General features: G+C 43.1%; 2 protein-coding genes across 15 annotated transcripts; one reads left to right on the plus strand and one right to left on the minus strand.

Moving 5' to 3' along the window:
* Window positions 1–8,118: 8,118 nt before the first annotated feature.
* On the minus strand, window positions 8,119–20,115 carry LOC129814001 (proteasome subunit alpha type-7-like). 2 transcript variants are annotated; one of them, XM_055866717.1, is made up of 8 exons: window positions 15,140–15,530; window positions 11,519–11,568; window positions 11,057–11,183; window positions 10,854–10,978; window positions 9,382–9,504; window positions 9,000–9,119; window positions 8,639–8,701; window positions 8,119–8,549 (listed from the first exon to the last, which is right to left on the minus strand). In XM_055866717.1, exons 1-8 carry the CDS (start codon window positions 15,213–15,215, stop codon window positions 8,454–8,456), a joined length of 780 nt encoding a protein of 259 aa, XP_055722692.1. In that variant the 5' UTR covers window positions 15,216–15,530; the 3' UTR covers window positions 8,119–8,453. The 2 variants fall into 2 exon arrangements, with proteins under 2 accessions (XP_055722692.1, XP_055722694.1); XM_055866719.1 differs by lacking the exons at window positions 11,519–11,568; window positions 15,140–15,530 and adding an exon at window positions 19,912–20,115.
* A 2,764-nt stretch (window positions 20,116–22,879) lies between these two features.
* On the plus strand, window positions 22,880–37,881 carry ss18 (SS18 subunit of BAF chromatin remodeling complex). 13 transcript variants are annotated; one of them, XM_055866705.1, is made up of 15 exons: window positions 22,880–23,062; window positions 23,956–24,032; window positions 24,183–24,267; window positions 25,079–25,117; window positions 25,659–25,818; window positions 27,679–27,909; window positions 28,073–28,234; window positions 28,607–28,684; window positions 29,732–29,797; window positions 30,354–30,401; window positions 30,562–30,609; window positions 30,885–31,007; window positions 32,430–32,566; window positions 32,968–33,030; window positions 33,800–37,881. In XM_055866705.1, exons 1-14 carry the CDS (start codon window positions 22,994–22,996, stop codon window positions 32,983–32,985), a joined length of 1,341 nt encoding a protein of 446 aa, XP_055722680.1. In that variant the 5' UTR covers window positions 22,880–22,993; the 3' UTR covers window positions 32,986–33,030; window positions 33,800–37,881. The 13 variants fall into 13 exon arrangements, with proteins under 13 accessions (XP_055722680.1, XP_055722678.1, XP_055722679.1 ...); XM_055866703.1 differs by lacking the exon at window positions 32,968–33,030; XM_055866704.1 differs by lacking the exon at window positions 32,968–33,030 and having other exon boundaries at window positions 25,082–25,117.
* The last annotated feature ends 34,208 nt before the right edge of the window (window positions 37,882–72,089 follow it).

The following is a 72,089-nucleotide window of genomic DNA, read 5'->3' on the forward strand; positions in this document are numbered from 1 at the left end:
CTACCATAGTATACACTATAGTATTTTTTCATGTGGGTTAGGACAGGTGGTAGAGGATACTACATTCATTCATCATTGAAATACACTAACCACACATTTACCATGTTACAATCATGAGTATGCTTGGCTACTAGAGTGCACAGTACAATTGAAACATTAAATAATGAAAAAGAGAGAGCAAAAATTGATTCAAAAATACAATAAAAAAGGGTGTGGGTGGACAGAGCGGAATTGTGGGAATACAAGATAGCACCCCCCTTAAGGCCATCAAATTATCATATGGGCCGATGGTTCCTTCTTATGCGTCGGCTGACATTTTGCTGTAACCCCATCCAGTGTAATGCTATGTGATGTGTGTGACTGGCTTCTGCCATGGCCCTGAGAGGCCAAGACCCCCCGGGCTACTGCTTCCTGCCCTGTGGCATCAGGATAATTGTTTACTTAGCCCTGTCTGCTCCTTCTTGACTCTACCTCATTCCTCTCCCTTTATTTCTTACCACCTCCCTCTAGTTTTCCTTGTCGCTCTCTCTGTCCCTCCCTCTCTCTTCCTGTGTATGTGATAGTATCCTCTTTCAATTAGAAGAGGATGTACTCGGATTTTATCCAGTGAGACAAAAAACTTGTCAGGTGACACGAGGTAAGAGTAACAGCCCTTTAGATTGTAAACACTGAACTGTTAGTGTTCCAACACACATTCAACACTCACAAAGGCCAAGGCTATCAATGAAGTTTGTTGTATCCATTACCACCAATGTGTATGTTAGCAACTGTGGTGACAACGATGGAGGGTGTGTTCACAAAGCAAATATAGATACTCTGTAGGCCTATGAATTAGTGATGTGAGATAAATATGTGAATATGATTCTTTAGTCAATGCATCCCCAGAGATATAATAGGGGATCACACATGTGATTACACATATGTCTAAGGCCTACATATATACTGCCAATTTGTCCATCCTTTACTTCGTGGTATGACCATAACGCTGCAGGGAATGAGTAAAGGCCAGCGGATCAGACAGGCTGTGCATGGATAATGGTGTATATATCTGTCGAAAAGTGACAAACAGAAAAGGGACAGTGTTGAGAGTGTAGCCTTTCATGACCCAACACACTTTGACAGCTTGGCCATGCCTGCAGGACATAACCCTTGTTTTTTTAGTTTTTTTTTCATCTGACAGTTTTAAGCAAATACAACTCTCTCTCTCTCTCTCTCTCTCTCTCTCTCTCTCTCTCTCTCTCTCTCTCTCTCTGTCCCTTTCTCTCGATGAATTCAGTTGTTCTTCAAGCCTTTGAGGCTGTATGTTAAAGCGCAGAGAGACAAAAACATGTCAGAAGCCAGTAGATTCAGCTAGGTGACTAGAGTCATACTGTCAGTCTTTAGGAAGAAAGTGAGATGAAAGTGTAAGTGATATTATGAATGTACTGCTTCTATGCAACACTGCACCCTTCTGGTGACAAGTGGTACTGGCTCCAATGAACAGAAGCACTCCGTACAAGAGGACTGATATAACCTTAGCTCCCAAGGGTTGTGTGTCTCTGGGTGTGTGTTTTGCCCTTGAAGCAGTTATCTTATCTAGACCCGGGGACATTCCACACTGATAAATTTAAACATCCCAAGAGGGGATGAAATACAGCCCCAGGGTAACACATTAGAATGACAAAATGCAGATCCCCAGCCCGCACTGCTTGCAATGTGCACTGTATGTGAATTGAAATCAACACGACAGGAAGCTACATGGATTTTGTTATTATACAAAGTACAGCAGACTCATACTAGAGGTTGTTTCTATCATGTTTTCTGTATTCAGGTAACATAAGTCTATTGACTAATGCATAAATACTCTGGGTTGAGAGTATGTTCAGTTTAAAATGTTTACTGTGCGTAATAAATGTGTGTATGCAATTGTTTGCGATGCTTGTGTGTACACGTAAATATTATATTGTTTACTGTGTGTATGCAATTGGTTTGTGAGGTACATTAATAGTGTGTGTGAACACACTCTGTAATGCACTCCGTCTACAGCCTTGGGCACTGTGCATTCCTGCTTGGAGAGCACATGCCCGCGGGCCTCATTCCTCCGTATATGACCTCTAGTGGAGCCATTACTTTCTGCATTAATGACGAACAGCCAGCGATGGGAGCGATGGGCTTTGTCCCAAGGCAAAGTAGCTCACTCTGATTATGGGCAACGACAACGAGAGAAAAACAAAGGGTGTGTTCCTCTGCCCAGGCGTTGCTGAAGCATGCCACATCTTACAATGCCTAGATAGGTATTTTAAGTATCAGCTGACCACATCATATGGTTATAGCAATCTGGTGCCCAAGGGCAAAGTCAATGACATGTCACGCAACTATTGGTTGATGCATGCAATGTCTGAGCTGGGGAACACGACCAAAGTCTTCCCATAAGCAGTTCAAACAGAACTATCAGCAGCAGCCAGCTCTGGCATTAGAATCATAAGCTGCTGCTCTCGGACTATTGACAAGTTGGATCTATACTGAACAAAAATAAACGTAACATGTAAAGTGTTGGTCCCATGTTTCATGAGTTGAAATAAAAGATCCCAGACATTTTTCATACACACAAAAAGCTTATTTCTCTCAAATGTTATGCACAAATTTGTGTACATCCCTGATTAAACAGCATGATCATTTCACAGGTGCACCTTGTGCTGGGGACAATAAAAGTCCCAACACAATGCCACAAGTTGAGGGAGATTGCAATTGGCATGCTGACTAGAGGAATGTCCACCAGAGAATTGAATGTTAATTTCTCTACCATAAGCAGCCTTGTGTAATTTTAGAGAATTTGGCAGTATGTCCAACCGGCCACACAAACACAGACCACGTGTAAGCACACCAGCCCAGGACCTCCACATCTGGCTTCTTCACCTGCAGGACCGTCTGAGCTGTAGGTTTGCACAACCGAATAATTTCTGCACAAACTGTCAGAAAGCGCCTCAGGGAAGCTCATCTACATGCTCGTCGTTCTCACCAGTGTCTTGATCTGAATGCAGTTTGGCATTGTAACCGACTTTAGTGGGCAAATGCTCAACTTCGATGGCCACTGACATGCTGGAGAAGTGTGCTATTTACAGATGAATCCCGGTTTCAATTGTAACGGACAGATGGCAAACAGTGTGTATGGCGTCATGTGTGCAACCAGTTTGCTGATGTCAATGTTGTCAACAGTGTCCCATGGTGGTGGTGAGGTTAAGGGCAAGCATAAGCTACAGACAATGAACACAATTGCAGTTTATCCATGGCAATTTGAATGCACTGAGATACCTTGACGAGATCCTGTCGTGCCATTCATCCACCGACATTACATCATGTATCATGAGTGATAATGCACGGCCCCATGTCGCAAGTATCTGTACATAATTCCTGGAAACTGAAAAATTTCCCAGTTCTTTCATGGCCTGCATACTCACCAAACATGTCACCCATTGAGCATGTTTGGGATGCTCTGGATCGATGAGTTTGACAGCGTGTTTAAGTTCCCACAAATATCCAGCAACTTCGCAAAGCCATTAAAGAGGAGTGGGACAACATTCCACAGGTCACAATCAACAGCTATGGGAAGGAGATATCACTCTGCATGCGGCTAATGGTGGTCACACAAGATACTGACTGGTTTTATGATCCACGCCCCTACCTATTTTTTTAAGGTATCTGTGACCAACAGATGCATATCTGTATTCCCAGTTATGTGAAATCCATAGATGACGCATTAGGGCCTAATGTATGTATTTCAATTGACTGATTTCCTTAAATGATCTGTAACTCAGTAAAATCTTGGTGAACAGTTGAAGTCGGAAGTTTACATACACCTAAGCAAAATACATTGGAAATCAGTTTCTCACAATTCCTGACATTTAATCCTAGTAAAGATTCCCTGTCTTAGGTCAGTTAGGATCACCACTTTATTGTAAGAATGTTAAATGTCAGAATAATAGTAGAGAAAATGATTTATTTCAGATTTATTTATTTTATCACATTCCCAGTGGATCAGAAGTTTACATACACTCAATTAGTATTTGGTAGCATTACCTTTAAATTGTTTAACTTGGGTCAAACGTTTCGGGTAGCCTTCCACAAGCTTCCCACAATAAGTTGGGTGAATTTTGTCCCATTCCTCCTGACAGAGCTGGTGTAACTGAGTCAGGTTTGTAGGCCACCTTGCTCGCAAATGCTTTTTCAGTTCTGCCCACACATTTTCTATAGGATTGAGGTCAGGGCTTTGTGATGGCCACGCCAATACCTTGACTTTGTTGTTCTTAATGAAGCCATTTTGCCACAACTTTGGAAGTATGTTTGGGGTCATTGTCCATTTGGGAGACCCATTTGCAACCAAGCTTTAACTTCCTGACTGATGTCTTGAGATGTTGCTTCATACTCATGATGCCATCCATTTTGTGAAGTGCACCAGTCCCTCCTGCAGCAAAGCACCCCCACAACATGATAATGTCACCCCCGTGCTTCACGGTTGGGATGGTATTCTTCGGCTTGAAAGTCTCCCTCTTCTTCCTCCAAACATAACGATGCTCATTATGGCAAAATAGTTATTTTTTTGTTTCATCAGACCAGAGAACATTTCTCCAAAAAGTACGATCGTTGTCCCAACGTGCAGTTGCAAACCGTAGTCTGGCTCTTTTATGGCGGTTTTGGAGCAGTGGCTTCATCCTTACTGAGCGACCTTTCAGGTTATGTCGTTATTGGACTCGTTTTTGGACTCGTTTTACTGTGGTTATAGATACTTTTATAGATACCTGTTTTCTCCAGCATCTTCACAAGGTCCTTTGCTGTTGTTCTGGGATTGATTTGCACTTTTCGCACCAAAGTAAGTATTTGATACATCAGAAAAGCAGAACTTAATATTTGGTACAGAAATCTTTGTTTGCAATTACAGAGATCATACGTTTCCTGTAGTTTTTGACCAGATTTGCACACACTGCAGCAGGGATTTTGGCCCACTCCTCCATTCAGACCTTCTCCAGATCCTTCAGGTTTCGGGGCTGTCGCTGGACTTTCAGCTCCCTCCAAAGATTTTTAATTGGCTTCAGGTCTGGAGACTGGCTAGGCCACTCCAGGACCTTGAGATGCTTCTTACAGAGCCACTCCTTAGTTGCCCTGGCTGTGTGTTTCGGGTCATTGTCATGCTGGAAGACCCAGCCACGAACCATCTTCAATGCTCTTACTGAGGGAAGGAGGTTGTTGCCCAAGATCTTGCGATACATGGCCCCATCCATCCTCCCCTCAATACGGTGCAGTCGTCCTGTCCCCTTTGCAGAAAAGCATCCCCAAAGAATGATGTTTCCACCTCCATGCTTCACGGTTGGGATGGTGTTCTTGGGGTTGTACTCATCCTTCTTCTTCCTCCAAACACGGCGAGTGGAGTTTAGACCAAAAAGCTCTATTTTTGTCTCATCAGACCACATGACCTACTCCCATTCCTCCTCTGGATTATCCAGATGGTCATTGGCAAACTTCAGACTGGCCTGGACATGCGCTGGCTTGAGCAGGGGGACCTTGCGTGCGCTGCAGGATTTTAATCCATGACGGCGTAGTGTGTTACTAATGGTTTTCTTTGAGACTGTGGTCCCAGCTCTCTTCAGGTCATTGACCAGGTCCTGCCGTGTAGTTCTGGGCTGATCCCTCACCTTCCTCATGATCATTGATGCCCCACGAGGTGAGATCTTGCATGGAGCCCCAGACCGAGGGAGATTGACCGTCATCTTGAACTTCTTCCATTTTCTAATAATTGTGCCAACAGTTGTTGCCTTCTCACCAAGCTGCTTGCCTATTGTCCTGTAGCCCATCCCAGCCTTGTGCAGGTCTACAATTTTATCCCTGGTATCCTTACACAGCTCTCTGGTCTTGGCCATTGTGGAGAGGTTGGAGTCTGTTTGATTGAGTGTGTGGACAGGTGTCTTTTATACAGGTAACGAGTTCAAACAGGTGCAGTTAATACAGGTAATGAGTGAAGAACAGGAGGGCTTCTTAAAGAAAAACTAACAGGTCTGTGAGAGCCGGAATTCTTACTGTTTGGTAGGTGATCAAATACTTATGTCATGTAATAAAATGCATATGAATTACTTAAAAATCGTACAATGTGATTTTCTGGATTTTTGTTTTAGATTCCGTCTCTCACAGTTGAAGTGTACCTATGATAAAAATGACAGACCTCTACATGCTTTGTAAGTAGGAAAACCTGCAAAATCGGCAGTGTATCAAATACTTGTTCTCCCCACTGTATATAATATGGCTATAAGAGGATACTCCTGAAATTAACTTCATTCCCATCGATTTATAACCCCCACAAACAAGACAATTTGCAGACAAATTGTGGTTGCTCTTACCAGGGCAGTCAAGGCACCCACTCAGGAAATCCTGGCTGGGGGAGTTGACTAAATTAAGGACTTTACCATTCACCATAATGTCTTTGGTGAGAGTCACAAGGACCCCCCTGGGCTTTTCAGCAGAACTCGGCAGCACTTTTCAAAGGGTTCCAGATTGAAGTCAGTGAAGTTTCCCACTGGGGTCTGAGGCCAGAATTCCATTAAGCAGGCCTACCACACCACCGGCCATAATTGTGTCTTTAAAAATTCAGAGCAGTGGTTTCTTGATAAGCAAATTTAGGGTGAAATAAAAAGGGAAGGAAGAGGCATATCTTGGACCACCAAAAGAACCGTTGCTTGGTCCAACGCAAAAAAATGTTAACTGTCCAGTGTTTCCAGATTCCTATGAAATAGCACCTAGAATTACAATATGAGTGAAATGTTGGTTAAAAAAATGTGAGAAGACTGCCGATTGGCCAGCTCAGTTGTCATGTTCTATGAGGAAATATTCTGTTTGAGGTGAGTCGGGGGGGTCTCCAATTTATGATTTGGACAATATGAGTATAACAAGTCAACATTATTTGGGTATGAGTTAACAGAATTTGGACACTGTGTTAACAAACGAGCATCAATGCCATACAACACTCCTGTGGCCTCCAACTGCTCTTAAACGCTAGTAAAACTAAATGCATGCTTTTCAACCGATCGCTGCCCGCACCCGCCCGCCCGACTAGCATCACTACTCTGGGAGGTTCTGACTTAGAATATGTGGACAACTACAAATACCTAGGTGTCCGGCTAGACTGTAAACTATCCTTCCAGACTCATATTAAGCATCTCCAATCCAAAATTAAATCAAAATTAAAACTCTGCCTAGAAAGCCAGTATCCCAGAGTCGCCTCTTCACTGTTGACGTTGAGACTGGTGTTTTGCGGGTACTATTTAATGAAGCTGCCAGTTCAGGACTTGAGGCGTCTTTCTCAAACTAAACACTAATGTACTTGTCCTCTAGCTCAGTTGTGCACCGGGGCCTCCCACTCCTCTTTCTATTCTGGTTAGAGCCAGTTTGCACTGTTCTGTGAAGGGAGTAGTCCACAGCGTTGTACGAGATCTTGTTTCTTGGCAATTTCTTGCATAGAATAGCCTTCATTTCTCAGAAGAATAGACTGACGAGTTTCAGAAGAAAGTTTTGTTTCTGGCCATTTTGAGCCTGTAATAGAACCCACAAATGCTGATGCTCCAGATACTCAACTAGTCTAAAGGCCAGTTTTATTTCTTCTTTAACATAATTGCAAAAGGGTTTTCTAATGATCAATTAGCCTTTTAAAATTATAAACGTGGATTAGCTAACACAACGTGCCATTGGAACACAGGAGTGATGGTTGCTGATAATGGGCCTCTACACCCATGTAGATATTCCATTAAATTTTTCCATAATTTTTTTTATTTTTTTTTAAATCTGCAGTTTCCAGCTACATTAGTCATTTACAATATTAACAATGTCTACACTGTATTTGATGTTCTTTTAAAAATGGACAAATATTTTTTGCTTTTCTTTCAAAAACAAGGACATTTAAGTGACCCCAAACTTGTATGTTTATGTTATACATATATTTTCTGTGATAAAGTGCTCGGCTTCTGCCTGCAGAAAATGATTATTTTAGCACCAGCACGTCATAAAGACAACAATGAATCTAAAGAAAATAACACTGACACCATAATGCAATAGAAGTCAGAAAATAATAGGGCATCATGAGAATAAAAACAAAGATGGTACATAAACAAGTTGACTTTATTAAGCATTTTGATCCAATAACATTCACTCTAAAGAAGTTCAACAACATACGTGGGCAGAGGGGAGACCTCATTGTAGGTCTGAATCCTAACTTGAGATCCATACATTTGACTTAGATTTCCACATAAACAATGCATCGATGGCAATGTGAGATGTGTGACTAATTCAACATACCAACCTACATCAAGTTAAGATTCAGCCCTTAGCGTGTGACATGAAAGATGTTTTTGGGCTTGTAAACACGTTTTGATGTTTGCAGACCAAATATGCTGCCTTTAAGCAAGTGCTAAATGAAAGCCAGTTTCATTATGACTTCAAGTAGACTTCTTCTGTTTTTTCTTCTCTGCCTCATCTTCCTTCTCTTTCTCTATCTCAGTCACCAGGGTCTCAATTTCTTTGGACTCCAATAACTACATGGAGTAAAAAATACAGCAATTAGCCCATAGACAAATATATTTGCAAAGCAGTAAATACTAGGACATGAGACCAAGACCCTTACCTTCAGTGGCTCGTTTCTTCTAATTACAGCAAGTTCAATGTTCTTCCCACCAGACTGAACCACCTGTAGACATAGTTCAAAGGTGTACGCATAAAAATATGCATGATGGATTTCAGGTGCAAACCTATGCTGAATTGCAAATTGTCCCCCTCCCCCTAAATGTTTGTAACATCCAGAATTCTTGTAGGTATAAATTATATGCTAATTCTGTAGCTCTATCTTGCCCTCTAATTGGCTAGGTGGCATTTTTGCCATAGTGAATACACCAATTCAATTGCCTCAGATCAAGAAGTGCCTAAGAAGTAGGGTTTAGGGGTCAGTTTGGAATTTACCACTATAAAAAGAGAGCATTTGACTTCACCTCAAGCAAGGCTTTGATGGCCAGCTTTATCGACTCATTGTTAGTGGCGATGGCTTCGTCTGTGTAGTTCTTCTCCAGGAACTCCCTCACCGTCTTAGCACTACGGCCAATCGCATTTGCCTGAACAAAGGGATAGCAAACAAATCAGTACCTCAGTATTTTTAAACAAAAGTAAAAAAAAATGAAATACACATCAACAGGAAAATGTTTTCTCCTACTAATGTTGATTTTAAAAAACAGACCTGAACATTTAGGATACAAAATTATCACATTTTTGCAATGATACACTTCAGGCACACTAGTTATAGACACTATAGCTGTGAAGAAAGTTTAACATATTTGGCTGTGGAGAAAGGTAAGGAATCTTTGTGGATTGGCTGACCTTCCATGCGTGGTAAGTTCCAGAGGGGTCAGTCTGATAGAGCCTGGGGGTCCCATCACAGTCAAAACCCACGATCAAGGCAGAGATGCCAAACGGTCTGCGTCCATTGCTCTGAGTGTAGCGCTAGAGAATTAAAATATCAAAAACCGGTTATGAACACAAAACTGACCTTCAAAAGACCATTCAGTCAAGCGTCATATGAACTCGCTCTTAGATAGGATTGTTGCGTATTAACTCATCGCCGAAAACCTAAAGTCATGTTACAATTGTTTTTTATGATGTTAGTAATTGTAAAAATATCCACACAAAGGTATTTTTCACTTCCTCCTTGCTTCACCACATCAAAAATACAAGTCCCACACAAGCTACTGTTTTCTGGCACACATGCATGGCTTTCTTTGGGTTGGGGGGATGCTATCTTGAGAGAAAGACTTACGGAGGGCTGTGACTTCCAGTTTAAGTGAAGTCTGTCCAATTGTTGAGTTGAGTGATGTCTGTTTCTCATGGGTGGCAATAGAGCCCCACAGTGGAGGTGTTATAATACCCATAAAACCTAGCAGTCAAAAAGGGAAACGGTTCCAATCGTTTGTCCACCATAAATGCTCCCCCAGAGAATTTTAGAAACACTTATTCAAATAAGGGCTGTGTTTCATGTAGGCTTACCCTGGCTTGAGTTTTGATAACCATGTAAATCTCGCTCAGACAAGGTGACTTATTCAGCTCTATTTACTCTCAGATTTGAAAATGCTATTTAGCATCAGGAGAAGTCATGTAAGACTACAAATCCCTGCAAGCTCCTGTACGTCATCACTAGATGACACCTTTGCTAAAAAGGTTGTGTCAACTTAAAACTTGCACAAGACAGTTGACAGAATTGTCAATTTAAAGAAATGTAGCCAATTTATATATTACCTTTATTTAACTAGGCAAGTCAGTTAAGGGGCAGAACGACAGATTTTTACCTTGTCAGCTCGGGGATTCAATCTTGCAACCTTTCGGTTACTAGTCCAACGCTCTAACCACTAGGCTACCTGCCTAATTAGTTAATCCAGAGATTATTACCTTCGCCTCGATTCTGCAGTCTCATCCAGATCATCATGGCATTTGTAGTTCTTCATGATAGCCAAGTTAACATTTCATTTTTTTTTTTGGGGGGGGGGGGGGGGGGGTAAATACATTTGAATATATGGATAAAATTCACTGGCTTAAATACATTTACACGGTTATCAAAATGTCACGCCAGGATAAGCCTACATGAAACACAGCCCTAATTTAAAGTGTTCCTAAAATTCTCTATGGCGAACGTTTTATGGTGAAAAAGCGATTGGAAACACTTCCTTGTTTGACCTCTAGATGTTGTGTGTATTATGAATCATTCTGTGGTACTCTATGCCAAGCCGTTAGGGGCTGTTTGTTCTTAGTTCGAGGAACGGAGCCTACCGGTTTATATATGGCGATGTAGGCTATCCTACCTGTTTCAGGGTGGCGATGTGTCGTGTGATGTACTCTACGGTCACTGGGTCCTCCACAGTGAGCCGGTGACTCTGGCACTCCACACGAGCTCTGTTGACCACGATGCGGGCATCTGCTGTCAGGCCTGACAGACAGATGGTTAATAAGACAAAAGCTTCCAGCAGGTTTCAATTTCAAGCAAATTAATTAAGTTTATAGGTACCTGCAAATGCCATGCAGACATGGTCGTCTAGGGTGCATATTTTGCGGACTGTTCTTTCCTCCTGCAGCTTGGCCACTGACTTCTTCTCAACTCCAAGGACAACAATGTCTTTGCCTCTGATGCCCACCTAATGTTAGAGGAATGAATGGGTAAATTAAACAGTCAGCTAGCTATTTAAACAAACATCACATGCGCTCTGTGACAGTTAGCTAGTTAGATTTGCTAAGTAACAGTTAACTTGCTAGCTTAGTAATCACACTAAAATTATGCAAGCAAACATTCCAGATAACAGCATTAAATAATTGAACATGATAATTTACTAGCAACTACTAGCTAGTTAACTGAGTTAGCTAGCTATAGCTATCAATTTGGGACATCACTAGTTACTACAGCCAGAGTCATAAACCCCACCCATTTTAACCATCTCTTCTTTAAGGGTAGGAAGCATGAGTTTTTACTCACCAAAGTAACAGTGTCTTTCAAAGACTTAGTTGTAGTCACGATCTCACTACCTATAACCACAAACAGTTATGTTTTAGCGCTTTTATATTTATTAACTTATTTCCAGATAACTACCCACAATGCACTATTTCTCAACATCTAATGGAGACCCGGTGCTAGTTCCAGCTGGCTAACGTTAGCTACTGGCCATGCTAGCATGTAATTTAATTCCAAACCAAGTGTTGGCGCTGGTGAGCTACTATGCACATCCATGAAGAAATAAACTAATTCCTGTGAAAAACTGCAAGGCCTGTTCTCTTGTGTGTTTGGTAGTGGAAGTCCAGTGAGCAGTGTAGTTTTCCATCATTTGTAGCCAGTGCAGTAATACCCACAAGTAAGAGATAACGACTAATTTGTTGCCAAAAAACGAGACGCAAGCTTTGAAGTGGGCACGGTTTGTCCGGTTGAAACGAGTGAATTGGAGTATGAAGTATTTTGAGCACCGCACATCTACTGTATGCGGTGCTCATTTCACCCCAGAGGACTGAAGCTGAGCACTCATTGGCTGGTTTTCCTTCACTCTGCGGTCCAACTCCTCCAAAACCATCTCAATTGGGTTGAGGTCAGAGGATTGTGGAGGCCAGGTCATCTGATGTAGCACTCCATCGCTCTCCTTCTTTGTCAAATAGCCCTTACACCGCCTGGAGGTGTGTTGGGTCATTGTCCTGTTGAAAACCGAATGATAGTCCCACTAAGCTCAAACCAGATGGGATGGCATATCGCTGTAGAATGCTGTGGTAGCCATGCTGGTTAAGTGTGCCTTGAACTCTAAATAAAATCACCCGACAGTGTCACCAGCAAAGCATCCCCACACCACCTCCTCCATGCTTCACCGTGGGAACCACACATGCGGAGATCATCACCTACTCTGCGTCTCACAAAGATATGGCGGTTGGAACCACATTTTTTACATCTGGACTCCTCAGACCAAAGGACAGATTTCCACCGGGCTAATGTCCATTGCTCGTGTATCTTGGCCCAAGCAAGTCTAATCTTATTGGTGTCCTTTAGTAGTGTTTTTTTAGTAGCGGTTTCTTAGCAGCAATTCGAAAATAAAGGCCTGATTCACGCAGTCTCCTCTGAACAGTTGATGTTGAGATGTGCCCACCACCACAGAAAGCACCTAGCTAGGCTAAAACACCTGCATTTTGGAGCTGCCTACTCAACAAAAAAGAGACTGTTTGTATGCGGCTTTATTAACTCAATTTGTATTTTTTAACATTGTTTGCAAACTATGTGATGCGTATTGATTCGAAAATAACAGGCTCTGCCCCACATGCCCTGAATGACGGTTTGCCACTGCTAACAATACACAGCAAAACAAACATCTAAAAGTTAAATAATGGAATTTTAGAAATACACTGCTCAAAAAAATAAAGGGAACACTTAAACAACACAATGTAACTCCAAGTCAATCACACTTCTGTGAAATCAAACTGTCCACTTAGGAAGCAACACTGATTGACAATAAATGTCACATGCTGTTGTGCAAATGGAATAGACAAAAGGTGGAAATTATAGGCAATTAGCAAGACACCCCCAAAAAAGGAGTGATTCTGCAGGTGGTGACCACAGACCACTTCTCAGTTCCTATGCTTCCTGGCGGATGTTTTGGTCACTTTTGAATGCTGGCGGTGCTCTCACTCTAGTGGTAGCATGAGACGGAGTCTACAACCCACACAAGTGGCTCAGGTAGTGCAGCTCATCCAGGATGGCACATCAATGCGAGCTGTGGCAAAAAGGTTTGCTGTGTCTGTCAGCGTAGTGTCCAGAGCATGGAGGCGCTACCAGGAGACAGGCCAGTACATCAGGAGACGTGGAGGAGGCCGTAGGAGGGCAACAACCCAGCAGCAGGACCGCTACCTCCGCCTTTGTGCAAGGAGGTGCACTGCCAGCGCCCTGCAAAATGACCTCCAGCAGGCCACAAATGTGCATGTGTCAGCATATGGTCTCACAAGGGGTCTGAGGATCTCATCTCGGTACCTTTTGGCAGTCAGGCTACCTCTGGCGAGCACATGGAGGGCTGTGCGGCCCCACAAAGAAATGCCACTCCACACCATGACTGACCCACCGCCAAACCGGTCATGCTGGAGGATGTTGCAGGCAGCAGAACGTTCTCCACGGCGTCTCCAGACTGTCACGTCTGTCACATGTGCTCATGTGCTCAGTGTGAACCTGCTTTCATCTGTGAAGAGCACAGGGCGCCAGTGGCGAATTTGCCAATCTTGGTGTTCTCTGGCAAATGCCACCCTCATGGAGTCTGTTTCTGACCGTTTGAGCAGACACATGCACATTTGTGGCCTGCTGGAGGTCATTTTGCAGGGCGCTGGCAGTGCACCTCCTTGCACAAAGGCGGAGGTAGCGGTCCTGCTGCTGGGTTATTGTTCTCCTACGGCCTCCTCCACATCTCCTGATGTACTGGCCTGTCTCCTGGTAGCGCCTCCATGTTCTGGACACTACGCTGACAGACACAGCAAACCTTTTCCAAATTTAAAATGATAAAGATTCAACTTTGGCCATGCGGTCAATGAAGCATGATTTGTGCAGCGCTCAAAACAACTTAACTCGGAACTGCGAAAACTTGACTTCAGTGAGTTCAAGACAACTGGGAAGTCGGGAATAAACAAGCTCCGACAGGGAAAATACATAAATCCAACTCGGAATTGTAAATCCGGCCTCTTTCTAGAGCTACGACATCATGATTGTACCTTGTTTTTTTTTTCCCTCCCCAGAGTTCCCAGTTGTTTTGAAAGCACCATAAATCCAGAGAATGTCAGACTTTGCCCACGAAGGACTGCCACGCCACCTTCCTGTTCAAGTGAGCACAGCAAGGGGAGTCCAAAAATGTGTTGTGTTGCTGCATGAATGATGTAATATGCCAGGGAGATATGTATACTGTAGCTAAGAAAGTAATACTAAGATGTTAGTAGCCCATGTGCCTCACCCTAATAATTTGGTCTATTTACCCCTCTTAAATTTCACCTACTGTTCTGACTTGGTGGTGCACATGTAGCCTATAACCTGTTTTAGAGTAATGATCGAATATTTTAAGAGCTTTCATTGTCTGCTATATATTTATTTGAGTCTTTTTTCATATTTTCTTTTAACCTTTGTTTAACTAGGCAAGTCAGTTAAGTACAAATTCTTATTTATATTAGTGATGCACCGATATTACATTTTTGGCCGATACCGAGACCCAATATTTTCCTTGCCAAAAAACCCCGATAAAGATACAGATTACCGATATAAAAAACATTTGAGGCCTTTTAAGCATTCTAGTACAGTTAAATAGTTAACACGGACGCAGCGGTCTAAGGCACTGCACCCCAGCACAAGAGGTGTCACTACAGTCCCTGGTTCGAATCTAGGCTGTATCACATCCAGCCGTGATGTGGAAGCCCATAGGGTGGTGCACAATTGGCCAGGCGTCGTCCGGGTTTGGCCATCATTGTAAATAATAAGAACAAATTAACTGACATGCCTAGTTAAATAAAAGGTTACACACAAAAATATATTTTGTTGGCATTTACATATGTCCCCATTAGCAGTAAAATAATATCAGAACCTATTTCTTTCACTTACTTACTGTGCTGTTTCGTTGTTCGTTCGTTTCATTCTCAATAAGATGGCGCCGGAGAAGAAGGCTGACATTTGACATGTTCCTATGCAATTGTGTTTTTTTTCTTCTTTTTTCTTTGCGTTGTTTGTAACTTATTTTTGTACATAATGTTGCTGCTACTGTCTTATGACCGAAAATAACTTCTGGACATCAGAATTGTGATTACTCACCACGAACTGGCAGAATCGTTTTCCCCTCCTTTAACGAGTCCGACATGAATGACATATTTCCCAGGAACAGGCCCAAATCCCTGTCATTTGCGTGAAGAGAAGGTGGAGAAAAAGGGGCAGGCTGCCTTCTGAGAAATTGTAGGGGATCGAATGAACCCCCACTGCCTTCCATTTCTGCTAGCAAATGTGCAATCGATGACCTACGCGGAAGATTAAACTACCAACGGGACATTCAAGATTGTAATATCTTATGCTTCACAGAGTCGTGGCTGAACGATGACATTATCAAATCGAATTTGATTTGTCACAGATGTTAATGCGAGTGCAGCGAAATGCTTGTGCTTCCAGTTCCGACAGTGCAGTAATATCTAACAATTCCACAACAACCTAATACACAAATCTAAAGGGGTGAATGAGAATATGTACATGTAAGTACATGGATGAGCGATGGCCGAGCGGCATAGGCAAGGTGCAATAGATGGTATAAAATACAGTATATACATGTGATATGAGATATGTAAACATTATTAAAGTGGCATTATTTAGAGTGCATTGTATAAAGTGACTAGTGAGCCATTTATTAAAGTGGCCAGTGATTAAGACCAATGTAGGCAGCAGCCTCTCAGAGTTAGTGATTGCTGTTTAGCAGTCTGATGGCCCTGACATACAGCTGGCTGTTTATACGCTGTATCGGCAGGATAGAACAGCGGCGTCTGGTAAGACAAGGGGCGGCAGACTATGTATTTTTGTAAATAACAGCTGGTGCACGATATCTCAGGAAGTCTCGAGGTTTTGCTCACCTGAGGTAGAGTATCTCGTGAAACTGTAGACCACACTATCTGTATTTTTCGTAGCTGTCTACATACCACCACAGACTGAGGCTAGCAATAAGTCCGCACTCAATGAACTGTAATCCACCATAAGCAAACAGGAAAAGGCTCACCCAGAAGCGAGCTCCTAGTGGCCGGGGACTTTAATGCAGGGAAACTTAAATCCAAATTTCTATCAGCATGTTAAATGAGCAACCAGAGGGGGGGGGACACACACACACAACCTCTGGACCACCTTTACTCCACACAGAGACGCATACAAAGCTCACCCTCCATTTGGCAAATCTGACCATAATTCTATCCACCTGATTCCTGCTTACAAGCAAAACTTAAAGCAGCAAGCACCAGTGACTCGATCAATAGAAAAAAGTGGTCAGATGAAGCAGATGCTAAGCTACAGGACTGTTTTGCTAGCACAGACTGGAATATGTTCCGGATTTCCGATAGCATTGAGGAGTACACCACATCAGTCATTGGCTTCATCAATAAGTGCATCGATGACGTCATCCCCACAGTGACCGTACGTACATACCCCAACCAGAAGCCATGGACTACAAGCAACATCCGCATTGAGCTAAAGGCCGCTTCAAGGAGCGGGACTCTAACCTGGAAGCTTATAAGAAATCCCGCTATGTCCCCCGACGAACCATCAAACAGGCAAAACGTCAATACAGGACTAAGACCGAGTCGTACTACACCGGCTGGCGCCTTTAAACATGTCAACATTCACAAGGCTGCAGGGCCAGGTGGATTACCAGGACGTGTACTGTGAGCATGCACTGACCAACTGGCAAGTGTCTTCACTGATATTTTCAACCTCTCCCTGTCCGAGTCTAATACCAACATGTTTCAAGCAGACCACCATAATTTCTGTGCCCAAGAAAGCGAAGGTAACCTGCCTAAATGACTACAGACCCGTAGCACTCATGTCCGTAGCCATGAAGTGCTTTGAAAGGCTGGTCATGGCTCACATCAACACCATTATCCCAGAAACCCTAGACCCACTCCAATTTTCATACCGCCCTAACAGATCCACAGATGATGCTATCTCTATTGCACTCCACACTGCTCTTTCCCACCTGGATAAAAGGAACACTTATGTGAGAATGCTATTCATTGACTACAGCTCAGTGGTCAACACCATAGTGCCATCAAAGCTCATCAATAAGCTAAGGAACCTGGGACTAAACACCTCCCTCTGCAACTGGATCCTGGACTTCCTGACGGGCCGCCCTCAGGTGGTAAGTGTAAGTAACAACACATCCGCAACTCTGATGCTCAACACAGGGACCCCTCAGGGGTGTGTGCTCAGTCCCCTCCTGTACTCCCTGTTCACTCATGACTGCACGGCAAGGGAAGACTCCAACACCATCATTGAGTTTGCCGATGACAACAGTGATGGGCCTGATCACCAACAATGATGACACAGTCTATAGGGAGGAGGTCAGAGACCTGGGTGTGTGGTGCCAGGACAACAACCTCTCCCTCAACGTGATCAAGACAAAGGCGATGATTGTGGACAACAGGAAAAAGAGAACTGAGCACACCCCCATTCTCATCAACGGGGCTGTAGTATAGCAGGTTGAGAGCTTCAAGTTCCTTGGTGTCCACATCACCAACAAACTAACATGGTCCAAGCACACCAAGACAGTCATGAAAAGGGCATGGCAAAACCTCTTCCGCTTCAGGAGACTGAAAAGATTTGGCATGGGTCCGCAGATCCTCAAAAGGTTTTACAGCTGCACCATCGAGAGCATCCTGACTGGTTGCATCACTGCCTGGTATGGCCACTGCTCGGCCTCCAACTGAAAGGCACTAGAGGGTAGTGCATACGGCCCAGTACATCACTGGGACAAGCTTCCTGCCATCCATGACCTCTATACCAGGCGGTGTCAGAGGAAGGCCCTAAAAATTGTCAAAGACTCCAGCCATCCTAGTCATAGATTGTTCTCTCTGCTTCCCGCGCGGCAAGCTGTGCCAAGTCGCTTCTGAACAGCTTCTACCCCCCCCCCCCCCCCCCCCCCCCCCCCCCCCCCGAGCCCCCTCCTTTCCATCTTGTCCAGCTGTAAACCCTGTTTCTTGTCTGCATCGAAGTAGCCGTCCTTGTATATAGCATCGAGCATGGTGGCGACACAGTAAAGAGAGAATGCCACCGAATTCGCTTACTCACAGCCTGTGTCGGGCAGTTTTGTTGAGCAGGCGTTTCAATGCCATGACAGAGGGTATCACGTCTGCTGCAGGCGCAGTTGATGAGCTAATTTCTTGAGTCAGTTGTTCGAATAGAGCTAGCATGTTCATGTTTTCAAGTTTCAAACATGTTCTCAAATGCCATTGAAATGGCAGCAGCGGTATGACAGCCACATTCATGAGCATGCAAGACGACTTTCCTCAGTACGAAATCCTCGACGACCAACTGTGCTGTCAGACTCAGCATGCTCATGGGGCTGATATTGCTAGTCGAAATGTCAGTCGTGAAGCTAATAGCAGTGACATAATTAATGTGTAACTCCGGTAGGGCAACATCAAAAAAATAGCGCATACTTAGTGTGTACCGGTGCTCGACCAGTCGGCAAAAGCCAACATCACCCACGACAGAGAACGGTTGATTGTCAATGGCGATGAATTCCATTATCTTGGCGTTAATAGATTTCACCTTTGAGTTGTCTTGCTGATATGTTCTTCCTCTTTCAAATGACTGCTCGATTCACACAGCAGACATTGTAGGCTAGAAATGCTGTGTTGCAAGTCTCACGCTACATTTTACGTGGCGTCATTACATCATGTACTTACGTTATATAGGTATGCACATCAGCTTTGACATCGGTTTTGCACATCAGCGTTAAACTAGACAAATCGGCCGATGTCGCCATTTTTAGCTAATATCGTCCGATACCGATATATCGTGCATCCCTAATTTACAAGCCCTTTATTTATCCTACGCTGACTTCATGTACAGGGAGAACACTAAGAACAGCCCATGCTCTGAATTCTGTTGCTGTACATTTCAAAAGTGCTAAACAAATAGTTAGACTACGTACATCCTAGCTCACTCATTAACATCTCAATCGATATTACGGATTGCATCTTATCCGCTTGTTGTCCCCTTATGCCATAGTTTGTACCTCTCAATTGTCATTAGAAAGCACATTTGTTTAAGAAAGTCAGCCATATCAGCTATGCTTTTCTAAAGGCAGTAAATGAGGCTGAATGAACTGTTCCACTGCCAGATAAGCCTCTGTTGATAGCCAGGTGTAGCAGTGGTAAGGTGTTGGGACTGCTGTTGGGACAGCTTTGTGTAGGCCCTAACAGTTTCTGGGCACAATTTGTCACCGTTAAAGAGCAATTAATGCATTGTTTAGTGTTGTGCAGTGGTTTTGCTGGCATACATCCCCTTCTTTTTTTGGGCCCCACCAAGATTTCCATGCTTAAATCGCCACTGATTGTTAGATATTACTGGCCCGTTGTTGAATTTCAAAATCTCGATGTGGCCCTCGAGCAAAAAGTTTGCCCACCCCTGCTTTAAAATCTTATTTGAAACCTAACTAACCTCAACCACACTGCTAACCTTAAATAACGGTTAAAAAGCACATTTTTGTTTTTACGCATTTTTGTAATATAGCCAATTTTGACTTTGTGGCTGTGGTTACTAGTGGAAACAATCAATTTTCTCCTTCATCCAAGTCACAAAAAGTGATCTAGATAGCTAACAGCTGCTTATCAGCTTCATAAACTTACAGCGGTGGAGCCTTTCTTCACGGCCTCTTGCGCATATTCCACCTGAAAAAGGTGACCGTCAGGAGAAAACACAGTGATCGCCCTGTCATATCTTGCTGCCATTATGTTGTTGCTAGAAACAAATTCAGTGAAATGTGTGTAGCTACTCAGCTAGTGAATGTTTTCTAGCCAATTTATCGTGTGTACACTCACAGAGCGCATGCGCTAGAACTCTGAACTTGGACGTGTTGCATTTTGAGCATTTCCCTGAGAAAATACCCACCATTTCAAAATTATCCAAATGCTACATTTTATTTCACTCTCCATCACTCGAAAATATTTCAGAAGTGTGGTTCGGGACCATTGTAAGGGGTTGATACAGACGTTTCCAGCGCTGTTTGGTCCCTTTCCGGGGCATTGTATTTTCCAATCCCCTGGGGTTGAGTTTGGATTATTCCACTACTAGAAAGGGGTTGAACATATTGTTTTGTTTTTATGTTTTAATTGCACCCCACTAAACAATGATACAATGTATTGACATGTTGGTATTATTTTGATATTTCAGTTATTACTTCAATTTATTTTTAAATATCTCACGAAGATAAATGTGTTAATGAGATTTTCGACCCCTCTAATGGATTAGCTAATAGGGTTCAGAATAGCGTCCTATTCTATTAGTTTTCTCCTAGCAGCTGGAAATTATGCTGGCAGTGCGATCGTGTAATATTATTTTTCAAAATAAGATTTGCCCTGCAAAGACATACTAAACTGGGAATATCGATTTGTTTTTGCACTCTAATGCAGTACAACTGTTTTTCGCAGCATTGCAAAGCTTTGAAAAATGTATTGTAATGAAACAACAGGGAGCAGGTCTCGAACCGTCGACCTTCTAGCCTTAGGTCCGGCGCGCTGTCGACTGTGCCGCAAAAGCATACTCGTCCGGCAGAGTCGATTTCCGCGATTATAAACCCAGGGTCGTTACACTACTCCCTCCTTTCAAAGAGCGCGTCCTCGCGCTAGCTACGTCTTACAGGAACGCGCTCCCCGGCCACGCACACGCACTGTCGTGGATGCAAGGTCCGATCACTTCTGACACCAATGTAATGAAACAGCAGAGAGCTCGAGGTCCGGTGCGCAAAAGCATGCTCGTGCGGCAGAGTCGATTTCCGCGCTTATAAAGCCAGGGTCGTGATCATTTGAGGAATTTCGTTTTTTTATAGTATTAGTTAGCAAGTCAGTTAGCAACAAATTCTTACTTACAATGACAGCCTACCCCGGCCAAACCCTAACTCAGATAACACAAAGTTAGGCTATATATAAGCCTAACTTTTTTATCAAAACAAAATCTAATGTATTTACAAGTTACATGTAATGAATATTAACCAGGCCACAGTATAATTGCACTTTTTTTTACAAGTTGTAGGCTGATATATACTTCTTATCTGTCAAGGTTAACAGTATACAGTAAAGGCATGGGCCTGTTAACTAGTTTCTGACGGGACGCCCCCAGGTGGTGAGGGTAGGAAACAACATCTCCACCCCACTGATCCTCAACACTGGGGCCCCACAAGGGTGCATTCTCAGCCCTCTCCTGTACTCCCTGTTCACCCATGACTGCGTGGCCACGCACGCCTCCAACTCAATCATCAAGTTTGCAGACGAGACTACAGTGGTAGGCTTGATTACCAACAACGATGAGACGGCCTACAGGGAGGAGGTGAGGATTTTGGTGTCAGGAAAATAACCTCACACTCAACGTCAACAAAACAAAGGAGATGATCGTGGACTTCAGGAAAGAGCAGAGTGAGCACCCCCCTATCCACATCGACGGAACGGTAGTGGAGAAGGTGGAAAGTTTTAAGCTCCTCGGCGTACACATCACGGACAAACTGAAATGGTCCACCCACACAGACAGCGTGATGAAGAAGGCGCAGCAGCGCCTCTTCAACCCCAGGAGGCTGAAGAAATTTGGCTTGTCACCAAAAACACTCACAAACCTTTACAGATGCACAATCGAGAGCATCCTGTCCGGCTGTATCACCGCCTGGTACGGCAACTGCTCTGCCCACAACTGCAAGGCTGTCCAGAGGGTAGTGAGGTCTGCACAACGCATCACCTGGGGCAAACTACCTGCCCTTCAGGACACCTACACCACCCGATGTCACAGGAAGGCCAAAAAAATCATCAAGGACAACAACCACCCGAGCCACTGCCTGTTCACCCCGTTATCATCCAGAAGGCGAGGTCAGTGCAGGTGCATCAAAGCTGGGACCGAGAGACTAAAAAACAGCTTATATCTCAAGGCCACCAGACTGTTAAACAGCCATCACTAACATTGAGTGGCTGCTGCCAACATACTGACTCAAATCTCTAGCCACTTTAATAATAAAAAATTTGATGTGATAAATGTATCACTAGTCACTTTAAACAATGCCACTTTATATAATGTTTACATACCCTACATTACTCATCTCATATGTATATACTGTACTCTATACCATCTACTGCATCTTGCCTATGCCGTTCGGCCATCGCTCATCCATATATTTATATGTACATTCATTCCTTTACACTTGTGTGTATAAGGTAGTTGTTGTGAAATTGTTAGATTACTTGTTAGATATTACTGCGCGGTCGGAACTAGAAGCACAAGCATTTCGCTACACTCGCATTAACATCTGCTAACCATGTGTATGTGACCATTTGATTTGATTTGATACTCCGCATATTTGAGACCCTAATGAGTATTTCCCACCCCACTTTATCTAAGACAAGTAGAAAAGTTCTCTCTACAGCCCAATATTCTTAACATATCAGGGTCAGCATTGTATTTTTGTATTATTGGTCTTAAAAATTGCACAATAAAAGTGGTCATTGATTTTTTTTTTAATGCAATTTCATTTGAATTGGTTATTGACCTTGCAATGTTTTGAAATGCGGGATTTTATTGTGAAGGTTCCTCATTACCGTATGAAAGTGACGTCATTGTTTGTGCTGCTGGCAGAATTCTAGTTCATATTCTAAACTGCCTGGTTTGAGTTCTACATATTTTTTAGCTGTTTAGTTCTATGTTTTAGTTTATTTCGCTTAATAGCAAATCACCATGTCGGTGGCGTTTGCACCTCATAGACAACGTGGAAAGGGTGATATAACACCCACTGGAATTCAAAAGGTAATTCATCTTTATCACGCACCACAACAGAATGGATGCGGATAGCACCCAGCTGCTACTAGCTAGATGGCTAACTAGCCTAGCCAGTGCACAGGTCGAGCTATAGGCAGCTAACGTTAGCTAAGTAAAGGGAAATAGATTGGTAACAATGTTGCTAGGGTAAAGCGCGGTCAATATGAACTTCGCGGGAGTGGGCAAATCTAAAAATAACGATTTTTTTTGTCGATTCGATGGACTAACATTAGATTTGTTTCTGATATGAATGGAGGCCTACTAGTATTTTGTTAGCTGGATTGTTAGCTTCTTTTGTTAGCTGGCACACAGAACAGCAACGTTAGCTGACACATGCTTTGTTACTAGGTAGAGAAAAATGCAAAGGCAGTTTGACCAGCTAGTTAGTTACAGTGTTGTCATTAACATCATATACTACTCTACTCTCAAATAAAATAATATGATTTTATGAGTAGTCTGGATTGGAACGACAGTTTGTCCTCTGGAGTTATACTGTCTATGGTTTAAAACGTTAATACAAGTAACATTTTTTCCATGTATGCATCACAATTCCCCAACCCTTTTTACATTGTATTTACTGTATTCTCTCAAATCATTTTTCACTTTAAAATGTATGCCAAACAAAAACCAATGATTTGTTAAATTAGACAAACCATACAACTATGCACAAAGACGAATTTTAACAATTACACATGACTAGTTTGCTAACAGACAGCACAAACCATCATTCTGTTACCAAACTTTGTATCTGCACTGTTCTTCAAGTAAATGGGTTTTTGTGAAGTTCAGTGTAAATTAAAAGTAGTCCTTGTGCATGTTGTATGGTTTGTTTAGCATATGAACACTAAGTTTTCTTCCTGTTTTGCTCTGTCATGTTTCAGTTACTGGATGAAAACAATCAGCTGATTCAATGTATAATGGACTTCCAGAGCAAAGGAAAGACAGCAGAATGTTCACAGTAAGTTATACTTTATGTACAACATTTCCATACCTGATGAGCTTTCAGGCTCCATACTATCATGTATCTGAGTTTTTGCAGTGTATTGATGGCTCCTCTCCCTGCCCTTTTAAACGTTAACATGTGTTTTTATCTGTTTTCTGTCAACAGGTACCAGCAGATGCTCCACAGAAATTTAGTTTACCTGGCCACAATAGCAGACTCCAATCAGAACATGCAGTCTCTGCTCCCTGCTGTGAGTATGGGTCCAGGGTGGAGAAGGGCAGTGATATTACAAGAAGGGGACAATTCATTGGTGCTGAATTGGATTCACTCTGACACATTTCATCAAGTTGTACAGACACTGTACAATTAGAAATACGGTGTTGTTCTTGGCTCCCGATAGTTCAAGGATTGTGTTCAGTGATTTTAAATCTCCAACTAAGCATAGGGCTTTTTTTTTTAAACAAATGTATTTTACCGTTATTTAACTAGGCAAGTTGGTTAAGAACAAATTCTTATTTTCAGTGACGGCCTAGCAACCAACAGTGGGTTAACTGCCTTGTTCAGGGGCAGAACAACAGATGTTTTACCTTGTCAGCTCAGGAATTCGATCTTGCAACCTTTCGGTTACTAGTCCAATGCTCTAACCACTAGGCTACCTGCTGCCCAAAACATGACTCTTTGATTAAGTGGTCTAGCAATACTCCCTCCATAACTATCATGTATTCTGTTATCATAATTTATAGATCCTGACTTGAAATAAGGGCATAGAAATGCAACAACAGAGCTAAGAAGAGCCAAGCCTCCTTATATGCATTACACTGCTAGTCAGGAACTTCACCAAATTCCACCAGTACAGGAAATGAAGCCAGTATAGGGGTTTCCCATCCTATTCCCAGTATATCTAACCCTGTCAAGCTCTGACGATAGATTGTGCGGTGCATGTGAGATTGAATGTAATAATATATGCCTCATATGCCACCAATGGAAGCTTGCCCTGTCTCCCCTGCTGTTGGTCAAAGGGGTGTATAATGTTCACCTAGATGCTCTGTACTTGATTTCAGAAGTGTGACTCCCCTACTCCCCCAGAGGTAAAGCTTGAAGTGAGTATGGGTGGAGAATTGGGGGTTAATTTATGATAGGGTGTCTTGGTTCACACAATGTTCATACTGTGCATTGGAGGCTATATGATTGATATTCAAACACAGGGTCTTTTGTTGTGAAACTTCATATGTGATACCTCTGAGATATACTGCTGGTGATAGGCTAATATTGATGGCCTTTACAATAGTATTGTACTGTGCCATGTAAAGGTATACTCTTGTGTTGATAGGTTTTGCTTTATTATATAGGCTTACTTGTTGCTGCAATCTGGTGCTGTGAAATAGATGATAGAATAACATGTCAAATCCAGAGATTATATAACATATTATATCCACAGAAAGGCCGGAGTCTTTAAATCCTGTACCTTCAATATAATTTGCTTTTATTTTGAACATGATCATTTCTGTTCTTACATTTAAGAACCCATGGTCATCCGTCCATCAGTCTTCCTCCCTCTCCCACCGCTTTTTCTCTCATACATGGCTGAGATATGTATCTTAACATGGCTGGTGTTGCCCTCTCTGTGTTGTCTGTCTGCAGCCTCCTACTCAGAACATGCCCATGGGCCCTGGTGGGATGAACCAGAGCGGAGCGCCGGGCCCCCAGCCCCCCCACGGACACAACATGCCCTCTGAGGGCATGGTCAGTGGCGGACCCCCAGCCCCACACATGCAGAGCCAGATGAACGGACAGATGCCTGGTAAGTGGCCTCCCGTCCTCCCTCTATCCCTGTCTCACTCACTAGGGTTGCCTAGCAACACCACAGAGCTGGAAGAGGAGGGGAGGGTGCTCTGTTAAATGATGTCACCCGTCTGAGCTCTGGTTGTCTTGGACTCCACTTCACTGTGGTTGTGTTTGTTTGTGTGTGGGGAGAATAGGGCTGTTTTATACTGTTCAATACAAATTTAAACCCCAAAAAATCTGCAAGGTTGCATGGTATGGGAAAAAAATGTAGACCTAGTTATTTGGTGTACTGTTTGAATCATTATTGACAGGTTAGGAACCGAAGTGTTGGTCAGTGTTTCCAGGGGACCCTAATAAGGTGTTACATTAGATGTTTTATTACCTGGGCTGCGGTCCAAACATAAAAGACACCCTCGCCTTATGCTCTTGGGGAAAGCCCCGTCGCCATTTTGGAGGGCGGTCCAAATGATAAGCCAAGCAAGGGAAGTTTGCAACGTAAGCCCCTCAGCCCTCGTTTTTAGTCGAGTGTACAATTATGTTCACTCCGGGGCCGGAAACTCCCCATAATTTAATTTGCAGCGATTGTACATCCACTAAGAAAAGTCAGCAAAAACTTAGAAACAACATCAATGGAGTCAACATACAAGTGTATGTTTTTGTTTGGTTATCTTTTGGAAATTGTAGAAATAAAACATTTTCCTCCTTCAGAAGTTCCAGCTAGGCAGGCTAATATTAGTTAGCTAATTAATTTGCTAGCTATCGTACAGTTGGCGTATATTAATAGTTATATATTTAATTTAAGTAGACATACACTCATAAATGACTAGCGCATGTAAAGCACCCACAAGCTACCAGTGGCTGAAAACACAATTTATTTTTATTTATTTCACCTTTATTTAACCAGGTAGGTCAGTTGAGAACAAGTTCTCATTTACAACTGCAACCTGGCCAAGATAAAGCAAAGCAGTGCGACACAAACAACAAAGAGTTACACATGGGATAAACAAACGTACAGTCAATAACACAATCATCGTGGGATGTACAAGTGACGAATTTCCGGCCAAGGGTGGTCCATTTTAAAAATCATTCCTTTCTATCTCGGCCTGCAAGTGTATACTCGTCAGACGTCATGATACATCATCAGAAGTGTCCACTTAATTTGAGGGCTGAGGGGATAGGGTGTTTTAAGTGTTTGAACCGCAGCCCTGATGTAGCAAGCTAGCTAACATATTCATGCTTTGCCTATTCCTCTGATTTAGAATATACCATTGCACAAACAACATGCTTATCTAGGCCTACACCAGCACTGGTACCAGGCTGTATTAGCTAGCTGACTCTTAGCTTGCTAAATGTACTAACTAGCGATTAGCATTAGCGGCTAATGCAAATTCTTTTAGCCACAACTTGCTAAGAAAAGACAAGTAGTAGTTTGCGGACGGTAAGATACACAAACCAATAGTGTAATTATAGAATATTTGTGCAAAGCAGCATCGCTGTCACCAACATCTTGTTGTATCTATCTAACCATGCAGAGTGAACAGCAAGAAAGTGCTTGTGACTCCATGGTTGAGCAATTGCTCTCTCGTTGAGTAACATGGGGCAGGGTTTGGTGTGGGAAGCGGTATACCGCCCAGCCCTAGGGGCTAGACTGTTAACATTTAGTCTACTTTGTTCTGCCGCAGGGTAGATTGACCAGTTATTACCAGTTGTCAAGGCTCTACAGCGCACATGCTTGTAAATATTAGAATAGGAAGAAAATACTTTCTCAGGAAAGATTTAATAATGTTTTAATTAAATAATTAAATCGTTGATCTCTATACTGTATGGTCTAATATCTTCCTAAAGGTTGAATGATCTGTCGTTCTTTTTTTCTCAGGGCCTAATCACATGCCTATGCAGGGCCCTGGGCCGGGTCCCAACCAGCCCCCCAACATGCCTGGCAGCGGCTCCATGAACATGCCCCCCAGCAGCCATGGCTCTATGGGCGGCTACAACCACGCTGTGCCCTCCTCTCAGAGCATGCCTGCCCAGGGCCAGATGAACATGACCCAAGGACCCATGGGTAACTACGGCCCCCGGCCCAACATGAACATGCAGCCTAACCAAGGTACAGGAAAGAGGAAAACAAACGTGTCCTTGATAGACCTTCTCTTTGACCCATACACATCTTTTAATGATGACATCCATCCATGGATGCTTTATTGTTGAGTTTTTTTCAAATTGGTTTCTGTAATGGCATACTGTGTGTGTTTGTGTTGTTCCCGCCCCAGGCCCCATGATGCACCAGCAGCCTCCCTCCCAGCAGTACAACATACCCCCTGGAGGTGGCGGGCAGCACTACCAGGGCCAGCAGAACCCCATGGGCATGATGGGCCAGGGGAACCATGTGATGGGGCAGAGGCCCATGCCCCCTTACAGACCCCCACAGCAAGGTACGCTCTGCTCTACAGAGTGGGCACTGGGACAAGGCGCTTGGTTTGACTTGACACAGGGCTGAAACCTCTTCTCCTGTCCGTAACCCCCTTTCCACTTCGTCTTTTAAGTGGAACTATCTTTCACTTACACTGTCGTTGCTTGTAGACACAGGTAGCCCCATTACCATAGAAGGAATACCCAGATGTCCTGAAGGTTGTTGTCAGCCCCAGACAACTGAACTATAGTTTGGGGACCAGGAGCTCTCTATCAAATAAGCGGCCCAAATTCCAACCTCACTCCCCTTTCCACACCGAAATTCCCCCCTCCCCCCCACTCCCGCCCCAACAACACCTTGAATCAACCTGTGTGTGTTGTGTGTGTGTATGTAGGACCCCCTCAGCAGTACCCAGGGCAGGAAGACTACTATGGGGACCAGTACAGTCACGCAGGACAGGGAGCCTCAGAAGGTAGGAGAACCAACCCTCCAACCAACCGCTCGTAGAAACAACCAAACCTCTCCGTCCGTCTAACGTTCACTTAGAGAAGCTGTATTGAGGCATGTAGAAGGACAGAGGATAGCGAGTACCAAAACAACATTGTATGACAGTGACACCATCCCTCAGCTGAAGGCAGTGAATTGCTCAGGACCACTTTACACCCGAAACGAATCATCAGTGGTTTATCTTGGTTCCACCGCAGTTATCTAGAACATTTGTGGAAATAGAGAATGGAAGATGTCAGTTGGACAGTCATGGTGCTCTGTAAGCCTGGCAAGAAGGAAGCTAATGTTTGGTTTGCCCGCCCACCATCCCACCGGTGATATGCGTCTTCGATAAACAAATAGCTAGTTATTCTGTTGAACCGTTTTCTTGTGGAGGTGTGGCTCCATGCGTACCGCGATTCAATCCAGGAAGTTGATCTTAGGTGGTGCTTTTAGCAGAAGCGGAGGTCCTACTTTAGCAGAAGCCCCCACACACGAGTTGACAGATGTTGCGTTGAAGACTCCTGGTGGAAAAGGAGACTAGTTGGACTGGGATTTTTCACCAGTGATTTCCCACCCCCCCATAGTGATTTTGCATCATAGCATCCCCATCATCAATTATTCTTAAATTAATAACTTTCTCTTGCATGTATCAATCACTTTTTACACCTTTCTGAGTTGTCTACATTCTACTCCCTTTCAAACTTTGACACAGTACTCTCCAGTCTCATAGCTAGGTTGTACTCTAATGGGAATTACAGGATTTAAATATTGTCTTGTAAAACTGTATATTCTCAAAAGAAAGTGAAACAAATATTCCAATGTTTACTTATCACTTTTGCAAAACCTATATTTATGAACATTGATACCCACACACACACAGAGACATTGCTTGAAGCAATATAAAATATGTACTGATATTTAACAATCTGTATATTTTTAATCCCCTGACTTTCCCCCTCATTGACTTATCACCTCAAACATGGACATGAAATAACATGTCTTCCTATCTCCTTGTGAAATAATGCTTTAGGTGGTTTACTACAGCCACCGTTCCCTGATCAAGGCTTTGATCCCTCAGAACAATACTACCAAGGAGGTATCTATGTAGCTTCACAGAAATGTACTCACAGGGGAAAAGGAAGAAGCTAAGCTAAAAACACACGACTTATGGAACTTTTGTGTTGCTTCTGCTTTTACGGAGACATTTCTGAGACTTCTTTCCAAATGTGACAAAGGCTATTGTGTTTTATAACTGCAGTAGCCTAAATGCTAGCTTTTTACAATTAATAACATAACTCAAGTACACTTTCTATACCGGTATTATTTCCTCTGTTAAGCCTTCCCTGGCCAGCTGAAGCTTTCTGAGTTTGTTCTAGTCTCTGTTTTCTGGCATCATGTCCCTCACCGCTATGCACGTGACTACTTTTAATCGTTGATGATTTCTCACTCACATATTTCATTTCTCATAAATGTTGTCGTTCCAGTTTTGTTTTATTAATGGCTCATAGCAGGTGTCAGGTAAGGATGCTAAAAAAAGAGTCACTATAACAACCATGTTGCATATAAAAACAAACAAAGATAAACTTAATGTTTCAATGGGCATGCTCACAGTGTTGGTTCTTTTCTCCTGTGGTTCTTGTCTTGTCTGCCAGAGCGAGACCCAGCAGCCAACCAACAGTCCCCCTATGAAAAAGATAATGGTTTGTTAACTTTGTTTGTTAACAGCCTAAATCAGTGTTTTCAAAAAACGTTCTGATCAGGATTAGGGTCAATATCCTGTTCAATTCAATCAATTCAGGAAGTGAAATGAAATTCCAATCATGGTGTTGGTTCTTTTCTCCTGTGGGTTATGTCTGCCAGAGCGAGACCCAGCAGCCAACCAACAGTCCCCCTATGAAAAAGATCATGGTTTGTTAACTTTGTTTAACAGCCAAAATCAGTGTTTTCAAACCAATTCTGATCAGGGTTGGGGTCAATATCTTGTTCAATTCAGGAAGTAAACTGAAATTCTAATCATGCTGGAAAAATTGGGAATTGAATTTCAGTTTACCTTCCGACTTTAAATGGACCCCAAGCCTGATTCTGGCCACTCTAAGCACTGATGTCTGCTGTGTTGTCGTCAAACCTGGTTCAGGTACTGTAATATCACAGATAACGTAATGTCGCTCTGTTGCCCCCGGTAGGTAATGCCCAGTATGGCCAGCAGCAGGAGGCCTACCAGCAAGGTCCTCCCCAGCAGCAGGGCTACCCCCCACAGCAGCAGTACCCCGGACAGCAGGGATACCCTGGACCGCAACAGGGCTACGGTGGGTGGAACCTAAGCAATATCACTGAATCTGTCTTTGTCTGTCTCAGTCTTTCTCTCACTCATCTTGTTCTCTCACTATTTATTTTCTCTCTTTCTTGTTCTTTCTTTCTATTTAAATTTTTCCATAGCCTATTACTTTGTACACTTTTTTTGATTTACTGAAATGGGAAATAAATAGATGTTGGTGTGTGCCATTACTCTGATGGCAGTCAGTCCACACTCATCCTGTAGGATTCACCATTTACTTTCCTTTTCATTATCTTGAAACATCAGTCCAAAATTCCAAATGGCACTCACCCAGAGCCTCACATGTTTACTGAACCACACCACTGTTTTGCTAATTGAAATGGTGCACTTTCAATGTTGCAGCAGTGTAATCAAGGCTACACATACTGGCACGTTGATCAGAAGCGGTAGCTGGCAGATATTGGCGCTGTGTTAGGTGTCCCTCTCGTACTATGGTGGGTCACTGTACAGGCCTAGTTACTGTGTGATAGAAAGTATCTGGCCTCTGAAAGCTAGAGATGGCGAGAGAGTGAAAGGAATAGGACACGCTTATGGGTAATAACCCTCGGCATTGTGGGTGTGGGAACCACAGCCCCCCTCTTTCGTTTTAAAAATCCTGTCAGCTCTCCTTTCTCTCTGAACCAGAGGCCTTTCTCTCATGTCAGAAATGAGCTGGTGGAGAGAGGCAGAGGCTATGAGTTGGGCTCCATCTGGCTCACATGCGCTCATGCTTGTTCGCTCTCGCAGGCGGGCCACACAAGGTTAAGCTTTGCGGTAGCGGCGTCTGCATTACGAGTACCTAATGACGTTTGACTTGGCCCAGTCAGTCAGTCATCGTATCACTGATCAGCTGTTAAAATGCCTGATATGGCGCTACGCGGCGGTAAGGTAGCTGCAGTGCAGTGGTAGTATACAGAGGCGGTCTGATGGAGTGATTTTTAATGAGTCTTCGCTTATCTAATGAGGGCCCACTGAATCTCCTTGATGTCTCCTTTCATTAGAAAACTTAACACCCTGCTCCAGCAAGTCAGACTCTCATTACACAGCAGAGTAGGCCAGTGATAATGTGGAGCCAAACTTCAGCAAATGGGCCAGGGCCCAACTAATACTACTACTACCCACCAGTCTCTTTCTGCCATGCCTCTGGCTGGCTGTCTGGTTGTCAGTGGATATGTCTATTGGGGAGCTAAAGGTTAATTGACACAATGGTTCAAGAACAAGACGTGGCATAATAGGCATCAAACAAAACAAAGTCAGTGAATCAAGCGCGCTGTTATGCTCCCAGGTTGACTGTGTGCTTTTTGTTATTGAACAGACCAGTCTTCTTAACTGGTCCTATATGGTGTGAGAACTGTAGCATCATGTTTCAGTCAGCATCCATAACCTTTTTCTCTGCTCTGTACCCCCTCCCCAGGTCCGTCCCAGGGAGCCCCAGGCCAGTACCCCCAGGGTTACCCCCAGGGTCAGGGGCAGCAGTACGGGGCCTACCGGGGCCCCCAGCCCGGCCCCCCTCAGGCCCAGCAGCAACGCCCATACCCAGGCTACGATCAGGTGAGTATGAGCCCATGAGTAGGCAGGCCTAACCTCTATCTGTATGTGACTCTTATTGTGTCCTTTTATATGTTGGCTAAAGATGGATAGAAGTTAAAAATGTAACGTGAAGTTTATCCAGGGTTCAGGGAGTGTCCATAAGCAAGAGACCTGGGTGGAGTGGGTGTCTTGTGCATGCTGACATTGTATGGGGAGTTTAAGACAAGTTGAATAATATTGGATAATACAGCAAGTCAGATCAGAGCAGTGCAATGCGAGGGCAATGTAGTGTCTCCTCCCTAAACGTAACTGACTTTTGAGATTGTTGAAGGGGAGGGGAGAGCTACGTGTTGCCCTGTATTTTCTGTGGTCCTTTGCGGGGGCCACAGCAACACTTTGATTCTTTATCTTTGAATATTCAGGGACACATGAGGAAATAAAGACCCAGGGATTTGAACCCCTGACTAGTTCTGTAAGAAGCAAAGGTAATGGTAAAATCTGGACGTGTGACCGTTCGCCTAGCCTTGATTTGCATTTGTCATGTTTCTCCTCCTGTCTTCTATTTAAACATCTGATTTCCACCTTTACCTCTTTTTGTAACCAGGGGTCGAATTCTATTCTTGAGGTCTTCAAGCATATTCTGTAGGGGAACTTAAAAATAAAATGTTGATGGTTTGGAATTGACTAAATCAATCAAAAGTATAACTCCTCATGCCTTGGGTTATTATTCATCCCTTTTCATGCAATATACTGCATTTAAATGTTTTTATGTGTAATTTAATTATGCACTGTGTAGAATAGTATATGATCAAAGTAAGTCAAATTTAAGCAAAATAAATCAATGTGTAACTAAACTTTTATTCCTAAAGAGCAGCCACTTTCGACCCCTGTTTAGAAATGCTCCTGCAAAATACAAAACGTGGGCCTCTTATCATGTGAAATGTGCAAGTCGGAGAGAAGCATTTTGCCTACTGCTACAGTATAACTGACATGAAATTACTTCCCTCCTGTTGAGCTTTTCTGTGGCCATGCTGCCACCTGCTGGTTAAATATAGCCAATGCAGCCACACAGGAATAGTCTGCATCTGTATCTGTAACAAAAGGTTGATAACTAGCTGCTACAGATGTGCTTGTTTGCATTCTGTTTAAATATGTAAATATTACCATTTCCCTAATAAATGCCTGTTTGTTCAGATGTTCGGATGAAAAGTAATTAAGATGTCCATTTACAGTACTCCCTTCCTCTCTCCACAGGGTCAATATGGAAATTACCAGCAATGAGAGATGGTCATGGCAGTCACTCAGTCAGTCACCAAGAGCCCTGCTCTGACCTCTAACCTCTGACCTCTGTACAACTGTTATCTGGACTTTTATAACGGCTGCAGCTCACAGAGACGCCCACACACACACACACACACACTTTGCCCTCTGTATCCCCTATGTCTGGGCCTTATGTAATGAGATGATTGTGTTCACTTCCATTTCTCCCATTCTGGTCTGAGTTAAGTCTCAAAGCAGCAATGCCTTAAAACCAAACAGAGCTGCCTTATCCAGAGCACTGCAGATTGCGAAAAGGGCAAGAAATTACACGTAAAATTCATTTTGTCTATATCACAGAGGACAGAAGTATACAGAACTGAACTTCACACTCTTGTATGGCAATGTTTCTCCATCTAATAGCCCCCTTTTCATAAGAAGCAATAATGCCAATGGGAAGTGAAGGGGTGGGACGAGGATGGAGTGAGGAGATTTTACACCAGAAGCAAAATTCTGTAAGGCTATGTTATATGTCAAGGTCAACATATGTGATGATGATGTGAACATGTATTTTATGATTTTTAGATGGAGCTAATTTTGTATAAGAATTTGGAGTACTGTTGAATATTGTTTCTTTTTTCCTCCTGAAGTATTATGTCTCTTGATGTAAATTGTGATTAACATTGTTTTCATCTGCTATTTTGCTTGTTCTTCTGTTATTTGTACCCCCTGATTTCCCTTTGCTTCTTCAATGACTTGTACATTGAATATGTGCTTGGGGTGAACAAATTGAATGCTTTGGTTTTATGAATGGATTGTACATAGAAAGCCCTCAAACAAACTGAGAACACCTATCTGTGTTGGAGCATCAGTGGTGAAACATTATTTCTTTGGGCAACAGAACATGACCTGTGAGTGGGGCTGTATTCTGACTTTGAGATCTACAGTATGTGTGTAACTAGGGTTGCAAAGCTACCGGTAATTTACCAAAGTTACTGGAATATTGTGTAATTTTAGTAATTAAGAGAATCTATTGTAACTTTGGTAATCTAGTAATCTATACTTGAATAACTTTTAAAAACTGAATTCGTATATAGTGTTCATTTATTATATATGACCATATTGTCCATGAGTTTTATATTAGATAGTAGTGCGGCAGGTAGCGCGTTGGGCTAGTAACCGAAAGGTTGCTGGTTTGAATACCTGAGACAAGGTGGAAAATCTGCTGACTTGCCCTTGAGCAAGGCACTTAACCCTAATTTCCATGTCAAACACCACATTTCTCTGGACTTATCTAGTGTATGTGACATTTTTTTATTTTACCATATTTTTCAAGAGAAAATAACCTAATTAATGGCAAAAAGCATCTAATCAACAATTACATTATTTTTTTCACTAATCTAATGATTTACTTTTTTCACAACTGCCACCAGTTTGATGCCCAAACATTAATAAAACATATTGACATAAAATAAATAAATGTTCGTATAAAGGAATTTTACGCTGAAACCCTCATATTAAACACCAATGAATGGTATTCATTTAGTTTATTTATATTTAGGATTGTTGAACAGCTTTGTCATATTTTTTTTACCTCTCCGGTATCGGTGTCCCTAGACCGGGACGGTTGTTGCTAACGTATGCTAATGTGACTAGAATGATGTAAGTAACACCCAACTTTCCAGGACATAGACATGTCTTATATGGGCAGAAAGCTTAAATTCTTGTTAATTTAACTGCGGTCCAATTTACAGTAGCTATTACAATGAAAAAAATACCATGCTATTATTTGGAGAGTGCACAACAACAAAACACTTATCATGGCAACTGGTTTGATACATTCACCTCTGAAGGTAAATCATGTACTTACATTTAGTAATCTTGCTCTGATTTGGCATCCTGAGTGTCCCAGAGATAAAATGTTGCATAGTTTTGATTTATAAAATACATTTTTATATTCAAATATCGGAACTGGGTTTTGTCTCCGGCCCTGCCCGGCCATCTAGATGTGTGAAGGTTAGTGTTTTTTTTCTGTAGGGAAGCTAATTATCAATCATGTATGACATTCCTGAATGTGTGTAAACTTTCATTTTTTATTACCATAGCATTTTTGTATGTTCTCTATAGTTATGTACTTGAAAATGTATCAATTGACCAATTCGGCACATTTGGGCAAACTCCTGGCAGACTTGATACAAAATATAGTGTACTAATATAATGCTTCACTGGATCAGTCTGAAACTTTGCGCACACACTGCTGCCAACTGGTGGCCAAAATCTAAATTACACCTAAACTCCTATCTGATTGTATGGCCTTTCTCTTGCATTTCAAAGACAATGGAACAATTATTATTTTCTGAAAATGCATTTTTTTGTTTGTTATCTTTTACCAGATCTAATGTGTTATTCTTCTACATTAATTTCACATTTCCACAAACTTCAAAGTGTTTCCTTTCAACTGGTATCAATAATATGCATATCCTTGCTTCAGGTCCTGAGCTACAGGCTGTTAGATTTGGGTATGTCATTTTAGGTGGACATTTATAAAAAATAAAAAAAATGGTCCGATCCTCATCTGATTAAAATATTTCAGATATTTTACATGTTGTTACCCACACAGAGGGCCAGAGATTATTAGACACTTGTCATAATCTGAATTACACAAATGGGCCACTAGATGTTTTCTGACAGATTTGTAAAAAAAAAAAATCCTTGGAAGATAAAAACAATTCTGGTAGTTTACAGGTCAACTTAGAATGTTTCAAGTAATACACCCTCCCTTTGCAAACCTAAACAAAGCACAAAGCATTCATAAAGTGTCTCAGATTAGGACAGCTGAATTGGGATCAGTTTTGCCTTTTAGATAATATGTAAGAATAAATAGATAGATCCTAGATCAGCACTCCTAGTCTGAGACTGTTTATTAATAGGGCCCCTGAATGCTTCCAGTACCCCCTGCTTCTCCTAAAAGTTGAATTTAGAAGCATGTATTTTATGGCCTTGGCGCTTCAGTGTACTCTGTTATATGTAGCTGGATAAGAGGTGAATTCAGTTGGGGGATATTCCCAAAATATGTCTAATGTGCATCGGACGCAGCTCTCTGGAGAATAGTGTCTGCTCGATACATTACGTTTTTATCTGCAACTTTCTGAACATTTTGCCCGTGCTGAATATTCCCATAAAGTGTCTGAGGGAGTGCATTGACTACAGACTGCTCGTTCAGACTTTCGTACATTCAGTATGTTCAGCCCCACATAAGCTTGTTTCAGACAGAATGAGTCTTCTTTACAATGTTGGAAGACATTTCTCCCCTGAATAAACTTTTACGTTTTTGTCATTTAAGAAAATGTAATGTTGTATGTTAACCACCAACAAAATAATATGAGTTATGGAGTATAATGTAAGTAACCACCAACAGAATAATATGAGTTATGGAGTATAACGTAAGTAACCACCAACAGAATAATATGAGTTATGGAGTATAACGTAAGTAACCACCAACAGAATAATATGAGTTATGGAGTATAACGTAAGTAACCACCAACAGAATAATATGAGTTATGGAGTATAACGTAAGTAACCACCAACAGAATAATATGAGTTATGGAGTATAACGTAAGTAACCACCAACAGAATAATATGAGTTATGGAGTATAACGTAAGTAACCACCAACAGAATAATATGAGTTATGTGGAGTATAACATAAGTGTTACGTTATACTCTAAACTGAGTGTCTTGTTGTAATGATTTGAGATACATTTCCTATGATGTCATGCAACATTTCACTCTTAGACAGACTGTGGTTGTGTTATTTTATGAAACCTTGGGCTTGATATACATTTGTACAATATGCATACATCATGCACATATTATAGAGAAGATAGAAGTATGGTGATTGGTTTCCAGTCAGCCTCAAAGATACTAACCTTGGTATGCTTTAGTACATACCTTGTAATTAATGTTTTGTTTTTCATTTACCCTGTAGCCAACATGATGTTACTGTAAGTGTCATTGTGATGTGAAACTGTACAGTATGTCACCGAAAAACTGCAACAATAAATTGCTTGAATTTTTTTAATATACTTGTGTTGGATTTTTATGCAATGGTCTTTCTTCAAATGTCTCTGTTCTTCAAATGCAACGGCATAGACAATGTTGTCTAAGTTTACTTTGTGATTTTCTTGTTTTGAATATCTGTTCATGTATTTACTGTACACTATTCGCTCAGTAAGTTCTCACCACACCCTGCATTCCAGATGTATCAGGAGAGGTCCCGGATACATTTGCACCAAAAATTACCTTCCCGCTCAGCTCCCCCTCCAGAGGGACTACCTGTCATGCACAGTAGGGGGGAGAGCTACAGATGGTGCACCAGATGTGTGTCCGGAACACATGACCAGACTGGACATGGTGTTAGAGGGCCACTGCCTGACCCTGCCTGGTGCTGATGTGTTTGTGTGTTAGAGAGGGTGTTTATAGATGTCAGACACTAAGAGAAAGACAGTAAAGCGAGAAATCTTAAATGTGTTTGTGCTCCTTTATAATGATCTGTGTGTGTGTGTGTGTGTGTGTGTGTGTGTGTGTGCGTGCGTGCGTGCGTGCGTGCGTGTGTGTGTGCGTGCGCGCATGTATATGTGCAGTGCTCAAGGTCTGGTGGCATCTCCCAGTCACCCCAGCACCATCCTGCTCCTCCACAGCTGGCCGGCCCACCCTTCCCAGCTGCCACTGGGGCTCCCCCTAGCCCCTCTACTTGGCAGACACACCGTTTTGGGCGCTCCCCCACCAGCCCTCCCTGGCAACTGCCACCCTCAGCTGCGCACTTGCAGACGGGAACGGGGTCGTACAAAGTCACTCCTCCTGTGACTGTCTGGTGCCACGGGGGACAGAGAGATGATGAGGGGATGGGGTGGGAGGAATACTTTCCTTATACCCGTCATATACCGTCGGATCTCTTTTGGGCACTTTATCAATTCAGCAAGATGGACACATCACAGTCAAATTTTCGAGCACAATAGGATAGTGGAGGAAAGTAACCCCTCAAAGTGTTTTTGATGAGTAGGCTAAATACTGTTTAGTATGAGCCTGCTAAGCTTTATGTAACGGTGAATTGTTGGAAGTTTTTATTTACAGTATGGCAAGAGTGACTGTTACATGTAGCAGTAATGGGCCTTGTTTTTGGCATGAAGTTAAGGTATCATTTTCCGTATCATACAACATACAACTCATACAATATTTCATGTAATAATCTAATCAGTGTTAATTCAATACCTTTTGATCCATGGAAAATAAGGAAAGAGATATAGAAGTCTCGACGGGTGGCAAGGCAAACATTAAGGTGACAGTATATTTTCAGAGGATCATAATCTTGTTCAATATTTTGATAATTATAATTCAAGGCACCTTTCAGGCGAAGCTTGTAACCACTGAGGGCAAAATGACATTGTCATCATATAGCTAGCAGGCAAGATGTGATCTCTCTCTCTCTCTCTCTCTCTCTCTCTCTCTCTCTCTCTCTCTCTCTCTCTCTCTCTCTCTCTCTCTCTCTCTCTCTCTCTCTCTCTCTCTCTCTCTCTCTCTCAATGTGACAGAAAGTCTATGGGGAGGAATAAGAGGTAGTTATGGGGGAAATGCACCAGCCTCCACAGTTTAATTGGAGATGTGTCACACTAAATAAATGGTGCAAAAACAAGCGCTGACTGGAGGCTTGACAGAGGGGCCCTCGGGAGGCAGCCTGCTTTATTGGGCCGGAGCTCTGCACCGCTTCAGGGTGAGATGAGGCTAGGTTCTTCTCGGCTAAGGTACCCTACTCTCCATAGAGTCCACCCACCAAACAACCACCAGCAGCCATCACAAATCAACCTGCAGGATGATGAAAGATAAAACATTGTTATGATTGTTGACTGTTGAACTTGGGATATTAGATGTTGGGGAACTTGGTGACCTGGAAGCACATCAATTGATTCTTCTGACCTACAATCAGGAGGAGATTGTATTCCTGATCTGCCATACATTTAAATCCCTACATGCCATCACAAAATCCATAAACATAACAGTTTCTCCACAAACAGTTTCTATCTATCAGTCTAGCTCCTCAAAACCGTCTACATCAATCTATCTTTAGAAAAAACAGCCAATCCAATCTGCCTGTCCAGTTCGTACATGACCTGGAGCACCTCAGGAGAATGTGTATTCCAATATTTTATCAGTATTAATATCTGTTGTCCTCTGCAACTTGGCCTTGTTGAGTGTACGTGTGTGTGTGTGTGTGTGTGTGTGTGTGTGTGTGTGTGTGTGTGTGTGTGTGTGTGTGTGTGTGTGTGTGTGTGTGTGTGTGTGTGTGTGTGTGTGTGTGTGTGTGTGTGTGTGTGTGTGTGTGTGTGTGTGTGTGTGTGTGTGTGTGTGTGTGTGTGTGTGTGTGTGTGTGTGAGCGAATATTGAGTTGTGATTTACCTCTATAGTTTAGATAATTGGACATGACAACATTCTCTCTGGTCTCTCGGGGGAACAGAAGAGGATTTAGACTATTACGGTCTGTGTTATAAATATGGCATACATACAGCCCACAACAAAGGCCATCATCTGTATATGCATTCTGTATGAACAGATATATTACAATGATATATTTGTCACATTTTCTGGGAAGCATGTAAGGGTGTTTTTCAGGTGATCAGTTGGCATCGTTTAATGATGTTCACCAGTAAATCAACTGTGTGTTCGTGACTTGAGGTAGAGTTAGTGGCCATCTAATGATTTCTATGCATGTGATGTGCAGCTCTTTGCTTCGTTAAAACCAACCACACCATGTTTGTTGCAGTTTAGCCATCAACTCAAATGAACAGTGTGCTGTTTTTGTTTGTGTTCCAGCCTGATAAAAGTTGTGTCTCTGGGAGAAATAGTAGGTATGTTGATATCAGTATTCCCACAGCCTGCATAATTGCAGTAATTTGCTTTCCCTTTGGGTAATCTGTAAACATGGCTGTTTTGATGTTTTTGGCATCCTCCATTGGCTGGGCTCTCTCCTCCTCCGGCGGAGTCCTCATCTCAGCCCAGGGTGACACAAATAGATCCTTCCCCAAAAGGTGCACGTACTTTCATTGTGGTGCGATCAATACGGCCCAGTCCTCACTGGGACACACTGGGGTGCTGGCGGTATTAAAACTGCCCTGTGAGCTGCCTCTCGCCACGCGGGCATTTTAGGGAAATAAAACCATTGATCCTCCAGGGCCTCTGGCTGAGCATTAACCTGGGTAATAAATTAGAACATGCTCATCTGAACACATCTGCTTGTAATGTTCCCAAAAAGGCTGGCCTGGGGAGAAAGAATGGAGTTTGAGAAGGGTAGAGGGTGCCTGCTGGTTGGGAAGAAGAGTAGTGCCCTACTTGACGCCCCCGTCGAGGCGGGAGGGACAGGCAGAGGCAGGGAGAGGCGTCTGGATGCCCAGGACTTCCATTAGAGGGCGAGGTTGGTGGCATGGGTCGATGTGGCCAGGTCTGGTCGGGGGTACGCCATCTCGACACAGTGTTTTTCAGCTCCCTGTGATGAGAAGAAAGAGGGGCTGTTGACCCACTGACATCCTGTGCTCCTGAGAGGGGGGAGGAGGGAGGTGGGAGGTGGAAAGGGGATGAGGAGGATAAAGAACGCGGTGTCCATGGCTGGGCTGGGCCCTGTAGAATTAAAGCACCTCTATACGTTGGATGTTGTTTATCGTTTTTCACCGTAGTGTCGCTTTGAAATGCCATTAAATACGTTGTTCTCGTCATACAGGGATGAATAGAATTGTTAAGGGAGCTCCCTTATGAAGACCACCTGGAATGATGTCAAGAAAGCCGTTGAAGACCTTTTCTCCACTAAAATGAAGAAGTGAAATAAGTCTTCATACAGTGAGGTTCTTGGTGTATGACTTCTTTACTGGTGTACACTATGCCCTGGAAGGTTCCCTGTGACTTTTGAACTAGAGGAGATCCAACTTTTAAAACCATGGAAATGCACACACTTGTATGCACCATTGCAAACACTCATGTGTCTATGGAAGTTCTTGAGTTGGGAAACCTATAGTCATGCAGAGGATAAGTAGTAGGTAAAACCGGAAGCTGTCATCTCCATTTTCAGTTAAGATTCTTCTTTGTCTGCAAAATACATGATCGGCATGTATCTCCATGAAAAGCATGAATAAACAAGATGAGACAATATGTGATAGAGATCCCAAGCTAAACCACTCCCTGGGATAAGCCTATTATTATACAACAAATCAGTCATTATATTTGACTGTGAGATCAGAGCCTAGTAAAACACACACACACACACACACACACACACACACACACACACACACACACACACACACACACACACACACACACACACACACACACACACACACACACACACACACACACACACATACACATACACACACACACACACACACACACACACACACACACACACACACACACACACACACACACACACACACACGCACGCACACACACACACATACACACACACACACACACACACACACACACACACACACAGAGAACTGTCTCAAGAATGTTGAGTATAAGAAATGAGAAGATTTTGTATAATCTATAAGGCAAAATTATTGTCATCATCTCCACACCAGACACCACCAATGGTATAACTACTAATACAGCAGGAGACCGAGACTCACTCAATCTCTCTCTCTCTCTCTCTCTCTCTCTCTCTCTCTCTCTCTCTCTCTCTCTCTCTCTCTCTCTCTCTCTCTCTCTCTCTCTCTCTCTCTCTCTCTCTCTCTCTCTCACACACCTACTGTAGCAGTGGGAAGCTAGGAAGTTCTCTGCCCCAGTTTACGATGTCCTTGAGAGTTGTGCCTTCGCGCCGGGGCTGGTGGGGTCCCGCGGTGCACAATGTGTGCTTCGTGTCCAGACTCCCGCTGTACTCCGCCGCCCCTGCGTGGCTCTGGAGAGACGCCAAGCTCCAAAGGGTTGTCCGTGCAAGCGGGGGAGCGTGCTACTGGAGAAACAGCTCGTCTCCTCCACACATCCTCCTATCTATCTCTTGATCTACCATCCCCCTTTTCAAAACAACACCACAAAATATAAATCACTGCGTTGTGTGGCACACCTAGAATAGAATGCTTAGAAAAAAGTATGAATGAGTAACTAGATAGTAATAAACTGTTTACTGATCTGTAAAAAATGAATAAGTAGCTCCCTTTGTCCAAATGGTTATTTTTGCAAAGTGTCAAACCACAGGATAGAATGAAGGCCTACAGTATCCTATGTTGTGCAAGTCAAAAGGCTGCAACAAAAGCATTTGTCAAATTAAACTTTCACCTAGCCCATGAATCTTTTGTGTCTGTCATGGATCGCCTTAAGTCAGTCATCAAATTAACAACATAAGAGCAAAAATCGAACTTCCGGAGACCACTCTCAGTTGTAGGCCACTACTCCATGTTAAACAAAATCTCTTTATATTTTATTCAGGACATGTGATTTGTGTGTAGTAATTACTATGGATATTGGCCAAGAGCAAAAGATAAAGATCCATTTTCTAATATTTTGTCCTTGGATTTTGTACCACGGGAATTCTCTTCCCTTTTTTTCATCCTTTCTTTTTCCCTGGCTTTGGCATGGGGAATTGGTGGGATGAGAGAGGCTATTCCCTAAATAGCCCATGGCAAGAGGTAGTCTGATTAGCATGCTGCCTGCTCTCTGGCAGCAGTCCTCTAGGCCACAAGCGCTATCACTTAGGCTACGTGCTGTTTGTATTTGTAGTTGATAGTGTGTGCTGTTATAATTGGAATGAGCTCGGGAACCTCGTTTGCTTTTGATCTGCTGCCAGCCACTTGGCGTGCTACTGGGCCACAGCTCTCACCTCAACACTCCCATAGGATTATGGAAACGGCAGCGCTTATGTTCTAAAAAGCTGCCTGACAGCATCTCATTCAAGGTCGAACAATAGTGTAGGGAATGATAGACCAAAAACAAATAAAATAATGGGGAGATAATCGAATGATGTCTGGCTCGTTGTACATTTTCTCATCTGCCATGCAATGTTCAGTTCAGGCTTCTTCTTGCTTAGATCTTTCTTCCATAGAGGACTGTCTCAGGGGAATTATGGGAGTTTGACGCACCCCTTTCTGCCAAATGTCAGTGGAGCCAATGAAAAATAAGTTATCTTAAATTCCTAAGCTCAATATTTAATCATACTCCTGGTTGGGTTACTTTTTCTGTTTGATTAGGTGAAGGAATTGGGCTGGCATCCTCTCAGAAAGAGAAAGAGAGGTTTTAAATAGTAGTGAAAATATTTGACAAAAGCTTCTTCATTACTCTCCTTGATATTGGGGTTGAAATAAATGTAAATTGTCTCCCAAACAACAGTATCAACGTTAGGAATGGTTACGTAACCTATTTATTCCGCTATACAGATTCTAGGATCCCAGGCCACTCTAATACAGACACCAGAGAGTCAGAGGTAAGTACAAAATGATAGAATAAATACAAAAACACACTGTTCACCCCGTGACAGAACCAAAGTTGTTGAATTACGAGTAGTCATAGTAGGTTAGTTGTAGTCGTAGTAGTAGTTATAGTAGTCTAGAAGTAGTTGTAGTAGTAAAATTACTAATGACAGTTACATTATCATACTCTCTCATTCCATCATCAACTCTCAAATGTGAATACCGGCTCTCTTAATGATTGTGGCCTAATATGACTGTAAATGACTGGTCCATCCTATCCCATCTTATTCACAGAGGACCACAGAACAGATTCACCTGAGACTAACCCTGATGAGCTCGTTCCACCAGGGCTTTACCGCTGGTTAAGTACAAACACCTGCTAAAATATTGGCAATTAGGACATAATTAGCTGCTAATGTATTTGTAATTCCAAAGTGAGCCATAGATTTGTTTTTTTTTGCGGACACTCCCTTTTTTTAATGTTCTCAGTTGTTATTGTCTTCCTCAGGTATTTGTATCCCGAGAACATTGACTAAGTGCCCTAGTTCATCATATGCAAATGTATTATTAATTACACATGCATTATGCCAGTATTCAAAAGACATCAAAGGGCCTGTGAGTCTTCAGATGCCCTCGGTAACAGGGCTCAGGTTACAAATGCCTGCGTTTGCACTTTCCCAGAAAGACGCCTTTTCAGGCAGAATAAATGCATGCTCAATTAAAAATTTGAACAGGAACCTCTCTCTTTGCCTCTAAATATTTAAGAAGCATCTCCAGTGGTCTGAGGATGTTTGCGTTTTGGATATCATTCGAGCCATCACACAATGTCACTAGAGCTAAACATCTCTTATATTCCTACTGTATGACACTGCTTTTCCCCTGTCATTTCTATAGTGTACTATATTTCAGCTTTACATGCAGACATTATAGTGCTATATGACAGTCTGGTCTGTCATCTCTCCCTGGTGACTTGCATGTTAATGACCTATAGAGTAAGTGCCAGACAATGATTTATATAACCCATAATGCATTACATTGATTAGCAATAGTACTGTACCGGTATAAAAAAAACACAACAACACACTCCACCATCATAATATACCTAATCCTGTATCCTGCGGCAACATATTTCAGCCATGTATCTAGGATAACACTTCATCATACTGTATATCCAACGAGATGTTGAAGAAGGAGATGTGTAATGTGTGCAATCATTTTAACCCTGGGAAGTCCTGAGTTATCAGTCTCTGGTGGCCTGGTCTGACTCTGTGCTGCTAGCATAATTAGCACAAGCTAATGCTTTGATGATAAACTGGGAAATGGAGACTGGAGAGTTGGTTTCCTTCCCTGCCTCCCTGCCTGCCTACCTACCTGATTTTACATCTTGTTTATTGATCTAATTAAACATGATTTAGCTTTTAATTAAGTCTTAATGGAGGGTATTGGGGGAATAAAAGGCATACAAAGATGGCCACATGAAGATCCAGTGTTAAAGATCAAATGAAATGTTAGTGCTTCAGCTCTGGCCACATCAGTTACGGTGTTACTGTATGTTCTGCATTGATACAGATACTGTACAGTATTCCACAGCACAGAAACAAACCACACACAATATATCTCAAGGCTAAAGCCACCAGGTGGGGCTCATACTTTCAATAGAAAGACCCATACAATAGGGTTGTGGGGCACAATATTACTGTGGTTGTGCTGCTGGGGCTGTGTGTCCTATCCAAAATGCTTTAGTTTGTCGTTCTTCTACGGTCGTTTTGTGTATCAAACACAGATCAATCATTCCCCATTAGTAGACCAAAGTGTTTCAAGTTTGTCCTCATTACTAAAACGGTAAGCTCTCCCCCTGAGGTAAACAATAGAGACGGATCTACCTTAGGAACTGCTCTATTTATCTTTCTGTTCTAACTCTGTTCTAACTCTCTGCCACAAAGATTTATTCTGTGTTGCTGTCAATCCATCTCTAATGGGCAATTGCATATTTTTTAGTGTGTGTGTCTGTGCGTGTGCGTGCGTGCGTGCGTGTGTGTGTGCGTGCGTGCGTGCATGCATGCCTGCGTGCCTGTGAATATAAAATAATCAAACACACACACACAGGGAGAGACTCCTAGAGGTTGCCGGAGACAGTCAGACTCAGAGACCCAGTCATCTCAGATTCCGGAGAACTAGGAGTCTCTCCCCAGCCAGGAAACCCGTGATACAAGTCAGTATTCGACGTATATCCATGCATGTCTGAGGACGTCGGGAGATGACGTGGAAATTGTCCACTGGGGCAACAGTGAGCACCATTACCTTCAAGTAGGTTTCGGTTTGCTAAGTTATTGTGGACAGGGATGGTGGATGGGCATAAGCATCTGATTCTGCATGTTGCATGTTCAAATCCAGTGATAGAAAGTTGTCTTTGAGATTTTGTTTAAGCCTATCACAAACCTTAACCCTTACCTTAACCATTCAGAGTTAATGCCTAACCTTAAGATTTTGGAATAAATGCCTAAACGTAATCCTAACCTTAAAAATGCAGAGGTAATACCTTAACTTAACCTTAAACACTTTTAAATTTGACGTTTGCAACAACTTCAAAATGTTACATTTGAGAAAGATGGATGATTCTAATTCTGATGTGAGACTGTGAGAGCTAGTTGCTCTCTCTGTATGTGGGAGACACACACACACACACACACACACACACACACACACACACACACACACACACACACACACACACACACACACACACACACACACACACACACACACACACACACACACAAACACACAGAGAATCCTAGAAGTCGCCGGAATCAGAGACCCAGTCATCTCAGAGGTGTGTTGCGTCGCGAGATAGCTGAGATGTCATGTCATAAAAAGAACTAATGATGCTGAGATCCATGCTGGGTATGAGGTTAATCTCCCCACTCCTCTAAAAGTCATAAAGATCAACATCTCAAACACAGATGGTCTCATAATGTCCCCTGAGAACTTGTGTTCAGTCATCATACCTTTAGCAAATACTGGCCCAGTTTTTTTTTATGATCGATTAGCCTTTTAAAATGATCAACTTGGATTAGCTAACACCATGTGCCATTGGAACACAGGAGTGATGGTTGCTGATAATGGGCCTCTGTACGCCTATGTAGATATTCCATGAAAAAATCAGCTGTTTCCAGCTACAATAGTCATTTATAACATTAACAATGTCTGCAGTGTATTTCTGATAAATTTGATGTTATTTTAATGGACAAACAAATGTGTTTTTCTTTCAAAAACAAGGACATTTCTCAGTGACACCAAACTTTTGAACAGTAGTGTACATGTATTTACATTTAAATACACCTTAGCCAAATACATTTAAACTCAGTTCTTCACAATTCCTGACATTTAATCCTAGTAACAATTCCCTGTCTTATGTCAGTTAGGATCACCACTTGATTTTAAGAATGTGAAATGTCATAATAATAGTAGAGAGAATGATTTATTTCAGCTTTTATTTCTTTCATCACATTCCCAGTGGGTCAGACGTTTACATACACTCAATTAGTATTTGGTAGCATTGCCTTTAAATTGTTCAACTTGGGTCAAAAGTTTTGGGTAGCCTTCCACAAGCTTCCCACAATAAGTTGGGTGAATTTTGGTCCATTCCTCCTGACAGAGCTGGTGTGACTGAGTCAGGTTTGTAGGCCTCCTTGCTCGCACATGCTTTTTCAGTTATACCCACACATTTTCTACGGGATTGAGGTCAGGGCTTTGTGATGGCCACTCCAATACCTTGACTTTGTTGTCCTTAAGCCATTTTGCCACAACTTTGGAAGTATGCTTTGGGTCATTGTCCATTTGGAAGACCCATTTGCGACCAAGCTTTAACTTCCTGACTGATGTCTTGAAATGTTGCTTCAATATATCCACATAATTTTCCTGCCTCATGATGCCATCTCTTTTGTGAAGTGCACCAGTCCCTCCTGCAGCAAAGCACCCCCACAATATGATGCTGCCACCCCGTGCTTCACGGTTGGGATGGTGTTCTTCGGCTTGCAAGACTCCCCCTTTTTCCTCCAAACATAACAATGCTCATTATGGCCAAACAGTTCTATTTTTGTTTCATCAGACCAGAGGACATTTCTCCAAAAAGTACGATCTTTGTCCCCATGTGCAGTTGCAAACCGTAGTCTGGCTTTTTTTATGGCGGTTTTGGAGCAGTGGCTTCTTACTTGCTGAGCGGCCTTTCAGGTTATGTCGATATAGGATTCGTTTCACTGTGGATATAGACACTTTTGTACTGGTTTCCTCCAGCATCTTCACACGGTCCTTTGCTGTTGTTCTGGGAATAATTTGCACTTTTCGCACCAAAGTACGTTCATCTCTAGGAGACAGAACCCGTCTCCTTCCTGAGCGGTATGATGGCTGCGTGGTCCCATTTTGTTTATACTTGTGTACTATTGTTTGTACAGATGAACGTGGTACTTTCAGACGTTTGGAAATTGCTCCCAAGGATGAACCAGACTTGTGGAGGTCTACGCATTCTTTCTGAGGTCTTGGCTGTTTTCTTTTGATTTCCCCATGATTTCAAGCAAAGAGGCACTGAGTTTGAAGGTAGTCCTTGAAATACATCCACAGGCACACCTCCAATTGACTCAAATTATGTCAATATGCCTATCAGAAACTTCTAAAGTCATGACATCATTTTCTGTAATTTTCCAAGCTGTTTAAAGGCACAGTCAACTTAGTGTATGTAAACTACTGACCCACTGGAATTGTGATACAGTGAATTGTAAGTGAAATAATCGGTCTGTAAACAATTGTTGGAAAAAATTACTTGTGTCATGCACAAAGTAGATGTCCTAACCGACTTTGTTAACTAGACATTTGTGGATTGGTTGAAAAACGAGTTTGAATTACTCCAATATAAGTGTATGTAAACGTCCGACTTCAACTGTGTATATATACAGTACCTATCGATGGTACGGGGGTGCTTTGCTGGTGACACTGTTTGTGATTTATTTAGAATTCAAGGCACACTTAACCAGCATGACTACCACACCATTCTGCAGCGATACGCCATCCCATCTGGTTTGCGCTTAGTTGGACTATAATTAGTTTTTCAACAGGACAATTACCCCAAATCCACCTCCAGGCTGTGTAAGGGCTATTTGACCAAGAAGGAGAGTGATTGGGTGCGTTAGAGGACCTAGCCTCCAAAATCATCCGACCTCAACCCAGTTGAGATGGTTTGGGATGAGTTGGACCGCAGAGTTAAGGAAAAGCAGCCAACAAGTGCTCAGCATATGTGGGAACTCCTTCAAGACTGTTGCAAAAGCATTGCAGGTAAATACCTCATGGATCTGGTTGAGAGAACACCAAGAGTGTGCAAAGGGTGGCTACTTTGAAGAATCGAAAAGCTAAAATAACACTTTTTTGGTTACTACATGATTCCATATGTGTTATTTCATAGTTTTGATGTCTTCACTATCATTCTACAATGTAGAAAATAGTAAAAATAAAGAAAAACCCTTGAATGAGTAGGTGTGTCCAAACCTTTGATTTGTACTGTATATATTTACAAAAACAAATATAATGTATCGGGGATTGGAAATGATGCAGACAATTACATTGATGGAAGCTGCAGTCTTTCTGCAATATTACCAATTTTTTACAATCGCTAGGACCCATTTCTCAATACTTAGGTCACTTTTTCCAAACTCTTTACACAGTTCTCCTAACCAACTTTCAGCTTGGCACAGCAGTTAATTTCACATCCAAAATGCACTAAAACTACCAAAACACTTCATATATGCCTCAAATCAACTCATTCTTCCATAACACTAGCAAAGGTTGTCACCCAACAAGCACACTGTCACCCATTAAACAATGACCTAAAAACACTATCAACAGGTATCATTACACAATGTTTTCTTTTGTAAAATTTCTTTACAAAACAAGAATGACACCTCTCTACTGTTTAGAATTCACTGCAGTATATGTTACAGGAATGAATCAGACATGATGCAATATGCTTCAATATGTTTTGTCATTTTTTGGCATTGAGTGATTCCAAAATACAATCATTTGTATATACACCATCTACCGATACAGATACAGTAGCAATGCTAGTCAAACCTGTCTTCTGCATTTGGCCACAAGTTCTCATCCACATCACATCTTATGTCATCTTGGGCAAAACATGGGAGGCACGGTCCATCCCTGGCAATTATCTGCAGATATGTCCAGGCATCCAGCATTCATTGCATTCAGGAGGGAAATTTGATCATATGGATGGTGGTCATAAAAATTCCACCTCCATGAGGAAAATAAATCCTCTATGGGGTTGAGGAATGGAGAGTAAGGTGGGAGGAAAAGTGACACCATCCTGGGATGGGCTGCAAACCGCTCTGTGACGGCACGGGAGTGGGGAAATTCCACATTGTCCCATACAATCACAAACGTTGGCCGATTTCGCCTCACTGCAACCCTTTCCTCACCCGGCACAACCCTTCCATAGAGGTCATCCAGGAATGAAATGAGACGCTCTGTGTTGTATGGCCCAATTAGCGGTTTGTGTAACAGAAATCCATCAGAGGACATTGCTGCACATATCCCCTCTGATCCGGGACATCCACTGTGGCTCTTTTCCCAATCACATTCCTTCCTCGCCGCCGTGTTTTGGCCAAGTTGAAACCAGCCTCATCCACAAAGATGAATATGTGGGGTGTTTACCTGGCTTCAATCTCCATGACTCTCTAAAATAAATCCACAAGGCAACATAAGAGTTAGGCTATTACGGTAGTTTACATTATACCTAAAACATGCCATTGTGTGCCTCTGTCCTGTTTGGTTTTGTTCAAAACCAGTTCTGTATTTTATAGTCATCTTACCTGGACATATTGGATCCTGAGTTGCTTGACTCGTTCAGAGTTCCTCTTAAAGTTGACAGTGTACAACTGCTTCGTCCTGACTTGATGTTGTTTCAGGACTCTAGAAATAGTTGTTATGCTTACATTGGGGATATTTCCAAATGTAATGTTGTCTGCCATCACTCTGTCCCAAATCTCTGTGAGTTTTATGTCATTGTTTCTGATGACCACATCAACGATTGCAGTTTCCTGCACAGCAGTGAAAATCCTATCTCTCCCGCCTGTGGGAGGTAACCGTTGGGTCCTAAGCAGAAATACAAAAACAATTACACATAAGTGGGTTTGGAGGCTTTGCTCAATTTACTTCTGTAATGTGCAGTTCAGTCAGATGCCCTTTCAGAATGCACATCTTACCTGTTGTTTTGACGGATATTTCTCATAATAGATGCCACTGTTGAGCATTGCAGATTTGTCTGCACTCTCAGACCAGCCTCTCTCATTGATAGATCATGATTTATTACATGATCAATTATAGTAGCCCTAATCTCATCTGAGACTACAACTCTTGATCTTCCTCTCAGTCTTCTTCCACCACGGATACGTACTCCTCTCCCTCTCCCAGCCACTCTTCTTCCTCTGTCAGCCACTTCTTTATCTCTGGCTGGGTCCATGTTTACATTACAGTACATCATTATTCCTATGTCCCCTTTTGTATAGATAGTAATGAAATTGAAAGACTAACACCTGGGTAGGTGTTCAGTTACAATGGGAATCAGCTGTGGTTGGTCTAATTGTTTTGATAGTATTTCATTTTTTAGATTTGGAATATATTTCAATACGGTATTACTGTACAAATGTAGCAAATTGCTGTCTTATTCAATTTTGTGTTATGTTAAGTTTTGAATTTAAGTTTAGCCGTTTTGAAAAGAGTATGTAAACATGTGCAAATTGGCCTGTAGGTACATAAAGTTCTGGTGGTGGTTGTGTCTGAAATATGAAAGATGTAGTCATTGAATGCATTTTGTGCCAAAGCAATGAAAAATGATCCACAGTTTAGGGCACATAGACTGCTGTTGTGCTCACTGTATGAATAGTTTTGAAAAAGTGACCTAAGTATTGAGAAATGAGTCCTAGCGATTGTAAAAAACTGTAAAGCTGATCTACCCCCCCCAAAAAATGTAATATATATATATATACAGTATATATTTGAAAAAAATAAGTTTAGCATTAGTTAGACACATTCATGACAAATGATTGGCAAACATTTTGATTTCCCCACAATTGATTTCTAAATGCAGTGCCTTCGGATAAGTATTCACATTATTCTTTAAAAAAAATGTTTACCCCCTTTTTCTCCCCAATTTCGTGGTATCCAATTGTTAGTAGTTACTGTATTGTCTCATCGCTACAACTCCCGTACGGGCTCGGGAGAGACGAAGATCAAGAGCCATGCGTCCTCCGAAACACACCCCAACCAAGCCGCACTGCTTCTTAACAAAGCGCGCATCCAACCCGGAAGCCAGCCGCACCAATGTGTCGGAGGAAACACTGGTCAGCGTGTAATGCGCCCGGCCCGCCACAGGAGTCGCTAGTGCGCGATGAGACAAGGATATCCCTACCGGCCAAACCCTCTGTAACCCGGACGACGCTATGCCAATTGTGCGTCGCCCCATGGACGTCCCGGTCGTGGCCGGCTGCGACAGAGCCTGGGCTCGAACCAAGAGTCTCTGGTGGCAGAGCTAGCACTGCGATGCAGTGCCTTAGATCACTGCGCCACCCGGGAGGCCCCTTGTTAAGCCTTATTCTAAATAAATAAAAATCCTCAGCAATCTACCCACAATACCCCATAATGACAAAACAAAAACCTTATTTACATAAGTATTCAGACCCTTTGCTATGAGACTTGAAATTGAGCTCAGGTGCATCCTGTTTCTATTGATCATCCTTGAGACGTTTCTACAACTTGATTGGAGTACACCTGTGGTTAATTCAATTGATTGGACATGATTTGGAAAGGCACACACCTGTCTATATAAGGTCCCACAGTTGACAGTGAATGTCAAAGCAAAAACCAGGCCATGACGTTGAAGGAATTGTCCGTAGAGCTCCGAGACAGGATTGTCACAGATCTGGGGAAGGGTACCAAAAAATGTCTGCAGCAGTGAAGGTCCCCAAGAACACATTGGCCTCCATCATTCTTAAATGGAACCACCAAGACTCTTCCTAGAGCTGGCCGCCCGGCCAAACTGAGTAATTGGAGAGAAGGGCCTTGGTTAGGGAGGTGACCAAGAACCCAATGGTCACTCTGACAGAGCTCCGGAGTTCCTCTGTGGAGATGGGAGAACCTTCCAGACAACCATTTCTGCAGCACTCCACAAATCAGGCATTTATGCTAGAGTGGCCAGACGGAAGCCACTCCTCGGTAAAAAGCACATGACAACCCGCCTGGAGTTTGCCAAAAGGCACCTAAAGGACTCTCAGATCATGAGAAACAAGATTCTCTGGTCTGATGAAACCAAGATTGAACTCTTTGGCCTGAATGCTAAGCATTATATCTGGAGGAAACATGGCACCATACCTACACCATACCTACAGTGAAGCATGGTGGTGGCAGCATCATGCTGTGGGGATGTTTATCAGCAGCAGGGACTGGGAGACTAGTCAGGATCGAGGGAAAGATGAACGGAAAGTACAGAGAGATCCTTGATGAAAACCTGGTCCAGAGTGCTCAGGACCTCAGACTGGGGCGAAGGTTCACCTTCCAACAGGACAACAACCCTAAGCACACAGCCAATAGAATGCAGGAGTGGCTTCGGGACAAGTCTCTGAATGACCTTGAGTGGCCCAGCCAGAGCCCGGACTGGTACCCGATCAAATATCTCTGGAGAGACCTGAAAATAGCTTTTCAACGACGTTACCCATCCAACCTGACAGAGCTTGATAGGATCTGCAGAAAAGAATGGGAGAAACTTCCCAAATACAGGTGTGCCAAGCTTGTAGTGTCATACCCAATAAGACTCAAGGCAGTAATCACTGCCAAAGGTGCTTCAACAAAGTACTGAGTACAGGGTCTGAATATTTACGTAAATGTGATGTTTCAGTTTTATACATTTTCAAAAAATTATAAATACCTGTTTTTGCTTTGTCATTATGGGGTATTGTGTGTAGATTTATGAGGAAAAACAACTATTTAATACATTTTAGAATAAGTCTGTAACGTAACAAAATTTGGAAAAAGTCAAGGGGTCTGAATAGTTTCCGAATGCACTGTAAACCCTGATTTCATTGATATACGTTAAACAGCTCCCATCATATAGAATACCTAAGTGTCACACCTTCTGACGACTTCATCATAAAGAAGGGTCTCTGAGTTCCTGATCATTAGGATGTCATTAGCTAGCGGACATGGTTTCACATCATTAATGCACACAAACAATCCTCCTAACAGCAGCAGCAGATAATGTTGTATGGTGGTTCAGTCTAATGAGGGGATACATTTGCATACTGCCCCCCACCCACACCCAAAGCCCCAACACCCACACCCACCCTCATTTATTAAAATAAAATTGCATTGGACCATCATGGGGTAATAAAGTGTCTAGCCCATATCACAGGGATGACAACGTTTCAGAGCAGGAAATCCATGTTAGCCTCATAGGATTAGTGTAGACTCATTAGGGGAAATATTAATGTGGAGATCGTTATTATCATGCTAATCTCTAATTGTGTTATTTCTGTATGCCTTTAATAATATGTGTAACTATATGTAGTATCTAGCCAAATATCTCCAAAGCAACTACAATGCATAGAAGTTAAAAGTCAAATGAGGTAACATAACATTGCATCCACTTAGTAAAGTTTAATTGATTCCCCTCAGTGAATTATTTTCTTGATTAAAAACAAAAACGGTTTAATTTAAAGTAGTCTGTAATCTTGATTGCACTTAATTGTATAGGATACCACCTGAGGTGGGTAATTTTCCATGCCATTTCTTCATTATCGAAAAGCTGTGGTTTTCTCCAAGAATAGTTCCAGGCATTATTTAAGCTGTTGGTTACAAAATATGTGAGTGTGTTACTTACAACAAGGTCATGTAAATGCATGCTGTCAATATTGCAAGTCAGACGTTCTCCTCTCCTCACACTAACAACAAGACTTTTGCTAGAAGAGAGCAGAGCTCATCCCTGTGCTTTGTCTCTGTCAGTGTGTCCATCCTTGTGTGTTCGTGTGCGCAAGCGTGAGTGTGTCCGTCTGTGTGTGTGCGTTTGTGCTCCCATGTCGGAGGCTCCTCCTAAATAAACAGTGTGTTTCTCGATGCCTAACGGTGTGCACGGCCCATGCACCACTGTTGTTGATCCACAAAGGACTACCAGGGGCCCCTGTTCGCTCGCTTGCTCGCTCACTTCCTCCATTCCTCTCTTTGCCTGCTCCCCGCTCTTTCCTTCATGCCCAAATTGACACTTGGTTCAGCGGCAGAAAGACAGGGGGCCTCTCCACCCGGCGTCTCCAGAGATGTGGCCCAGCTGTCAGCTGTCTAATCCAGCCCAACCTCCCCCGGAGCCAGGCATGGGGAGCTCCAGGCAAGCAGGGGCTCCAGGCTGCTCTGCCTCCATGTGCCCAAAGGCTCCAGCAAACAAAACCGACCTGCAGCATAACACAACAACACAGCAAGTGAGGATATCACTAAGTGAAATCCACCCTGACCATTCAAGATAAATCAATAAACTGACCGTTTGGATTTTAATCCTGGAAGACAAGTGTCTGTATCAGAACAGACAAGGGTTCGTCTTACCACAAGAGAGTGTCTCTGATGTCAAAACAGGAGGAATCTAATCAATTGCGAAAGGAAAAATAATGAGATTTACTTTGGTGGACAGTGCCACACATTATTTAGATTTCTCAGGCCACCCCTGAGACTGTGGTCTACTGTAGCCAACTAGCTGTGATACTAGCAACCTATTTCATCTCTCTTCTTTCTAATCAGTTTTCACAGGCCTGATACAGACATCACTTGGCCTCATAACCATGTCATGCCCTGATCTGTTTCACCTGTCTTGTGCTTGTCTCCACCCTCCACCAAGTGTCTCCCATTTGTCCCCATTATCCCCTGTGTATTTATACTAGTGTTTTCTGTTTGTCTGTTGCCAGTTCGTCTAATCCCATCAAGTCTTACCAGTGTGTTTTCCCGTCTTCGAGTCTTTCTAGTTGCTGTTTTCTAGTCTTCCTGGTTCTGACCATTCTGCCTGCCCTCGACCTGCCCTGACCTGTCCCATTGTATAATAAATATTATGAGAACTGTACTATCCTCCTTCTGTGTATGCATCTGGGTCATATCCTGAGTCGTGATGAACCATCTCTCTGATTACTAGTGTCGGTCATGTTACTATGGAAACAATGATACAGATTAAATTATATAGGAATCCTTTGACAACCCTGAACTACTGGCATGAGTAAGACATGATTCACTATGTATTTTTACTAGTGTATTCTTCCCAACCTGGAGTATTGGAGTCATGGTTTATGCTGTCATTCTCTATTTGCAGCATTAACCCATATATTCACTTAGTACTTTTTTACAAATCCAGTCCAAAGAGAATGTCAATCAGCAAACAATGCAATATCACATTTGTAAGAGCACTGTTATTACAGTGTAAAATACAAAATACAAAGACTTTATTGCCACTTGCTGTAAACAAGTGTTACGACCCAGCTGTGTATTTGAAATAATTGATTATCCATCCATAAAAACAATTGGTAACAAAGCTCAGAGCATGGGCATGTGTGCCAGTGTGTGTGAATGTGTGTTGTGTGCGTGTGTGTGTGTGTGTGTGGGTGTGTGTGTGTGTGTGTGTGTGTGTGTGTGTGTGTGTGTGTGTGTGTGTGTGTGTGTGTGTGTGTGTGTGTGTGTGTGTGTGTTTGTGTTTGTGTGTGCATGTGTCTGGGCATGTGTGCCAGTGTGTGTGGGTGTGTGTGTGTGAATGTGTGTTGTGTGTGTGATTCCCCTGTGTTGTTCCCAATATCAGTATTCCTGTAGATGTGTTTGATGTGTTTGAAGCCACGTAGCATACCTAGGAACATGACAGTAAACATGGCAGAGGCTCTCCCTCAGTGGAGCTGCCATGCACGTCACCCCTCAGAAGTGTGTGTGACGGGTGTACAAACCAAACCTACCTGGGAACGGCGTCTACCCTGAGAGCCTCCCTGACTACACCGCCACGCTGGCTGCATGTTGTTCAATGCAAAACTGTTCCAAATCACTTCACCGCCCTCAGCCTCAAGAAACAAAAGAACACCAAAGCAATAAAAGAGAAACAAAAGAAAAAAATAAATATGGACTCAACTGGAAGTCACTTAAGTGAGTCTGTGGCCAACCAGCAGTAGCTAGGTAGATGGCATGAGTATTTTCCCCTCTGTCCTAATGTTTTTCCTACGTTTCATCCTTGGAAAATCACTGGTGTATGTTTCCTGCATGGCCACTAGGGAAATTAAGAGGCACACTATGGATCCCTGGGGGATTCTTCCAAGAATGAGGAAGAAAAAAGGCAGGCAGCATGAAAAAAATAGTTGAGGTGTGAGGAGTTACTGGCCTGGCGAAGGGCTTGCCAACACATCAAAATAAAACGGGTGTTGAACAAGACAACAGGAACCAGATCCATTTACACCTGCCAGAGAGAACGGTATGATGTCTGTAGCATCATACACAATGTATGATGCGATGTGAGCTGTTTGGCAGGTTGCACAGTGTCATTACGAACTTTAAATAAATAACACATATTACATATTCTTGTCGCTGTGTTCCTTTGAATGTTATTTGAGCTTTAACAAGGTGCATGTAAATCATCCAGATACAGTTTCTCTCAAAATGTGGCCTACGCTGAGCTTTATTATTAACGTTGATGTGAAAAGACAGAAAGAAAGAAAGTGTAGCCCACAAGGTTGCATGGGTATAGGCTGTGGGCTCCACATCAACCACTCCTGGTCTGAGTGAATAGGAGGTGTGTGTGTCGTTAAGGGTGAAGCCATCTTGACCAAATGTTTTGAAACTACAAACAGTAGTTTAAAAGCCTAGTTTTCTCACTCAAAAGGCTACAAGTGAGATTTTCCTCAAAGACTTGTTATGGATATTGTATTGTTCATCTGAAGAACGTTCCTTTTGTAGACTAAAAGCATCGAAAAACCAATGTGTGGAAGGCTATTTCCAAGGCCTGTAATAGTTATTGTCCTCTGTGAAATAATCCAAAGGAGAAATAGCAACAACTGAACTGGTAAAGTCAAACCTTATTTTAGATGTCTTACTCTATTTTCTTTCTGGATTTTGTGACTGAATTGAACATTTACTTTAATTGGAGGATGAAGACATTGTTGCTAATTAATATAGACTTCATTTTGCATTTTCATGTGTGTTTCAGAGAAAGTCTATACATTTTGGAGAATTTTGTTTTGCCAGCGGATTTCTTTGTGAATACACATCATTGGTGACACAAAAAATGGTACCCTCCTTTGTATTTCTATTAGTGGCATTGGGTTAAGTGCTAACTAACAGTGAAGAAAAAAGAAAGAAAGAAAGAAAGAAAGAACGAAAGAAAGAAAGAAAGAAAGAAAGGATTACAGGAAGACTGAAAGAATTAAAGAATCAAGGAAAGAAAGAAAGAAATGTGGGGTACTGGATACTAAGGCTCCGCCTTCCAAGAGAGGGGTGGAGGGAGATGACAGTAGAGAACAGATGAGATGAGGCTGCAGCTTGGTGCATGGTGGTTAGGAGTTATAGTAGGTGGGATATGGAGGAAGGAAGGGGGAATCTAGGTCACTGTCCAGACTCCCAGCACCAAAGGCCCCTAGGTCCCTGGATGCCCCGTGTCAGCACTCTGACAGGAGAGATGGGACTGTGTAACTGACTTTTCTATCCACACACTGCATCTTCTCTTCAGTCTCCTCTGAAGAATACCCCCCTCCCCACACCAGTCAGAGTTTGAGGAGAGCAATGCACTAGTTATTATAAGGAGGGCATATGACATGGGACCTCTTGCACTCTAGCTTTTGAAAGCAGCTCCCCTCTGCACTTCTCTCCGGAGTCTGGGAGACTTCCTTCCTTTCTACTTGATACATTGCTGCAGTCATTGTGTTCTGAATAGTATTGTTGAACCGTATGTTCACACTGAAACAGTCATTGACAGCTGGTTTGATAGAAATTGATCACCTTACAGCTAACTACCTTGTATTAAAGATCGTACCTACGGAAACTATTCTGCATGCCAACCTGCCCATCATTGTTTTGTATGCCTCTAACATCACCTAAGATCTCCTATACAACGTTTCCCAGCACCAATATTGCATAGTAGGCGTAATATAGGGCATAATCAGGTACTGTGTGTTGCCTAGGTAATTAAAGCCTGGTTAAAAATCTAAAACCTTGAGACTCAAACTCTGAGTGTGTCCCTGGCGAGTCAAACCTCAGAGCAGATCTATAAACCAAACAGCGCTCCGGTGGGAACGATGCTTCTCTCTCTGGATGGATGTGTAATTACCTTGGGCTTGTTTGGGGAAAAAGGAGGAGAACTGTTTCACTCCCTCTTGTTTGCCTTTAAATGCATTAAACTGTTTATTTAAATTAATTGAGATTAATCAACATGTTATGATGCTTGGTTTTAGATAGATGGCTGTCAATCTCGTATATGTAATGCTTTGTTATTGTAATCAGAATATTGCGTTATAGTCTGTTGAATTATATTTATAGGGAAACTGAGTGCAGTTTGGTATAAAAAAGCAAACTATGTGGAGGAAATATACAGTGTTACCATGAATTTGTAGAAGTATTAAGCCTATTGTTATGGAATAAGGTAGTTATGCTATTGTCAGGAGCATAATTACACACTACGCTACACTTCCACACTCCATCCCCCGGGAGGCAAAAGCAACCGGGTCTAGATGCTGAGCCAAGCCTTGATAAAGCCGACAGGGGCAAGCCATCAGGATTGATTGAGAGTCCTGGAGAGAGAGGAAGCCAAAAGCCTCTCAGCCAGCCTTTGTTAGTTTCTTGTGTTAGTTAACCTCTTTAGTTGGGCGTGCCTTTTTGTAGTTGGGTTTTTGGACATATTTATTTAGTCACCATTAAGATATGAATAATATGCTTGGACTGGCCGACCATGGGAGACATGACTGAGCTGGCCCTGGACTTAAGGTAAGGTACTGTAGCATTCAACACCTGGGCTCATACATTCAACACCTGGGCACATACATTCAACACCTGGGCTCATACATTCAACACCTGGGCTCATACATTCAACACCTGGGCTCATACATTCAACACCTGGGCTCATACATTCAACACCTGGGCTCATACATTCAACACCTGGGCTCATACATTCAACACCTGGGCTCATACATTCAACACCTGGGCACATACATTCAACACCTGGGCACATACATTCAACACCTGGGCTCATACATTCAACACCTGGGCTCATACATTCAACACCTGGGCACATACATTCAACACCTGGGCACATACATTCAACACCTGGGCACATACATTCAACACCTGGGCTCATACATTCAACACCTGGGCTCATACATTCAACACCTGGGCTCATACATTCAACACCTGGGCTCATACATTCAACACCTGGGTTCCTACATTCAACACCTGGGCTCATACATTCAACACCTGGGCTCATACATTCAACACCTGGGCTCATACATTCAACACCTGGGCTCATACATTCAACACCTGGGCTCATACATTCAACACCTGGGCTCATACATTCAACACCTGGGCTCATACATTCAACACCTGGGCTCATACATTCAACACCTGGGCTCATACATTCAACACCTGGGCTCATACATTCAACACCTGGGCTCATACATTCAACACCTGGGCTCCTACATTCAGCACCTGGGCTCATACATTCAACACCTGGGCTCCTACATTCAACACCTGGGCTCATACATTCAACACCTGGGCTCATACATTCAACACCTGGGCTCATGCATTCAACACCTGGGCACATACATTCAACACCTGGGCTCATACATTCAACACCTGGGCACATACATTCAACACCTGGGCTCATACATTCAACACCTGGGCTCATACATTCAACACCTGGGCTCATACATTCAACACCTGGGCTCATACATTCAACACCTGGGCACATACATTCAACACCTGGGCTCATACATTCAACACCTGGGCACATACATTCAACACCTGGGCACATACATTCAACACCAAGGCACATACATTCAACACCTGGGCACATACATTCAACACCTGGGCACATACATTCAACACCTGGGCACATACATTCAACACCTGGGCACATACATTCAACACCAAGGCACATACATTCAACACCAAGGCACATACATTCAACACCAGGTTGCATACGCTTACTTCTCACATTTATGCACAGATCAAATCAGCTTACTGACCATGTAGCTAGGCCTAAGACCCCTAGACATAACTAGTGCAACGAAATCAGTAGGCTAGTAATTGGTTTCGTAACACCATCGATCTGAATGTACATTCTTTGAAATGTATGATGTGTAACAGGGTGGAACTGTTGCAGGATTTGAATGCAGCCTTTGCCAGTCTCAAGTGTTGGCAATTGCAATCAGGGGTGGGATCAGTTACCAGAGAGGAAGAGAGAGGCTCGGCTGAAAATCTGTCTCCCTCCAGCAGGTGGCGTTTCTTCATTGGTTCACCCACCAAGCAAGGAGTTTTTGTATGGAGGTTAATGAAAGAGTGTTGAATTTGGTCAACAAAAATATGTCTTATTTGCTACGTGAGGTTTATTTTATTGAATAGAATATTCAAAAAAGGATTACAATAATGATATGTGTCTACCAATCCAAATAAAGGTTTGGTGGGAGCTAAACAGCCCGCCGTGCCGCTTTGTGGACAATGACTCCCATTGTTATGGCGGAGAGATGTATCTTGTCAGTAAATTCATAATCTTTGGAGTTACTTGTCTTGATTATAAAAATGTCTGTTTCTGTTTGTTCCACAGATCCCATTGTCATGAGAAGGCGCAGGGAGGACGGAAGCGAGCGGTAGCAGCATCAGGCATCCACTCAAGGACTGCAGGCGTGATGGAATCATGGAGATAATCGGCGCAATCCTGACAAAATAAGTAATTGGGCTAGATTTCCATCCACCAATCAATTCAATGACCAAGATAGGTAAATATATAACCAATGTTCACTACCTGGATACTGTTGTTGTAGAGCATCAGAAGCACCCAGATCAGCTCCTTTAAACTGGCCAAAAACTGAAAATGACAGATGCTGTGTTCAAAACTGAAACAGTTTCAGCCTGTTACACAATGTTTTGTGAAATGAGTTGTCATCACATTCAGGAACATGCCTAATAATATTTATTTTAATGACATGACGTGTGCTTCCTTAACTTCAGGTAATGTTTTAAAAACTTGCTACAAGGTCTTAACCATTCATCATTTATTCCCTATTGATACTCACGCTGAACTAAACTAGGCCATCTATTTCCCAACAGAAAATTCACCCATATGAAAACAATGTTATATATTTGGGCAACATGGAGAGATAATTTATCATCATTTAATGATGCTCATACAGACAGTGCTGCTCCATACATGGAGCAATGACACAAGCCGTAGAAGATCAGTATGGACACCCAATTCTCTTTGGTGTTTAATTAACTTTTTATAAAGATGACCACCTCAATTCCCCTCTTTTTATCTCTCTCTCTCCCCTTCACTCTCTGACATCTCCTCATAAATAGGCCTCCATCCCACTGTCAGCCGGCCGCCATGGAAGTGTGTGTGTGATGGGGATGATAGTCGGGGTGTTAGAAGGGTTGTGGGGAGGGGTGGTGAGGATGGCTTCTCTGGGACACACTAATCAGCTCCCAACCAAGACCCAGGCATGCCGTCTCACACTGGACAGGTAAGAAGAATCACTTGCTAGCTAGCTACACTGCCCACCCCATGGCTGCTCCTTAGTACAGGGTCAACCCAGCCACCATCCTCCCTCCACGGCCCAGTCCCGTATTCCAATTGTCCCCCACTCCCAGTTCACCTGGCTCCCATCCCCCGGTCCCCTTATAGATGGTGCTGAGGGAGAGGAAAGCCAGCAGCTGCTCCACCAAGGGACTGTCACCAATGCAGACTCTGAGACCCCCGTGTGTGTTCACCTTTTCCTGTAATTAACAACTTACCCCAACCTCCCCTGTGCCACCCGAAGTCCAGAGAGGGACTCTCTGGGCTTGTGCCGCTGTCAAGGAAGTGGCGGAGACACTCAGGGGGGAGTCAGGGGGGTAAGGGGGTGGAAGGGGATGAATAATGTGCACAGGGCCTGGAAGTAGCGAGGTTTCCTCCTAATCTTTCCGTGCCCTTCTTATCCACATGCCTCTATAGAGCCACAGCACACCACACCATCCCAGTCAGTCAACTACAATATTGCTGCCTTTTAATCAAGGGGAGATGTAGGTCTTAAAAGACAGCTTTTCTTCATCTCCAATGGACCTCATTCTACTCTGTAGTTAGAGGTTTCCTCTGTTCATGACCAAAGTTACTTAAACCTCAGTGACTCCTACCTAACTCCTACCTAACCTGGGTTTAATATAGCTGTTATGCAGCTTGTGTACATTTTTTCCTGCTTGTACCAGGTAATATTATTAATATTCAGGGCGTTGTAACTAATCACAGTACATGGATATATGACATCTGCTAACAAAGGAACTATATGTTAACAAAGGAACTAAATGAGGTAGGATAGCTCTGGCGAACCTGTGGGTGGTCAGACGCATATATAGCTGCTCTGAGAGGAGTCACAGTGACGGTGTAGAATGTTCCGTGAGATGAGTGTTCTGTTCTGATGCATCACTGCGTACTGTAGCCTAGTTAGTTGAAGCAACATGTAGAAGGAAGGTACAGAGGCCGGATTTAAACTTGTAGAAACAGTCAGACCCCTAATGAGAATGAGTCGTAATGAGAGAGAACAAAAAATGAATCACTCTCATTTGGATGGAAAATCATTTCGAAGGACTCTTATCTTCTCTTTTTCACATATTGTGGGTTATTGCCAAGAAGAAGATAAAAGTGTCCATACAGCAATAAGAGTACAATTTTTAATCTTGGCTCCAGGTAATTCCTCTAGGTATTCTGTTTCTTGGCATGTTCACATTGGTCACCATTTAACAGGAGATGGGCTTTAGAGGTCAAAGCTATTTCGAAGGACATAACAACCCCCCCCCCCCCCCCCCCCCCCCCCGAATGATTCTTGATCACACTATGAAACTATCCCATCGCGGATTAATGGTGTACAGCACGCCAAAAATACGTCTTCATGAAAATCATCACACCATGAATTTCTTTCAAAGGTTGTCCCGAGGAAGTACATCCGCTGCCCTCAGACATGCATTGTGAAGCTTACAGTATATAATGCTTTAATAGTGAGGGTGGCCTATGAACAGCAGTATCTTGCAGTCTGGTCATTACATAGAAAGTGGGGTGCAGCTTAGCCCCCTGTAACGCCTATAACCTAAGTCATGATATAGTACGTGGGAGTACAGTGTAGAATCCTATAACTGAAGTTCCTAACAGAGCCCTATATTCTGGGTCATGATATAGTTACTAAGGTAGACATGAGTGTAACATCCAGTGTCCCAGCTTTATGATGGAGTAAATGGGGGGAAAGCTGCCAGGACCTTCTTGTGGTGAAGACCCAGAGCAAGGGCACAGTCTCCCCAGCCCCATAGATCAGCCAGCCCTGAATGTCAACCCGCACAGCAGCCACTGCGGTGCCAGGAGTCCCCCTCTCACTCCCTCTCTGGCCCGTGATGGGCTGTCTGGTGACACCACCGTGCTAATGACCCGTTTTGGGACTTGCTCTGCAGGGCTCCTTGGCTGGGAAACATGGAAGTCATAGATGGATATCCAACTGGAAGGTCACTGTGTTGACGAGGACCATGCATTTCTGTTTCCGTTTCGGGTCTACTTTGTGACACCTCTCAGTTGCAAGTGCAACGATGACAGGTGCCGTATGAGGGACCTGTGAGTAACCTCTGTGAGTAGCCCAGTGTTGATGATAAGAATCTCTTACAAATGTTTTAAATCTGTGAATCTGGTGGAAATATGTACTTGACCTTTTAATTACATTTTTGCTGAATAGATTTATTTTGTGTGTGTGTGTGTGTTTTACGCTGATGTTTACTTGCTTAATGATTTTAGATTACTGTGATTCTGTAGAGCAGAAGACTACTGCCTTTGCCAACCAAGCAGCTCTGAATCCAAGCTTGTGATATGTTTTTGTTAGTTTGTTTTAATCAGCTTGCTGTGTGAGCATGCCTCAGTGCTCAGAGAGGCCAATGTTTTCAGTCACTCCCCACTAGATTCTTCCCTCAGCCTCAGGAGTTTGGCTTGTTGGAGCATTGTGTAAGGTCCCGGGAGAGGGTTACTCCAGTGATGGGGGCGCTGGCTCGACCCTTCTCATGCCTAGTGTGGGTGGCATCGCATCAGAGTGGGGAGGCACTGCAATGGAGGTCCAGACAGAGGCTGCACGATGCTTCTGCTTCACTCTCCCAGGAGCATAGCCTCATTCTCAGGGTCATGCATCCCAGCTAGCACTGTAATTATAAGCAAAGAAAAAAGTTTAATATTCTAGCCTTTCTAGAGATGAATACATAGCCCCTCCTCAAGAGAGACATTCACATCTCAGAGTTCTAGTAGATAGGTTTTAATGAGGCAAGTGAAGTGTGTGTCTGTTTGTGTGTGTATTTCTTTATTTATTTAACCTTTATTTAACTAGGCAAGTCAGTTATGAACAAATTATTATTTACAATGACGTCCTACCCCGGCCAAACCCTAACCCAGATGATGCTGGGCCTATTGTGCGCCGCCTTATGGGACTCCCAATCACGGCCGGTTGTGAAACAGCCTGAAATTGAACCAGGGCTGTAGTGATGCCTCTAGCCCTGAGATGCAGTGCCTTAGACCACTGCGCCACTCGGGAGTGTGCGTGGATGCATGTTTGTGTATGAGTGCGTGTGTGAATGTGTGCACACTCTGCCCTGTTCTAACGAGTGTAATTGATCTTCTGTGGGTGCACAACACATTGCTATTTTCACCATTTGTTAGGGCATTCTGGGTTCGACTAAAAAAGCCTTCAGTGATAATTATTTTTGTGAGCATTAAAACTTTTTAAGAGACTCAAAGTTGATTTGTAGTCAAACACAGACAACAAAATCTGAAACCAGAGAAAGAAGTGAACTAAACTATGTATTCAGACTGCCAAAAACAACTCAACTGTTTTTGGCCGATGTGTCTGAAGAGGGAAGCCCTCCTAGACAGACAGACAGACAGACAGACAAACAGGCTAGAGGGCTCGGGGGCTCTGGGTGAGGGGGAATGTCGTGATCCAGTCCCCAGTAGACCACAGATTCCTTTAGGGAACATTTCATCCTACTGAAAGAGAGTGGAAACTCAGATGCTCAGACACACTCGGCATGAAGTCTCAGTGTCTCACCAACTAGTTATGAGTGGAACACAACTGCTCAATTATACTCCAAGACACTTTGATAAGGAACTTGTATTCTAATAATAATAGTTTTTGTGTCTGTTTGTCTTGTTTTCTCTTTACTTATGTTATTTTCATCAATTTAGTTATTATCAAAATTCCACTGCACCCTCAAATAAAAGTGTTGATTTCATAATTTTCAGCTGAAGGCTTAGTTGTATTTTGAGGGTTCAACTAGATGATACCAAGAGATGATACAGAATCATGTTTTACCTTTTTCAGGTATGGGGCATTTCATATATTTGAAAGCATTTCATGGTGTGTTGTGTTATTTGTTTTTGTGTCTTCACTTATATATTTTCTCAAGCATGGTATTATGCTCATCACTGAAAAGTCAAATTGTCTATAGCTCTATTCTTCACATCAGTTATCTTTCACTATTTTCATTCCCTCTCTTTTGATTGTCATTTTGTCTCTGCTGAGTGGGTGGGGACAAAACACAAACAATTTGGTTGATTATCAATGTTCCTATTTGTTTGTGAAAACCCCATATTTGATTTCCAGTTCTAAACTCATAGAGGTCCTCCATTGGGATCATGAGTCATGACAGCCTATTGTCACAGACTCCTGAACAACACCCTTCACATGATGCTCCTCTCAGTCTCACACACAACAACAACTACTTCTGAGCAACACTCCACATCACTGCTGCACCTCAGAGAGTGAACTGAGCGAGCGCTGCTGAGCCAAGTCAAGTCTTTTCCCTGTGACTTTGTCATCTAATCAAAGTACCAAACAGCCCTGGAGGACCAAGCAAGGAGCATACTGTTTGTGTTTGTGAGACTATGCGAGGGGGTAAGGGGGAAGCAGAGGTGGTTAAACTTTGGGAGAACCTCCTGACAGTGCGCTGGGACGGTGAGGAGGAACTTCGGAGCACACTTAAGATTGAAGTTTATGACAGCTGGGACCTCCTGACAGAATCCAAGCACCTACAAATAGATGTTTCATATGTGTTTACCCAGTGTTACTGTAGTTAACAGGTAGCTTTGAATTCAACAAATCACATCATGTCAATTTTTGCCAGTCTTCTCTTTTATTTAATCTTTCGTACACACATTTCTGTGTGGCAGCAAGTGGGTGGGGAAATGGATTGAAGAGTGAAAGTTACGGCTAATATTAGAGGATGTAATGTATGTAGGATGTAAACAAAAAGAAAGTCTTGACAGAGTATATGGATCACAAGTTCCCACTTATGCAGTTTAGGTCCCTATGTATACAGAGAAACAAATAGTCTGATTCAAGGTAATAACACATGACAAGGCTTTCTCAGTCTCAACATAGAAGCGATATAAACTCAGCAAAAAAAGAAACGTCCCTTTTTCAGGACCCTGCCATTCAAAGATAATTCGTAAGAATCCAAATAACTTCACAGATCTTCATTGTAAAGGTTTAAACACTGTTTCCCATGCTTGTTCAATGAAGCACAAACAATTAATGAACATGCACCTGTGGAACGGTCATTAAGACACTAGCAGCTTACAGATGGTAGGCAATGAAGGTCACAGTTATGAAAACTTAGCACACTAAAGAGGCCTTTCTACTGACTCTGAAAAACACCAAAAGAAAGATGCCCAGGGTCCCTGCTCATCTGCGTGAACATGCCTTAGGCATGCTGCAAGGAGGCATGGGGACTGCAGATGTGGCCAGGGCAATAAATTGCAATGTCCGTACTGTGAGACGCCTAAGACCGGGCTACAGGGGGACAGGATGTAAAGCTGATCGTCCTCGCAGTAGCAGACCACATGTAACAACACATGCACAGGATCGGTACATCCAGACATCACACCTGCGGGACAGGTACAGGATGGCAACAACAACTGCCTGAGGTAAACCAGGAACGCACAATCCCTCCATCAGTGCTCAGACTGGCCGCAATAGGCTGAGAGAGGCTGGACTAAGGGCTTGTAGGCCTGTTGTAAGGCAGGTCATCACCAGAATGTCGCCTATGGGCACAAACCTACCATCGCTGGACCAGACAGGACTGGCAAAAAGTGCTCCTCACTGACGAGTCGCGGTTTTGTCTCACCAGGGGTGATGGTCGGATTCGCGTTTATCGTCGATAGAATGAGCGTTACACCGAAGCCTGTACTCCGGAGCGGGATCGATTTGGAGGTGGAGGGTGCGTCATGGTCTGAGGCGGTGTGTCACAGCATCATCGGACTGAGCTTGTTGTCATTGCAGGCAATCTCAACGCTGTGCATTACAGGGAAGACATCATCTTCCCTCATGTGGTACCCTTCCTGCAGTCTCATCCTGACATGACCCTCCAGCATGACAATGCCACCAGCCATACTGCTCATTCTGTGAGTGATTTCCTGCAAGTCAGGAATGTCAGTGTTCTGCTATGGCCAGTGAAGAGCCCGGATCTCAATCCCATTGAGCACGTCTGGGACCTGTTGGATCGGAGGGTTGAGGGCCCGGGCCATTGCCCCCAGATATGTCTGGGAACTTGCAGTTGCCTTGGTAGAAGAGTGGGGTAACATCTCACAGCAAGAACTGGCAAATCTGGTGCAGTCCATGAGGAGGAGATACACTGCAGTACTTAATGCAGCTGGTGGCCACACCAGATACTGACTGTTACTTTTGATTTTGACCCCCTCTTTATTCTGGGACACATTATTCCATTTCTGTTAGTTACATGTCTGTGGAACTTGTTCAGTTTATATCTCAGTTGTTGAATCTTGTTATGGTCACACAAATATTTACACATGTTAAGTTTGCTGAAAATAAACGCAGTTGACAGTGAGAGGACGTTTATTTTTTTGCTGAGTTTATGTCTTGTAGGGATTTACCACTTGTGGTGCGCTACAACTAGCCAGCAAAGGTCTCTAGGTCTACTCATGACCTTGGATAGCCTTTCCCTTTCAACCCTCCTCCACACTCCCACCTTCTGATGTCTGCTTGAGAGCCACTCTGTTAAACCTCTATGAGGCCTTGCTCAGAGAATAAAATATCAATATTATAATATAATAAGATATCAACAATATGAAACTCTGTAAAATACTGAAAATGTAGGTGTGCAATCTGAATAGAGGAAAAATGTAAATGTGTTTATGCTAAATGGAACATATGGAACATAATATACAACAGGAAAGGTCATGAAAATTTGCTTGAGATATAAAATATTTATATTTGTTACATACATACATTTTAATTATCACAATGAGAGCTTGGACTTTAGCACATCATTGTAGAAGTCTATTTGAAGAGTTTCTATCCATAACGCTATATAGCCATTTTCAGAAATGTTGGTAGATTAGCTTTTATTGTTTAATTAAAGAACTTATTAAAGAGTTTGGTGGGGGGTTTTCTCACTATTTAATCACGACATGGGGTTGTTAAATGACAGAGATGTATTTGTTTGAAATCTAGCACTTGATGTTAATTTCAGAGAGACAAGTAATCATGTTTTTTTTTGCTAAACACTATGCTGTATATCCCCCTCACGCTCAGATAAATAAGTTGTACTTTGAGGTTTCACAGTGTCAAATGTGTCAAACTACATTTTTTATAAAGAACAGTACAAATTATACATTTGTGACATCAAAATTATGAATCAATACAGTAATATGAAATCTGTATATAAAACATTTTCATTTGATATTTTAGTCATTTAGCAGATGCTCTTATTCAGATTGACTTACAGTTAGTACATTAATCTTAAACTAGCAAGGTGAGACAACCACATATCACAGTCACATTAAATATACAAACATTCCATTCCAGCTAATGTCACGATCGTTATAAGGAGTGGACCAAGATGCAGCGTGGTATGTTTCCATCCTTTATTTTGGAAAAGAAAACTTTAAAGAACAAAACAACAAAACGAACCGTGAAGCTAATATAATGCTCACAGGCAACTATACATAGACAAGATCCCACAAAGTTCAATGGGAAAATGGCTACCTAAATATTATCCCCAATATAATTCACCTAGATAACCCACCCTTAAATCACACCCCGACCTAACCAACATAGAGAATAAAAGCTCTCTATGGTCAGGGCGTGACAGTACCCCCTCTCAAAGGTGCGGACTCCGGCCGCAAAACCTGACTCAATAGGGGAGGGTCCGGGTGGGCATCTACCGTCGGGGGCGGCTCCGGTGCGGGGCGAAGTACCCACTCCGCTCGTGGACACGTCATCGGAGGAACTGGACCGTGGCTCATTGCCGGAAGAACCGGACCGATGGTCGTCGCCAGAGGAACCGGACCGTGAATCATCGCCGGATGCTCCGGACCGTGGATTGTCCCCGGAGGAACCGGACCGTGGCTCGTTGTCGGAAGAACCGGACCGTGGATCGTCGCCAGAGGAACCGGAACGTAGATCGTCGCCGGGGACTCCGGATCGTATATCGTCGCCGGGGACTGTGGACTGTCGTAGGAGGTTCCGGACTGTGGACCATCTCAGGAGGTTCCGGACTGTGGACCGTCGTTGGAGGTTCCGGACTGTGAAATGTCGTTGGAAGTTCCGGACTGTGAAACGTCGCCGGAAGCTCTGGACTGGGAACTGTCGCCGGAAGCTCTGGACTGGGAACTGTTGCCGGAAGCTCTGGACTGGGAACTGTCGCCGGAAGCTCTGGACTGGGAACTCTCGCCGGAAGCTCTGGACTGGAAACTCTCGCCGGAAGCTCTGGACTGTGGGGCGCCTGGAAGCCTGATGCGTGGGACCGGTACAGTTGGCACCGGGCTGATGACACGCACCTCAGGGCGAGTGCGGGGAGGAGGCACAGGACGTACTGGACTGTGGAGACACACTGGAGGCCTGATGCGTGGGACTGGTACAGGTGGCACCGGGCTGATGACACGCACCTCAGGGTGAGTGCGGGGAGGAGGCACAGGACGTACTGGACTGTGGAGGCGCACTGGAGGCCTGATGCGTGGGACCGGTACAACGCTTCCTGGCTGGATGCTCACTTTAGACCGGCAAGTGCGGGGCACTGGCACAGGACGCACTGGGCTGTGAAGGCGCACTGGCGACACAGTGCGTAGAGCCGGCACAGGATATCCTGGACCGAGGAGACGTACTGGAGACCAGGAGCGCTGAGCAGGCACAACCCATCCTGGCTGGATGCTCACTTTCGCACGGCAAGTGCGAGAAGCTGGCACAGAAACCGGGATGTGGAAGCGCACTGGAGACACATTGCGTATCTCCACAAAACATGGTGCCTGCCTGGTCCCACGCTCCTCGCGGCAACTGTCTTGCTCCAGACACCAAAACATCCACTCTACCTCATCACTCCCCTCAACTATCTCACAATACTCCTCGCTCAGTCTATCCCAATATTCCTCTTCACTCTCAGACTCGCCCATCGGCTTCGCCGACCTACCCGTGTGCCCCCCCCCCCCAAAAAAAAAATTGGGGTCTGCCTCTCGGGCTTATGTCGTGGTCGTGAACTTCGGAGTCGCCGTTGATCCTCCTGCGTCTGC

The sequence above is a fragment of the Salvelinus fontinalis genome, chromosome 17 (genome assembly GCF_029448725.1).
Source record: "Salvelinus fontinalis isolate EN_2023a chromosome 17, ASM2944872v1, whole genome shotgun sequence".
Lineage (NCBI taxonomy): Eukaryota > Metazoa > Chordata > Actinopteri > Salmoniformes > Salmonidae > Salvelinus > Salvelinus fontinalis.

Bases quoted from the DNA above. Each gene is read 5' to 3' on its own strand.
- LOC129814001 (XM_055866717.1), bottom strand. From the start codon at position 15,215: ATGTCAAATGTCAGCCTTCTTCTCCGGCGCCATCTTATTGAGAATGAA. The intron at 11,184-11,518 runs GTGAGTAAAAAC...CTCTAACATTAG, and splicing joins TGAAAGACACTGTTACTTTG to GTGGGCATCAGAGGCAAAGA. The intron at 9,120-9,381 runs GTCAGCCAATCC...CCCTTTGTTCAG, and splicing joins GAACTTACCACGCATGGAAG to GCAAATGCGATTGGCCGTAG.
- ss18 (XM_055866703.1), top strand. From the start codon at position 22,994: ATGTCGGTGGCGTTTGCACCTCATAGACAACGTGGAAAGGGTGATATA. The intron at 28,235-28,606 runs GTACGCTCTGCT...GTGTGTATGTAG, and splicing joins TTACAGACCCCCACAGCAAG to GACCCCCTCAGCAGTACCCA. The intron at 31,008-32,429 runs GTGGGTGGAACC...CCCCCTCCCCAG, and splicing joins TGGACCGCAACAGGGCTACG to GTCCGTCCCAGGGAGCCCCA.